General features: G+C 44.2%; 1 long non-coding RNA gene across 1 annotated transcript; it reads right to left on the bottom strand.

Moving 5' to 3' along the window:
- Nucleotides 1-30,160: 30,160 nt before the first annotated feature.
- Nucleotides 30,161-43,659, bottom strand: LOC129048837 (uncharacterized). Its single transcript, XR_008511522.1, has 3 exons — nt 43,447-43,659; nt 31,590-31,731; nt 30,161-30,253 (listed from the first exon to the last, which is right to left on the bottom strand). It is a non-coding gene; the product is annotated as an uncharacterized LOC129048837 (long non-coding RNA).
- Nucleotides 43,660-72,089: the final 28,430 nt, after the last annotated feature.

The following is a 72,089-nucleotide window of genomic DNA, read 5'->3' as shown; positions in this document are numbered from 1 at the left end:
CCCCAGAGCCTAACAAAATATCTGCTTGGTAGGCATTCAATACTTGTTTACTGAATGAATGACTCTTAGCAGATTGCTTTCTGGAATTCTTATACCAATTTACAATGCTGCCAGTACAGAATTCTGTTGCTCTAGCAGGCTCTTTAATAGTTTGAGCAGTGGTTTTCTCTTCACTAATTTAATGATTAGCAGGTTTAAGCATATTTCCAAAATTTTTCTTTTAGTGTTTGTGTTGTTTCTCACTTGTGCTCTACTTAGTAAAGTAAATCTGGCAATTTCTATTAGGAATTGTCCCCATATATTTTGTTTTTTAAATCTTTGGGACTATTGTGGGGTCATTGAGAAAAGAGAATAAACTAGGAATAGGTGGAGGTGGAGGTGGTGGGTCTAGCTGAAGAAGTAAAGCATATAATTATATTTACATTATTATCATCTTCCTTTTCCTCATCAACAGATGTCATTTACAGAACACATTTTGTAAATACTATATCTAGTCCTTATATTACTGAAAGGTAGATACAATGGTAACTCCATGATGGGGAGAAGATATTGACGCTCAGAAAAGTTACAGTTGCCCAAGACCTCACAGGTAGGAAGAAGCAAGTCAGGTTTTGCATCTATGTTTTTCTGCACTTGGAGCCTGAGTTCCTTCTCACTGCTTCAAGCTGCCTTGCCAGCACTCACAAGAACACATGGCGACAACCCAAAGCACAGGGTGGGGAGGACCGTGCTCTTGGGTTGGTGGGGACTGATGTGGATCCACCCACTCTGTGGGCAAGGCATCTGCAGAGGCACTCAAGGAGATGCTGTTCAAATACTGAGGACACCTGACCAGAGGCAGGGCCCTGGCAGCATCTGGGGTTTTGGACAGAGTGGAGTTCTCAAAGGCAGACACATGCAGGAGAGGGGCAGGTTGTCACAGTCCTTGATTGTCAGGTGCTGTTTTGGGGCTGGCACCATTCACTGGGGAGCAGGAGGACAAACCAGACAGCAAGGTGGCAGCTCAGTCAGGGACTTGGTACAGAAGCACACAAGCAGGGCAGAAGGAGCCTGCTGGGCACTGAGAGTTCCCAAGGGGCTTGGACTGGGGACCCAGTTGCAGGCATTCCCTTCCATTGGCAAGAACTGGCTCCCAAGCTGACTGTCAGAGCCTCTTCCTCAGCTCTCCCACAGGCAGCCCTTAGTTACATATGGCTATTTACAGCTATTTACAGCCAAGTGCGGTGGCTCACACCTGTAATCCCAGCACTTTAGGAGGCCAAGTGGGGTGAATCACCTGAGGTCAGGAGTTTGAGACCAGCCTGGCCAACATGATGAAACCCTGTCTCTACTAAAAATACAAAAATTAGCTGGGCGTGGCAGTGGATGCCTGTAGTCCCAGCTACTTGGGAGGCTGAGGCAGGAGAATCACTTGAACCCAGGAGGCAGAGGCTGCAGTGAGCTGAGATCACACCACTAAGCTCCAGCCTGGGCGACAGACAGATTCTCTCTTACAAAAAAAAAAAAAAAAAAAAAAAAAAAAGAAAGAAAAGAAAAGGCTATTTACATGTAAACTAAGTGAATGAACAAAAGTTAAAACCCTGGCCCCTCAGTCACACTAGCTAGCTGTCCAGGCCTAGGTCGTGGCAAGTGTGTCGGGCATCACAGATGCAGAACAAGCCACCGTCTCAGGACATGCTGTGGGACAGGGTTCCAGCCCTTGCTTCTCTAGGTGGGCCAGCACAGGCCGCAGCAGCAGCTCCTGCTTTGTCAGGCCTCTGAGCCTAAGCTAAGCCATCATATCCCCTGTGACCTTTACATACACATCCAGATGGCCGGTTCCTGCCTTAACTGATGACATTCCACCACAAAAGAAATGAAAATGGCCTGTTCCTGCCTTAACTGATGACATTATCTTGTGAAATTCCTTCTCCTGGCTCATCCTGGCTCAAAAGCTCCCCCACTGAGCACCTTGTGACCCCCACTCCTGCCCGCCAGAGAACAACCCCTCTTTGACTGTAATTTTCCTTTACCTACCCAAATCTTATAAAATGGCCCCACCCCTATCTCCCTTCACTGACTCTCTTTTTAGACTCAGCCCGCCTGCACCCAGGTGAAATAAACAGCCTTGTTGCTCACACAAAGCCTGTTTGGTGGTCTCTTCACATGGACGCAATTGAAATTTGGTGCCATGACTTGGATCAGGGAACCTCCCTTAGGAGATCAATCCCCTGTTCTCCTGCTCTTTGCTCCGTGAAAAAGATCCACCTACGACCTTGGGTCCTCAGACCCACCAGCCCAAGGAACATCTCACCAATTTCAAATCTAGTAAGCGGCCTCTTCTTACTCTCTTCTCCAACCTCTCTCACTATCCCTCAACCACTTTATCCTTTCAATCTTGGTGCCACCCTTCAATCTCTCCCTTCTCTTAATTTCAATTCCTTTCATTTTCTAGTAGAGACAAAGGAGACACGTTTTATCCATGGACCCAAAACTCCAGCTCCAGTCATGGACTCGGGAAGGCAGCCTTCCCTTGGTGTTTAATCATTACAGGGATGCCTCTCTGATTATTCACCCACGTTTCAGAGGTGTCCACACAGGGATGCCTGCCTTGGTCCTTCACCCTTAGCAGCAAGTACCACTTTTCTGGGAAGCAAGAACCCCTCAACTCCTTCTCTCCATGTCTCTACCCCTTCTCTGCTTTTCTGGGAGGCAAGAACTCCCCAACCCCTTCTCCTTCACCCTTAGTGGCAAGTACTGCTTTTCTAGGGGGCAAGAACCCCCTGATCCCTTATTTCCATGCCCCAACCTCTTATCTCTGCACTCCGATCCCTCATTTCCGTGCTCTGACCTCTTATCTCTGCACCCCAATCCCTTATTTCCACACCCCAACCTCTTATTTCTGTGCCCTGATCCCTTATTTCCATACCCCAACCTCTTATCTCTGCACCCCGATCCCTTATTTCCATGCCCTGACCTCTTATCTCTGTGCCCCGATCCCTTATTTCTGTGCCGCAACCTCTTATCTCTGTATCCCAACCCCTTATTTCCTCACCTCAACCCCTTTCCCACTTTTCTGGCGGGTAAGAACCACTGAACACCTTCCCTCCATGTCTCTACTCTCTCTTTTCTCTGGGCTTGCCTCCTTCACTATAGGCAACTTTCCACCCTCCATTCCTCCTTTTTCTCCCTTAGACTGTGTTCTTAAAAACCTAAAACCTCTTCAACGCACACCTGACCTAAAACCTAAATGCCTTATTTTCTTCTACAATGCTGCTTGACCCCAATACAAACTCGACAGTGGTTCCAAATAGCCAGAAAATGGCACTTTTGATTTTTCCATCCTACAAGATCTAAATAATTCTTGTAGTAAAATGGGCAAACAGTCTGAGGTGCCTGATGTCCAGGCATTCTTTTACACATTGGTCCCTCCCTAGTCTCTGTTCCCAATGCAACTCGTCTCAGATCCTCCTTCTTTCCCTCCCACCTGTCCCCTCAGTCCCAACCCCAAGCGTCGCTGAGTCTTCCTAATCTTCCTTTTCTACAGACCCATCTGACCTCTCCCCTCCTTGCCAGGCCAAGCTAGGTCCCAATTCTTCCTCAGCCTCCATGCCTCCACCCTATAATCCTTTTATCACCTCCCCTCCTCACACCGGGTCCGTCTTACAGTTTCTTTCCACAACTAGCCCTCCCCCACCTGCCCAGCAATTTTCTCTTAAACAGGTGGCTGGAGCTAAAGGCATAGTCAAGGTTAATGCTCCTTTTTCTTTATCCGACCTCTCCCAAATCAGTTAGTGTTTAGGATATTTTTCATCAAATACAAAAAAAACCCAGACCAGTTCATGGCCCCTTTAGCAGCAACCCTGAGACGCTTTACAGCCCTAGACCCTAAAAAGTAAAAAGGCCATCTTATTCTCAATATACATTTTATTACCCAATCTGCTCCCGACTTTAAATAAAACTCCAAAAATTAAATTCCGGCCCTCAAACACCACAATAGGACTTAATTAACCTGGCCTTCAAGGTGTACAATAATAGAAAAAAGTTGCAATTCCTTGCCTCCACTGTGAGACAAACCCCAGCCACATCTCCAGCACACAAGAACTTCCAAACGCCTGAACCGCAGTGGCCAGGCGTTCCTCCAGAACCTCCCCCAGGAGCTTGCTAGAAGTGCCGGAAATCTGGCCACTGGGCAAAGGAATGCCCGCAGCCCAGGATTCCTCCTAAGCCATGTCCCATCTGTGCAGGACCCCACTGGAAATTGGACTGTTCAACTCACCTGGCAGCCACACCCAGAGCCCCTGGAACTCTGGCCCAAGGCTCTCTGACTCCTTCCCAGATCTTCCTGGTTTAGCAGCTGAAGGCTGACGCTGCCCAATCACCTCAGAAGCCCCCTAAACCATCACGGACGCCGAGCTTCAGGTAACTCTCACAGTGGAGGGAAGTCCGTCCCCTTCTTAATCAATACGGAGGCTACCCACTCCACATTACCTTCTTTTCAAGGGCCTGTTCCCCTTGCCTCCATAACTGTTGTAGGCATTGATGGCCAGGCTTCTAAACCTCTTAAAACTCCCCAGCTCTGGTGCCAACTTAGACAATACACTTTTAAGCACTCCTTTTTAATTATCCCTACCTGCCCAGTTCCCTTATTAGGCTGAGACACTTTAACTAAATTATCTGCTTCCCTGACTATTCCTGGACTACAGCCACATCTCATTGCCATCTTTTCCCCCAGTTCAAAGCCTCTTTCACATCCTCCCCTTGTATCTCCCCACCCTAACCCACAAGTATAAAACACATCTACTCCCTCCTTAGTGACCGATCATGCACTCCTTACCATCCCATTAAAACCTAATCACCTTTACCCTGCTCAATGTCAATATCCCATCCCACAGCACACTTAAAGGATTAAAGCCTGTTATCACTCACCTGTTACAGCATGGCCTTTTAAAGCCTATAAAGTCTCCTTACCATTCCCCCATTTTACCTGTCCTAAAACCAGACAAGGCTTACAGGTTAGTTCAGGATCTGCGCCTTATCAACCAAATTGTTTTGCCTATCCACCCCGTGGTTCCAAACCCATATACTCTCCTATCCTCAATACCTCCCTCTACAACCCGTTATTCTGTTCTGGATCTCAAACATGCTTTCTTTACTACTCCTTTGCACCCTTCATCCCAGCCTCTCTTCGCTTTCACTTGGACTGACCCTGACACCCATTAGGCTCAGCAAATTATCTGGGCTGTACTGCCACAAGGCTTCACAGACAGCCCCCATTACTTCAGTCAAGCCCAAATTTCTTCCTCATCTGTTACCTATCTCGGCATAATGCTTATAAAAACACATGTGCTCTCCCTGCTGATCGTGTCCGACTAATCTCCCAAACCTCAATCCCTTACAAAACAACAACTCCTTTCCTTCCTAGGCATGGTTAATGTGGTCAGAATTCTTACACAAGAGCTGGGACCGCACCCTGTAGTCTTTCTGTCCAAACAACTTGACCTTACTGTTTTAGCCTAGCCCTCATGTCTGTGTGCAGCAGCTGCCGCTGCTTTAATACTTTTAGAGGCCTTAAAATCACAAACTATGCTCAACTCACTCTCTACAGTTCTCATAACTTCCAAAATCTATTTTATTCCTCACACCTGACACATATACTGTCCGCTCCCCAGCTCCTTCAGCTGTACTCACTCTTCATTGAATCTCACAATTACCATTATTCTTGGCCCAGACTTCAATCCAGCCTCCCACATTATTCCGGATACCACACCTGACCCTCATGACTGCATCTCTCTGATCCACCTGATGTTCATCCCATTTCTCCACATTTCCTTCTTCCCTGTTTCTCACCCTGATCACACTTGGTTTATTGATGGCAGTTCCACCAGGCCTAATCGCCACATACCAGCAAAGGCAGGCTATGCTATAGTACAAGCCACTAGACTGCCTCTTAGAACCTCTCATTTCCTTTCCATCGTGGAAATCTGTCCTCAAGGAAATAACTTCTCAGTGTTCCATCTGCTATTCTACTACTCCTCAGGGATTATTCAGGCCCCCTCCCTTCCGTACATATCAAGCTCAGAGATTTGCCCCCACCTAGGACTGGCAAATTGGCTTTACTCAACATGCCCCAAGTCAGAAAACTAAAATACCTCTTAGTCTAGGTAGACACTTTCACTGGATGGGTAGAGGCCTTTCCTACAGGGTCTGAGAAGTCCACCATGGTCATTTCTTCCCTTTTGTCAGACATAATTCCTCAGTTTGGGCTTCCCACCTCTATATAGTCTGATAACAGACCAGCCTTTATTAGTCAAATCAACCAAGCATTTTTTTAGGCCCTTGGTATTCAGTGAAACCTTTATATCCCTTACGGTCCTCAGTCTTCAGGAAAGGTAGAGAGGACTAATGGTCTTTTAAAAACACACCTCACCAAGCTCAGCCACCAACTTAAAAAGGACTGGACAATACTTTTACCACTTTCCCTTCTCAAAATTCAGGCCTGTCCTCGGAATGCTACAGGGTACAGTCCGTTTGAGCTGCTGTTTGGACGCTCCTGTTTATTAGGCCCCAGTCTCATTCCAGACACCAGACCGACTTGGACTATGCCCCGAAAAACTTGTCATCCCTACTATCTTCTGTCTAGTCATACTCCTATTCATCGTTCTCAACTACTCATACATGCCCTGCTCTTGTTTACAGTGCCGGTTTACACTGCTTCTGCAAGCCATCAGAGCTGATACCTCCTGGTGCTATCCCCAAACCACCACTCTTAACTCTTGAAGTAAATAAATAATCTTTGCTGTCAGGACTATGCTGAACCTCCTTAGGCACTCTCTAATTAGATGTCCTGGGTCCTCCCAATTCTTAGACCTTTAATACCTGTTTTTCTCCTTCTCTTATTCTGTTTAGTTTTTCAATTCATACAAAACCGTATCCAGGCCATCACCAATAATTCTAAATGACAAATGTTTCTTCTAACAGTCCCACAATATCACCCCTTACCACAAAATCTTCCTTCAGCTTAATCTCTCTCACTCTATTTTCCCATGCTGCCCCTAATCCCGCTCGAAGCAGCCCTGAGAAACATCGCCCATTATCTCTCCATACCATCCCCCAAAATTTTCGCCGTCCCAACACTTTACTAGTATTTCATTTTATTTTTCTTATTAATATAAGACAGGAATGTCAGGCCTCTGTGCCCAAGCTAAGCCATCATATCCCCTGTGACCTGCACGTACACATCCAGATGGCTGGTTCCTGCCTTAACTGATGACATTCTACCACAAAAGAAATGAAAATGGCCTGTTCCTGTTTTAACTGATGACATCTTGTGAAATTCCTTCTCCTGGCTCAAAAGCCAGGAGCACTTTTTGACCCTCACTCCTGGCCACCGGAGAACAACCCACCTTTGACTGTAATTTTCCTTTACCTACCCAAAACTTATAAAAGGGCTGCACCCCGTCTCCCTTCACTGACTCTTTTCAGACTCAGCCCACCTGCACCCAGGTGAAATAAACAGCCTTGTTGCTCACACAAAGCCTGTTTGGTGGTCTCTTCACAGGGACGCTAGTGAAATGCTTCACCTGGGAGCTTGTGCTGGGATCAGAACCTCAGGCTCCTCCCAGGCCTCCTGCCCTGGAAACTTCAGGAGACACGACCCCAGGTGTTGTGCCAGCACATTCAGGCTCAGCGACTCTTCTGTCTTCCCAGTGGGTCCTCCACCTCTGCTTTTGCTGTGGAGAGCTGTGTACCTGAGTGAGCTGCGAGTGGCGGGGCGGGGCGGGGCGGGGCGGGGCGGGGCGGGGGGGGTGGCAAGAGAGAAAGACTAACCTTTAATTTTTCGTCTTTACAGCATACGTTTCCCCAGTCCATTGCTCTTCCTTTTATTTTAGTTTTGTTCATTTTTTATGAATATATTTTTGGATCCTATTAATATTTAAAAGATTGTGATGGTGGGAGCCTGCCTTGGCTCTTACTTGGGAACGAATCGCATCCCTCCACCCCCCACCCCTCCCGCTTTGGCTCTGTTGCCAGCACCTCTGCAGGCAGCCCTCCTCTGAGTGTGTGATTTCATCAGCTCAGAGACATGCAGTTTTAGCAGCAACACAGAGGGGTGGAGTGGAAAGACTCTGCACCCACCTTCTGCAGAGCAGCTCCACACACTGTGGGAGAGCAAGGAACTTATATCTGCCCTAGCAGTGATAGCGGCCCATCTTGCAAGGCTTCATAAATATTTAACAATGAGCACTTTGTAAAGAAGAGTGTTATTAAGGGTGGTGCCACCAGCCACTTCAAATGTGCCTGTATATCAGGAGTTGCTAATGCTCTGTGGACAGAACCCTTTTGCAATAGCCCTAGGCAAATCAACTCCTTATCTTTTAAGGGAGTAGGGAAATAATTTAGAGGAATTTGTAAACATTTCTGACCCTCAGAGGAAGTAAGCTAGATCCTCTCCTAATAGAGAATGGCATTCCAATGAATCATTTATCTAAGACAGAAATATCAGTGACCAGAAAGAAAAAATATATATACACACCTTCCCCACCCTTGCATCCCCAGGATGTCCACACTGAGCAGCAGCTGCCTGGCCAGTGTTTAGTGAGACTTCTTTTATTCTGGTGCTACCAGATGAATCTCTTATCACCATGGAAGCCAGTCCCAGGCCACTTATTTCAACACTTCAAGCTTTAATGATACTGGTTCAGTTTTCTTTACTCTATGGATTGGATACACCACATTGCAATTCAAATCACCCCAAACACCACAGTAAGCATGAGGTGATCACATTTCTTCCTAAGTGTAAATGGCTCTCCACAGGGGACTCATTCTGGGAGCTAGGGGCTGGGACAGCATTGCCCTGGCAACTTCTTTTTTCCCCAGATGATCATCACTGGAGGTAAATGCTTGGAAGATTAAAGTCTCCAATCCATGTGGCACAAACTCCTCTTAGCTCAGGAAAATATCCTCCATTGACCATCTTTAGTACAACCAATAAATCACAAGCATTGTAAAATGAAAGGTGTGTGTGTGTATGCATATCATGCTTACTACATTTTCCCAGTAAAATTCTGCTTGCTTTTACCTCAGGATAACCCTCCTTGTGAAGAGTCCAAAAAGTTAAATTGACTAGTTTAAGGTTACCCATATAAGCTCACAAAAGAGCACTTGGGTGTTGGCTATTATAAAACGCTTCCTCCCAAGGCCTACCAGAAAAGAAATTGACTTCAGAGCCCTTCTGTAGATTGTATTTCTATAAGAATAAACATTTCCATGGAACTCACCTTTCACAGGATCCTAGGACTATGTACCTGAATGTGAGCCCCTTAAGTGAAGTAGGGGTCCATCTGCCTTGTCAAAAGTGGTTCTGCATCAGTAAATTGCCCAGAGCATGACCAATTGCCATTTGTTTGCTGAGAACAGGTAGGAGAACATAGAGAAAATGCCGGTGTGCTAGCTGAACCGCATACCAACTTACCCCACAAACCTAGCCTACATATTCATGAGCAAGCACTTTCCAATGTATATACTTTGTTCCAAGTCGTAATCAAAAAGTTCATTTTTAAGTTAGTTGCTTGGGACCTGGAATAAACTTTCCCATAGAAACGATGTTATAAATAGTGCTCTAGCCTAGCCCACAAATGCACATCTAGCTCAAAATATGGTACTGGTATTATAGAGTTGCAAGGAAACTTTGTAGAAAACAACAACAGCGCAATACCCGTAATTAAACCAAACAGTAGAACAATAAAATGTTTCTCTCCCTCTCCCTCTCTCTCTCTTCCTCTCTCTTTCTCACACACTCTTTCTCCCTCTCTTCCTCTCTCTCTCTCTCTCTCTCACACATACACACACACACGGAAGTTCATTCTTGAGGAAAGTAAGATTAACTGGACAGGAATGAGGAGGTAATGGGGACGGTGCGGTGCTCTTGAAGGAGGCTTTAGGTTATGTCAAGAGCTGTTGAGGCTGATGGTTCAGGCTGCTGAATGCGCCTCATTTCACTTCAAAGCTTATGCCTTGCCTTTTGCTTGATACAGGTATATAGCTGGCACTACTTCTACTTATCCCCCATAATTAAAGTCGGTTTTTGCTTTTCCCTTACTGATTGAGAAAGGGAGCAAGAGAAACAGGGTGAGGCAGGGAGGAAAAGAAGAAGGTGAGACGCCAGGAAGTCAAAAGGGGGGAGACGTTTCTTGAAGCAACTAAGCAAGGGATCCAAATGAAGGGGAAAAATTAGAAGTTTAAAGAACATCTGTATTTGTGAGTGAAGGATCATCTCAGAGGTGTCAGATGAATCAATCACAAGACAGAGAGTGGGGAGAGAGGAAGAGAGAGAAGGAGAATATGTCTACTCCCATGAAGAGGGGGCAACACCTTAAGCAGTGTTTTTGCAGGTAGTTAGAGGACAGGATCTTTGCTGTTGATTGACACCAATGAGACAGGGGACCGCCTTGGGGTGAAGTGCGGCAGGTAAGGATATGAACAGCTGCCCCTCTGCTCTTAAGGGCCTGTGCTAACTTCAGAACCTAAAAGACAGCTCTGACGTTACTGGAGGTGAATTATCTCCTTGAGGGTTATCATCACCATCATTTCTTCCATCATCTAAGTATGCCCCAGTCATCCAGTCTTCCTGAGTGGCTCTCTCCTGTTAGAAAGTCCAGCACAGTCCTCCAGATTTCCAAATCCCCTGGGCTTTCAGTCTCCCTCTCTTTCCCTCCGCCATCCTAGCTTTGCATTTCTGCACCTCAATCCTCTCCTCATGCCCCAAAGATCCATTTTCAGGGATGGCTGTTTTGGAGAAAAGAGGGAAATGTTAGGCTTTAAGAGAAACTGTATCAAATTTAATTCCAGATGCCACTATTCCTAAATAGTCACTGATTTGTCTCGGAGCACAGGGGCTCCCCTCTCCCCTGTCTTTGGGAATTGCCCTGAAGTCACAGGGCATGGTCTTGTCCTGTCCTCTATCCCCAGAGCACCTATCATTGTCAGACTACCTAGGCTCCTGGGGTGCCTAAATTCCATTCCTTTCCATGCAATTTCCAATAACTTTCAGGACAATACCAACTTATTACCATGTAAAAGCATATAATTGTCCCCATCGTGCCCATGTGGGGTTCAGCATGTGCATGTTACCAAGCTTCCCCACTTTCCTCTGCTCACTGGAAGAGAAAAGACAATAGCCATGTGAAAGAATTCTCAGAACTGCAGTCACCATGGAGTACAGATCATGCCCTCCAGGTCCCTTACTCTGGGGGCTTGACCCATTAGTAGGAGGTCCTGCAAGATGGTGGGAACAGGAAGTGAAATAAAGATGGACTTTTATCTTCCAAGCAAGATGGAGACGATGACATGGGATGGTTTGTATGAAAGAAACAACCTTGGAGGAAGGAAATCTAGAAGCTCCCAAGGGTCACTGAGTGCTCAAGAACCCTGGGCTCTGTTGAAGATCTGGCAGGCCTGGAATTCCAGTTTGGACTGTACTGCTTTAAATGTGACACAGCTCTCTGGTCCAGGCTTCTGTTCTATTATGCAGAAGGATTTAATTCCTTTTTGTCTCAGTCCACCACTGCAGACTGGGCTTTGGAGCCTAACCCAAAGGCCTGTTAATTGCCTTTCCTAAACAAAAGAGTCATCTTCCCTGAGATAAAACCTCTACTCCCTTATAATGCACAACTGGATGAAGTCATTTTTTTAAAATAGCAATCTTTTGCCCTCAGCTTACACTTATTCTCTGTGTTCCTCTACACCTCTACAATTCACACAGAGCTCCCATATAATCTCCCCCAATAACCCTCACCCCAAAAACAGATTCTTATTATTCAGGTAGTAGCTGCTTAATAGTAAAAATATTTTAATCTCCACCAAAAGAAAGTAAAACAGGAAAATATTGCTACCTGGAATGCTGGATCAAAGCTGAATAACAGTTGTCTTCCCATGACTGGCTGTTAGACCTGGGGAGGGCGGGAGCAGGCAGGAGGCAGGAAGACTAGGTACCTGTGGGCTGGACACACAGGGCCACCTGGAGCCGGGCTCAAGTGCACTAGGAAATTGACTGTACCTACCATTGTTAAGAACACAGAACGTGGCAGGTCCTCTTGGCAGCTCTGCAGACCCTCCCTAGTCTTCTTATTCTCTCCAGCCTGATCTCCTGAACCTGCAGCCTGATCTCCTGAACCATGGTGGGTCCTTTATTTTCCTGATTTTATGGCTTAACTTGTCTGTGTTATGAACTGAATGTTTGTGTCTCCCTCAAAATTCATGTGTTGAATTATAACCTCCAGTGTGATGGAGGTGGGGCCTTTGGGAGGTGATTAGAGCATGAGGATGGAGAATTTAGGAATAGGATTAGTTCCCTTATAAAAGAGTCCCCAGAAACTCTCTGATTCTCTTTTGCCATGTAAGGATGCTGTGAGAAGATGGATGTCTAAACCAAGAAGCAAGAAATGGACCCTCATCAGAACAGAGTCTGCTAGCCCCTTGATCTTGGACTTCCAGCCTTCAGAAGTGTGAGAGATAACTGTTACTTGTTCATAAGCCACCCAGTTTATGGTACTTCCTTATGACAGCTTGCAATGACTGACAGCTGCCTTCCCTTTTCCTCCCCTTACTTCGTACTTGGCTTGACAAAGTGGGGTGTGGCAAATAATTTGGGGGTGGGGATTTTTGTCTTGAACTTCCCTGACCCTCCAAGTCCCATTGTGGTAACTGAGCAGAAGGCTACCAAGTCTCCTTTTTTGGAATATCTACTTTAAGATTTCATTTGTGAACACTGAAAAGAGTGAGCTGCAGATTTCATTTTGCTGTTATTTTAGTAGTGAATCCTAAATATAAAAGGATTATTCTGAAACAAGTTTACATGAATTTTGTAAAGAAAAAAATGCAACAGATCTATTGTCAAGAAAGATATAATTAAGCGATGCAAATGCAATTGATGAATTTGAAATTAATTAATTTGACCTGGCTTACAATAATACAAAGAGTTACAATGCCCCAAAAAATTCCGTTATGTTTTCTTTATAATCACATGTAACTTTAAATGCTATTCACAGAGTGAAAAGATAGAAAAATTGAAGTTTTAGCAGAGATGCCAAGATGCAGTAGGTAGAAAATTCCAAAGTAAGTGGTCAGACAGTATGGATTACACAAGGAAATTAATAAAAACTCTGTACAGTGCTACACTTTTCCTGCTTTCAGGACATAAAGGGTCAAGGGAGGATATGATGAGTTTTCCTTTACCAGTAGCTATCACTATGCTTTCAGACTCAGCCCCTGGGGGTAGTGGGTGGAGGGGCTTCCTTCTTTTCCCAAGAGAGGTTGTGAGGCTAAGTTTCTAGTGGTCAGTGTCAGGGCAAGTGGCCAGAACCTGACTCACAGGGAAAGGTGGAATAGGAAGGTGCCCCCCAATTAGCCTGCACTCCCAGTTAGTCTGAGTGAGCAATGCTTCCTATGCTCAGGCATGGCCATTCCAGATCAAGAGAGCTGGGCCTGACCTCCTTTGAGTCTTGCCCAAGAAGGCTCCCGCCAGAGTGTGAGAGGAATACAATGGCAAGGAGGATCCGTGGGGCCTCATGTTGTTCTTTTGCCATGAACATGCACCTTTCCTCAGCTGCCAGGGCCTGATTGCTCTATGGAGAAGGGAAGGACGTCCTGTTGCTGTGAGCATCCTTCCTCCTAGGTTCCTCTGCCCAGCCCCATCAGAGGCTGTCTTCAAGTTCTAAGTGGGTTGGGAGGAAGGTTACTGTCACACTGGTGTGGGGTTGATTTGATGTTAAATTCGGTTCAGAATGGTGACGTAAATCCTAGACTGCATATTCTAATTCCCAAACTCAGATTGCATTTGTAACTTAAATAGAAGATCTGTTGCTTAAGAACCAATCTGATATTGAACCAGCCAGCCACAGTACTATCATAGAGATTGCCTACTGCCTGTGTTCATTCTGACTGGCCAGTGTGTATACCTGCTTAACAGTGATCAAAAATGTCATGAGCCTGTCAGGATTTTCGTCAAATACAGGTAGAGATTATAATACTATAAGGAAAAATCTTTTAAAATATTGAATAAGATGTGAGATTTCAAGCTTTTTAGACCAACTTAATGTACGTCAAACTTGTTTGCATGCTCTTTTGTATTTTTTTTTCATGTGCTCTTTAATCTATGCTATTGGTGTCATCATTTGGATTTCAAGAAAATAATCCAATCAAGCATATGCTGAAATTGGGTAGGAGTGAAAGACCACTAAGAGACAGGAGTAATTCAGGAGTTAATAATCATTTAAAACAGTTTTTCAAACTATCAATTATGATCCATTAATTAGCTATGAAATAAATCTAGTGAGCTATGGTTGAGTGTTTTTGTAAGTGAAATTGAATAGATGAAATAAAATAGGAAAAGACAGATTAGAATATAAAATGTCAGAGTACATCCTCCATCTTAAGATTAAATGTTATTCAGTGATTCTTTTGTTTGTTATATGAGTATGTGAGTGTATAGTTCTGTGTGTGTTCTGAGCTGAACCTATAAAATCTATTTCATACTGTGCTTCAGTCAAAAAAATTTTGAAAGCATCTGAATTCCAGCATATACAAAATCCATAAAAAAAAAAAAAGTCAGGAATCAAAGGCACAAAGGAAGCATGAGAAATAGCATAGAACAAGGAAAAGGGAAGAATACACATAGGGATCAGACAAGTTCCTGGTTTCTGCAGCCAGCCCATTTTCATTCTATTTTTCTAGAGTAGAAGGTAGTGCACTCACCCAGAGCTCCTTAAAAGGCATCTTACTCATTTCACCTTTGTCAACAGAAGGAAGAAGGAAAGGAGAAAGAAAGGGAAGGATAAAGACAAAAGAGAAGGAAGAAAGAAAAAAATTAAAAAGCAAGCATGTTACTGAATACAGTTGGGGAAACTGTCACCCCCATCCCCCTTTTAAAACAATCTCCACCTACCCAGGATCTGGGGGATGTGTACCTATAAATGCCCACTTTGAAATGAAGGAAGTTCCAAGTTACAATTAATGAAGAGTACAAACCACTTTGCAGTGTTGTCACACATGACATATAAAAGGTTGTGATACTAACAAAGTGATTGCACTATGTGGAATGCCCTGGTAATTAACCTTAACACTGTTTTATTGAACACAAATCTTGTGCTGATCAAGGAAAACTGACATGTTTCGATAGAGTTTGCAGGAATATTTCCCTACACATAGCATCTTCCCAGGGTTTATATTGACTGGAGAAGACACTATCATGCAGGATGAACTACACTAGGGGCTGCCACTTTGTGCTGACCTTAGGTGGCACCTTTCCTAGCGTATGCGACATGAATGGCACTCCCTGGAGTCCTGAAATGCAGTGGCCCTGACTACACACAGCTAGGGCTCCAGGGCTTCTGCTACAGTGCCTCCTGACGGCCAGAACCCCATCTGCATCTGGTCATTGAGTGTTGGGTATTGATTTTTGCCACTACAGGCGGTCCCAGCTTAGTCTTCGTGTGCTCCCACCATGGCCTTCTTCTGGGCTGCTGAGGTCTCTTGACTTCCAGGTAGTGAGTATGGCCTCATTTTTATAATATCCCTAAGTCATCTGGTGGGGCTGATTCCAAGAAAATCTTTTTTTTTTTTTTTTTTTTTTTTTTTTCAGTATGTTGAGGCTCCCAACAAAAGCCTCACCCTATCTCCTCCCTCAAGTGTACTTTTTCAAGGGCTGGGGAAGCCTCCAGAACATCTGCAGTCAAACCCTTTCTAGTGCGCCCAGCTCTCATTGACCTTCCTCTCAGCACTTAGGTTTTTGCACCACCTAATTGAGCTCTCATTAACTGCTATCTGTGCTGCTCTCTGTAGTCTCATGTATTGCTGTCAGTCTTGGCTCCTTAGAGTGTGAATTCCACAGCCTTTGGTATCCTTTACAGCAGCCAGCCCCCTGCAGTGCCTGAAAGTACTAGCCACACTTAGAGGTCAGTTGCAAGAAATTGGTTCTTTGAGCATCCTCCTCTTTATGTGTGAAAAGTGACTTCAGGACCAATGGATCCCTTTTGGAGAACTTATGAATGCTTTGATCGTGGTTTTTGAAAACATGAAACAGACAAAATAAAAATAAAAACAAACTATGTATGTGCTTTGCACACATTGGTTTTCTTAACACTCACCATAACCCTATTTTGGTAGGTATTTTCTCACCACAGTTTAACTGAAAAAGAAATGGAAAACCAAAGAGGTTAATTTCTCCAAACTTGTAAATCTAGCAAATGGCAGAGCCTGGACCCCAAGTCTGTATTCCTCAAGAAAATACTGTCTCTTGTGTAGCTTATCCCTTTCTTAAACTTTAAATAACTCAGGTAGATTAAAAAAATGCTTCACCTCTGCCAAGGAGTCATTCTAGTCCTCAGGAGGCCTGAGGACATTCCTTCTAGGGAGCTATTAGCTAGTTATCCAGGAGCTAAAAGGGCTTCAGGCTGTGTCCCATGGCCTCACAGTGGGCACTGACCTTTCATAAGAAAATCACCCGCAACTATCAAGATGCCAGAGAGGCAACAGAAAAAGACATGATTCAAGTGAGTCACAAAATCTGGAGGAAAATAACAAAGAAATCCAGATTCAAAAGATTTAAACAAACAAATGAAGATACAATAGTAAGGCAAAGTAATTGAAGAAATACACGAAGCAGGTCAGAATATATGGACAGCTTTCTACAGACCTGATATTCTTTTAGAAGGGCTATGGGCTCATTGCTACAGGAAACAGAACTCAAGGATTACATGGCCAGAAGGTTAGGTACTGCCAAACCCAAGTGAAGCTACAATAATGATTCTAAAATTGTATTGAGCACATATTATGCTGAGCACTGCGTTCAACTTTTAATTTATGTATATTACCTAAACTAATGAAAACCTGGTGAGGTTGATTGCATCAACAAATGGTCATTGGTCTTCTAGCCAAAAGGAGTAGAGCAGTGAACAAAAGAGACAACACTCTCTTTCCTGTTGGAGTTTACATCCTCATAGGAATGCATTATTAGAAGTAGGATTATTCCTCTATGACAGATAAGTAACCCAAGGCTTACAAGGGTTAAGCAACTTGTCCGAATCACACAGCTACTTGATTGCAGAAGGCTCAGATTTAAATCCAAATCTATCTGACTCCAAAGCCCAAATCGAGGCCCACCCTCCAATGCCTGCAGCTGCATTTGGAGTACATTGGCAGTTTAGCCAACTATAAGATCCCATTGTTAATTATCTTACTTACTGGAGCATTATACACACGGTCTTTATTGTCCATTCCGGCCCTTGATCATATTGTCATTTACTATTTTCTAAAAGTTTCATGGATGTAAGACTTGCTTGCCCACCTAAATTGAAAATTCCTAGAAGGTTGGACAAGATAATATATTTTGTAGTATTTCCCAGAGGACCTAGTATCTTACAGGGCTGGGCAGATGCATTTCACACAGGTTTTAAGCATCTGTTAATCTGCCAGGCATAGTATTCAGCACCATGGAGAATTTTTTTAAAAATCAAATAAAATATTGCCCTTGCCATCCACAGTCTGATAACATAGTGGACATGTCATTAAAAATTGACTGATGGAATTGTAGTTTCAACAAATCCTGTTTTTGAGAATTCATGAAGGACTGGATAAGGTTTCCAAAGACAAGAAACAAATGCAATGTATGTTTTCAAAAGGCAGGAAGGCAACTTGGAAAGTTAGAGATTGATAACAAAACCTAATTTTCCTATGAGAAAGACTCTCAGGGCAAATCAAAAGAGAATCAATTGGGAGACAGACAAACCGCAGAGTGCTGGGAAATACCAGTGTGGCTTTGAAAGAAGCATATTGTGTCTGACCCATCCAGGTTGCTCCTATCTCAAAGAGGAAGATTATTCTTGTAGAAGTGATGACACAATAAACATATCAGAGCTCAAGAAGAGGAAGGTTGTTGATTCTGCCTATGTGACATCCTCATAAATAAGCTAACCAAATATAGCCTAGGAGACTGCCCTAGAAGGTGGGTGCACTCAGATGATTGTGATAACCAGCCAGCTGTCAGCCCAAGAAGACAAGAAAGAGGCACTGGGGAGGAATGTGTCCTGAGTCCTGAAGCATGTACAACTTCCATTGGTGACATTGGTGACAGGAGCAAGGATGGGCTTATTAAGTCATGAGTGGCACTGGAAGTGGAATGCAGGCAGCTTCCTGTTGAACTGGCCTGGAATTCTCTATGGCTCAGGCAGGTTATTAAAGAGATAGTTGAAAATAGGAACAGGTTAAATTTTAATAAAGAAAGCATGTAGGGAAAATTTAACTTCTGATCCTTCTCTTTCTCTCTTGATTTTACTCCTGGGAGCCAAGTGTGAAGGAAGCCTTCACTTGAAGCCAGGGACTCAGATGTGCAAGAGTTGCCTGGCTTTCGATTGGGAGTTGCTGTACTGGGACCTTGGTTTTCTCATCTGTGCAATGGGGTAACAGCCGGCCTGCTGCACAACCATCACCATGTGTGGATTAGCTCATTACTGATCATTTGGGACCCTAAAAATGCAAAGTGTTGCATAAATGCTAAGTATTATTATGCTTTACGTAAAGGGCAAATATTTTGACTTGGAAAGAAAATGGGAGGAAAAATTACAGAAGACAGAACAAGAACACACAGGAGAGAAGCTATTAGCCAGTTTAGGGAGTACAATTGCAAGGGCTTGAGAATCATAAAACATCTGTGGTCATTTCCACTCACCTTTAGTTGCTGTGAGGGAGTAAGCAGTCTGTTGTCTTTAAGCAAAGAATAAGGAAAGGCAATAAAGTGAGCATTTGCCCTTGACAAGGTCAAGGAAATCTCTCAAATGTCATGCAATTTAGGATGTTCTAAATGAAGAAATTACTTAATCAACCTGGGGGACTGTAGCTATTACATAAACCAACATAAACAAGCCTCCAAAATCCAGCAACTAAGGATGCTTTGGCTCCACAGCAGACAGCCTGAAATTGACAAGTTTCCTAGGCTGCCCTTGAAACTCAATTTTCTGACACTCAGTTCATCCCAAATTAATGGAGACCCCGTTCAACATCCAAAGCTGCCCTTTTGTGTTGCCCTCAAGAGCCCTTCCTGGGGTATAAAGAAGGCCATAAAGACAAATTCTAAATGTTCTAATATGATGGGGTGATGTCAATTAAATAAAATGCATTGATCTCAGTTAGAGGAGGGGAAGGGACACTATAAGTATTCCCCTGTTGGTCAGCTGAGCTACAAAAGGGTCAAAGGGATTAGGGGTGGAAAGTTGCTTCACAAGCCAATGCCATATGCAAAACAGAAACACTATTCCCCCATTTTTTTCCTCCCTAGTACCAACCACCTGCTATCTGAGGCATCCCTCTAATAAATTAAAAGAGCCTTGTCAAGTAGCTGATTCTATTATTAACTAGACATGTGTCTCTCCCGGGCTTCCTGGCAGATCAAGAAGACTGTCAGCCTTCTCCACAGGGTCCCAGGGCCACTTAGCTGAGCTCAGCAGCCTTCATGAAAGAAGGACAAGGAAGATAATGGCCTTAATTTGGCCAAGTAGCCCAGAAGAGGTCCAGTGCTAAACTGTGTGATCACAGTCAGCGTCATCTTGGTGCTGTCCCTCGCAGGCCACTCAAGAAAGCTGGTGCTGACTGTGGGTCTGGGCAGTGGGTGAGTGGAAGTGATACAATCTGGTCCTTAAATATCCTATCTGAAGACCCATTGGACTTTTTACCTGACTGCGTAGCTCTAGAGACCTGACTAATAGAGAATTAACTTTCTGTCCTTGCAACCGAGTTGTCACAGGATAATGCAGAACAAATTAGCACATGCCCAGGCTGCAAGGAAATCAGGACAGAGAAAATGAGACAGGCAGGATTCTAGACTACTTTTTTGAAATGTGACCTCTCCTAAGACAGTTTCATGGGTCAATTCTCGGTACTTTGGTTTAGAAATAAATGTCTATCTTCTTATATCATGTTGGCAGGAAGAGAAAGAGGAAAGAAACAGTCAAGATGTCAGGAATCAGAAATGAATGCAGATGGGAACATTACTCATATTAACTCAGTAACACTTGAGAAGCCCAACCACTTGAGCTCCATCTAGTCAGCTAAAGGAGCAGAAAATAACAAATATAGAAAGAAAAGAACTTTAATACTTACATGTCTGAGAACACTGCCCTCCCCCCACTAAACTGGGAGCATCTCCAAGTTAGTGGCCATTGAAAAAAATCTTTTCTGAAGCTTCTAGCACAGCATCTTACATGTAGTAGGTCTTCCACAGATGCTTGGGAATGAGCAAATGGTTAAATGTAGATTACAAAATGCCCAGAAATTCAGCATAGTAACCTAACAGTTGTTGAAAAAATAGAGGAAATCATGTTCTAATTTCATAAGTGCAACTTAAGCAAACCTACTAACAAACATAACCTATGTCAGGGCCTTGGAGCCCTCTCCTTTAGAAGTCAATTTCCACAGTCCCCCAGTCAGGGAGGGCACAGTGTGGAGCTGACAATAGCTGCTCCTCTCTCCTCCCTACTCATGTCTACTTCTCAGGAAATCAAAGATCTGTGCAGCTGCTTAGGCCACCCTGAGCATAATTCATGTTGGTTTAGGATTTAGGCTTATAGGATTAGACTGATGATCATAAACCTTGCCCATTATAAAATTCTAAAATCATTATTAATTTTAAAATGAGTATAAAACCTTGGGCAAAACCAATAACAAATGCCTGCCAACTCTAAGACCAAGAAGAAGCCTAAATCCTGTCTAATTTGGAGAGCTCAGGCTGGAGCGGATTATGGAGAGAGGCTGAGGATGCTCCCTCCCTGGAGAGGATGAGGATGAGGATGAGGATGAGGAGGACAGAATCACTGCTTCTGCCGAAAGCCAGGGACTGGTAAGGATCCTCCGGGCAGCTCTCTAGTCTGCAGCCTGAAGAGAGGACTGGGGGAACTACTGTAGTAGTACTACTAGGCTGAGGAATGCCCAAGGGAAAAAAGGAGCTGGGACCAAGGACAGAACCCAGGGAGGCGAAGGCTCTGTGACTCTGCTTAGTTACAGGCCTTGCGATGGCTGCTTGCTTTTCATAGAGTGACAGGTAAGAAATGGAAGAAAGTCATACATTGGCATTCCAAGGATGAGGGATATAATCAAATACGAAAGTTGCTTCCAACAAGATGGAATGTGAATTTGCCCATGCAGACAAACAATCCACTGCTGGCACACAGAGCAAGATGCAGAAATGAAGGGGAGGAGAGGCCAGTCTCAACTAGGGGTCTGTGATTTACAACGGAAGTTCAAAGTGATGGTAATACCATGTTTTTACTTTTTAAATGGTTTTATCCTATTTTTCTAGCCCATAAGGAATGCACCTTGGTGTCAACAAAACCCCTTTGTCTTTGTAAGCTATTTTGAAGCAAAACATCAGTAAATTACTTCCCAAACCACCACACAACTAGATCACGCTGAGAAAATGGGCTCTGCAAGAATGCAGTAAATTGTTTCTGTCACAGAAGAAAATACAACCAGTAGAAATCGTTATGGATGAGTCATTATGAGAAGGGGCCAAAAAAATTAACCTTCATCCGTTTTCTTTGTCTTTGTGCATGTAAGAGAGGTGGGGGTGTATGTGTATGTGTTTATTTGAATTCACCAGCCACATTTAGGACCGGAGCTGGGAAGGATTTTAGAGAGAAGCCAGGCCAGCCCCTTTGCTGACGAGGGTGGAGGAGGGGAGGAAGAGAAAGAGCTGACTCCAGAAATGATATTGCTGAGAAGATACTTAGTATGATTGAAGGACAAGTGGCTCTGTGATTAAAGGAAGAGAGAGAAGAAAACTTTTATTCTAAAACATTTATTGACGTTTATGAAGTAGCACCAAGCACAGAATTAAATGCTTTTATATGTTTCAGCTTTTCTAATTCTATTTCTTCCAAGGGCAGTCCTATCGGGTAGGACCTCCATTTTATAGATGAAGACATTGAAATTTAAAAAGGTTGGGTGACTTGTCTGAAGCCCCATAGCCATGAAGTGACTGGGGCTGGGATTCATGTCATTATGGTCTGATTTCAAGCCCATTTCTGTTAGTCCATTTTCATACAACTGTGAAGAAATACCCCAGACTGGGTAATTTATAAAGAAGTTTAATGCACTCACAGTTCCACATAGGTAGGGAGGCCTCATAATCATGGCGGAAGATGAAGGAGGAACAAAGGCATGTTTTACACAGCGGCAGGCAAGAGAGCGTGCGCAGGGAAACTGCCCTTTATTAAACCATCAGATCCCATAAGACCTATTCACTATCACAAGAACCGCATAGGAAAAACCTGCCCCTCATGATTCAATTACCTCCCACCAGGTCCCTCCCACAACAGGTGAGGATTATAGGAGCTACAATTCAAGATGAGATTTGGGTAGGGACACAGCCAAGCCATGTCACCATGCCTTCCAGCATGACACTGTTCCTCCTCGGGTGAGGAATGTGCTGTGTGAAGCCTACCATGAGCAAAAGCCAGCACTAGGCAGGATGGCTGGAGAATGTGAGTGTGAGCTGAGGTGTACATCTATGAGATTCAGAGGAAGTGATTTGCATTCCCCAGATTTGCACATGGACTTTCAGAATTTTCCAGAGAATCCGCACTCCACGTGCAGCTTTCTCAACCTCTTCAGCCACTAGGAGGCCCAGCATAGGGACTTTGTAATGTTCCCTGGGGCATTCTGAATTCACTTCACTAAGCTCCAGCCTCTCCTCTCTGCCAATACAAAATCCATTGCTGGTCACTTGGTAATGATTCCTCATGTCCCCTCTATGCAAACAATGGTAGAGAAAAATGCTCCATTAAAGTGTTAAACATCCACTAATGTGTGGAAATCAGGGACAGGGCAACACTGTGAGACAGTGGATTTGACACAGACACTGTCTGACTTGATGAACACAGCTGTAAGGTGCTGGTTTTTATGAAAGTGTTAATCACCTGGTAGACCTGGCCAAAAGGTCCGCTTCCACGTAGCAGTGCCCTAGGTGGACAAGATAGGACACAGAGGGCCACCTTCATCCCTGTCAGTAACTATTTCATTTCAGTAACTATATCAGTTTACAAGCCACATGAATTTGAGGGCTGTGTCCTGCTCCATGGATCTGCAGCATGAAGTCACCTCTGAAGTCAGCCAGGCTGGGGAGACACCCTGAGGCAGATGGAGGTCCACACAAGTTACCCAGGGAGAGTCAGAGAGGAACGGAGGTTGTGGAAAGCAGCAAGGGGGGAGATGAGGACTGCACAGCAAAAACTGTGTTCACTGCTCACCTGCAGCAGTGCATCTGGAAGCCAACATGTAGATCTGTCTAAAAGCCAAAGGCAACAAAAGACATATGTATGTATGTTGCTGTATAGCTGACAAGGAACTTCCACAGACATGATCTCAGTTTGGATCTCCTCATCAATCTTGCAAAGCTGGTATTTTTGCGAGCATAGAGAAAAAGAACTAGATTACTAATTCTCAAATGGGGTTGCATAGTTACCTGGGAAGCTGTAAAAGAGAAACCGATACCCAAGTCCCCTCCTTCCCACCCCCAATTCAGATTCCTGTGTTTAAATTCTCCCAAGTGATTCAAACATATGCCAGGTTGAGAGCCACTGAATTAGACAAACGTGTGTAGATGGATGGATTGAAGACAAATATATTCAAAATGGAGAAGGGCATAAAATTTAAATAAAATAAATTTAGGACATAGGAGAGGAAGGACTAGAAACACAAAAACCTTTCAGTCTGGCTAGGTCTGAGAGACAAGGCTGAGGGATATGGATTAAGCCTTGGGGCTAGTGCAAGGTGATCACATTCTGCACTCGTATTAGCAGATGCTTCTCAGGTGACGTGCAAGGACCCAGAGTCATGCGTCCCCAATCCATATGATTTGGAGAAGAGAGGAGACAGGCACCTCCTCAGATGGAAGCTGTGCTCAGACCAAAGTCAAAACATAAGCACAAAAGAGGCCTGAGGAAAAGATTGTTTTCTGTCCTTGCTTTATACTCCATAGACTGACTTGAAACAATTTTTAGAAGTGTCCTTAACTCCTAGGGGACTCATTTAACAACACACCGCTTCCTCTAATGAACTATGAATTGTGCTGATATTCTCATCTCCAGGCAATGAAGATACTCTCTGCAGCTCCTAGGTTTCAACAGGAACTTGGACAATACCTACAGATTTGATGCTAAGCAGTACAATAATAATAATGATGATAACAATAATAGCTGCCATTTATTGAGCACCTACTAGGTGCCATGACTTTGTGCTGTGCTTTAGATGTGTTCTCTCCTCTCTCCTCTTTACCTTTTCTTTTTTCTTCTTTTTTTTTTTTTGAGACAGGGTCTCACTCTGTCACCAGGCTGGAGTGCAGTGGTGCAATCTCGGCTCACTGAAACCTCTGCCTCCTGGGTTCAAGTGATTCCCCTGCATCAGCCTCCCCAGTAGCTGGGACTACAGGTGTGCACCACCATGCCTGGCTAATTTTTTGTATTTTAGTAGAGATAGGGTTTCACCATGTTGGCCAGCTTGGTCTTGATCTCCTGACCTTGTGAACCACCTGCCTCGGCTTCCCAAAGTGCTGGGATTACAGGTGTGAGCCACTGCGCCCAGCCCCTCTTTCCCTTTTCTTATACATCACCTTAGACAGTAGAGACCATGAACTTCCCCTTTTGCAAATGAGAAACATGGGTCTCAGAGAGGGAAGTATGGTACTCAATGTCACAAGTCTGGCAGGTCCAGATGGGATCTAGACACACCTGGCTCCAAGCCCTGGTGCTTACAGGTGCAGATGTGCAGCAGGAACTGCTGTAGCTTTGCTACTTACCACCTGGAGAAGGAAATAATTAATAATGCTAGTTACCCTTTCCTGAGCACTTCCTTAAGCCTGGCACTGTGTTCACCCATTTACATATATTATTTAATGCTCACAAAACCCAGAGAGGCAAGTATTTTATCCTTAATTTACTCTTGAATCATTTGAGCCTCAATGATGATGTAAGCACGCTGGCCAGGAGCAAAGGCATCCCATGGGCCTTTGCCTACCATTTGCTGTTCTTCACCTCAGCTCCGGTGCACCCAGGTACATTCAGATGTTGTTGCTTTGCTATTCACAGGACTATCTCTCATTAGCATCACTTCACCCGCCAGTGAAGGAATGAATTCTGTCCGTTATCTGGGGAAGGAAAAATATTCTTGCCCTATCCAAAGTCAGATAAATCTTCAGTTCTGGAGGACAGAAGAAGCCCCTCATTCTAAAGGTCCTCCCAGTCGAGGCCATTTGGAGACCACCATTCCTTTTGCATCAGCCCATGGCCTGAGGAGTACCTAACCTGGACAGCAGGCTGCATCAGAGTGGACTGGTTAAGAGCAGGGCTTTGACAGTAATGTATTCTGGGGATCAAGTTCTGGCTGTGTTGCATGAATTGCGTGAGTCATCTTCCCCCGAGCCTCAGTTTTCTCATCTGTAAACTAGTGATTAGAATAGCAACTTCTCAGGGTTGTTGAAAGATTATAAGAAATAATGTATGCAAACACATAAAATGCTTAGCCTAGTGCTTGATTGCTTGATTAATGGAAGCTATTATTACTCTTAATGGCTAAGGGCACTGGGGATGAGACGGTTTTCTGGCTGCCTCCAAGCAGAAGGAGAAATGGCATGCTCCCCCATGCTGATCGTACATTTTACCCCCATTTCCAGGTGTGGGAAAAGCTCCATCACAGCTCTCCCATCAATAACAGTCGATTCCAACCCCGAGAGAGCCCAGCTGCAACTTCCAACTTGCAGTTGGAAGGATGCTGAGGCACTAAAGTAGGCATGGAGGGAACCAAGGACGTGTGGCCCTACAATGCATGGTAGAGCCTTGAGTTCAGCAGACCCCTGCACATGCCAGCATGTGTGGCCCAGGCAAACCAGCCTGTAGGAGGCCAGCAACCCTGTACCCTGTCAAGGATCGATGTGTGTCCAGGATCCCTGTGGAGGCAAAGATCCTGCCGCTGTCTCCATCCACCAGCACACCGCTCTCACGTGCATGCACACACATGCACACATGTGCACAGGCACATGCACACGCAGACACATGCACACACACACATGCCTCCCACACACACACACACAGCAGTCAACATGCCCTGCAGAGAGACCTCCCTGGTCAGGCACTAGAGCCTCCTTGGGGGCGGGGTGTCCTCTGAGGCACTTGCAGCTCCCTCATGGCTATAGAAACTCACTTTCCCCTCAGCCCTCTTTCTGCCAGTCACCTTCTGTCAAGGAGTGATTATGCTCCTTTCTGTCAGGAACACTGAGTGATAGTGGCAAGAAAATTGCCTTCAGCGATAGGGATTTAAGAAACGCTTTTCCTGAAAATAGTGCTCAAATTAATTAACTTGGAGGAAAGGGTTGCGTTTTTTTTTTTTTTTTTTTTTGGTCTGGATTTAATTTATTTTTTCCCCAAAGAGTTTTTTGTTATGTGATGAATAGTGAGGAGGGTGTTACCTCCTCAGACATACACCTGGAGTCAGGGAGGCATTGCAGGCCCCCATCCTGTGAGACACCGGGGATGTGCTCTTCCGACCGGAGCGGGCAGGGCAGTGCGAGGGACCAGCCGGAAGCAGGATGTGTTTGCAGGAGGTAGTGGGTGTCCACAGTAGGAATGTAAGATAATAGTGGCAGTGGAAAGCACACGGGGTAGGCATAGAGCTGCCTGGGTGCTGGCACCGTCCCTGACACTAACTGGAAATGTTCACTCAGCTTCTCTACAGTAGAGATGTGATTCCGATTGCAGCTGCCAGCCGGGCTGGTTGCTGGGAGGACCAGATGAGGCACACCTGGGGCTGTATTTTGTGCTCAGTTCTGTGATTCCTTCGTGGCCCCTGACACGAGGGTGGTTCAAGGCCACGGAGCAGAGGGTGGAGGGCAAAGAAAAAGGGCTTTCTGAAATCAAGACCAGTACCACTGTCACAGCTGTGTGATCTTGGGTCAGTAATCTAAACTCTCTCAGCTATTATACCCTCGTTGTAAGAAGCGGGTAAAAAATAAACACATCAGCATCATTGTGAGAAGCAATGAATCAATTAAAAGACTCAACCTATAATTGATTGATAAATAGTAATTCCTTTCTCCACCCTAGTCCTGTGCAATACACTAATAGGCACTCAAAAAATGTATGTGTATAATATATTTTGAATGGACAAAAGTGATTAAATATTATACATGCATTAATTAATAATGACTTTTTTTCATGCACACTTTGATCCCCATCAGACCAGAGTGAAAACGACTAAAATATCACGTAAAGGAACTCCCAGTGTCCGTGGAACTTCCAGTTTAAGGTGCTCCAAATCACCTCTATGACTCACCCACCTTTCTGAGAGCTACCTTTTCTAGGCCTTGTCCCCCACTTATATTCAAGAAATACAAAGATATTTCCTCTCCACCTTGACCAGCATTTCTTACCTGGAGTACATGGACAGGCTTTCTGGGGTCCACAATCCATACCTGCATTTGATTCATTGAGTATGCTCGGGGATTAAATCCATAGCTTTCACTGGGGCAGGGATGGGCACAGCTGTGACTACATACACACACATACACACACACACACACACACACACACACACATCCCCCAGTCCTGATGCCCCCACCTGGCAGCTGCACACTCCCGAGGACTGAAGAGCTGTGCTCCCGCAGCCTCTGCCTCTCAGGAGCCTGGGGGTGTTTCGGAGCATCTCACCAGCCTGGCTCTAGGCTGGGTGTGCACAGTTTGCAGATGAAACAAAGGGAAGGAAATTATCTTGCCCTGAGACATGCAACAAGAACATTCCACTCATCTTTGACTACTAAACCATAATTGAGAGGAAGGCAAGAAGCAGATCTCATGCAATCAGGGTGACTGCTGAGGAGTTTTAAAGCAGTCAAAGGAATTCTCCCAGTGGGAGCCACTGGGGCTTAGGCCCACCTCAGGGATGCAGCCCTGAGATCCCTGCTCCGAGATCCCAGCTGTGGTCAGAAGCAGAATGGCAGGCATGCAAACACCATTTCTGATCAAAGGCAAGAGGGAGGCATGCATGATATCTTTCCTACTTTCAAAGAATTTTAAAAGAAAGGCCATGCTATGAAATGTGTTTAGCATCATTTTCATATAGAACACAGGACATCTTTCGGTTGGACATAGCCCAGGACCTGCATTCAGCTACTCCTACTATTACTACTTCCATTAATAATATAAGTATTACCTTATTTTCCTGATTAGTTTCTGTGTTTATACAGTAGTCAAACACCGAATGTAGGAGGCCTAGGAAAGCGAATGCAGAAGTGGGTACCCAAGCACATTGTGACATGGATAAATTAGCCCCGTTTCAAAACTTGGAGGAGCAATTAAAGACAGATGGAGAACTGCGGATACGGACCTCAGCTTCTATTTCCTCGCCTCCCACTCAGTGCCTAGCACAGAACTTTACATACAGCGAGCACTCAATACTTGTGTGATATCAGGGAGTAGTCACGATTTTTTTCCTCACCTTCATCTCAAGAATAATGACAGCTTTTATTCATTTAAACTCGGCTTCTCAGAGTGCAGTCCGTGAACCTTCTGCTTCAGAATCACCTGGGGACCTTGTTTAATATGCAGCTCCCTGGCTCCTTTCTCAGATATCCTGAGCCAGGCTCTTTAGAGGTGAGGCCTGGGAAAATGCAGTCTACTAAGCCCACCAAGTACGCCTTAGGTTCTTTGAAGTTTGAGAAATACTGACTTACATAAATGAGTGTTTGTTCAGTAGTAGCTTTAAGTCCTTTTCAGAAGCACTTAGTAAATTTACTAAACCATGTATTGAGGCATCTCTAAAATCACATTCTACAAAGCCTTTCTTCTGACTGATTCAGAATTAGGTATAGGAAGGTTTAAGCAATAAAGCATGGGGGTAAATTTTTTCGTACTTCCAGTTACTTCATTAAGACTGTCAGCCTGCATGTCAGAGAGGATGATCCAAGAATGTTCTTAGCTCCTAACTCATCTTCCTAGCTGACCGAATAGGCACCTGGGGCCAGGAGAAATCTGCTGGTCTCTCTCACTGGGTTTCCCTGGTTTGTGACATTACAGATGGACTGTGGTTGTCACTGCTATTATCTTGATAAAACATATTATGGGGCCGGGCACAGTGGCTCACACCTGTAATTCCAACACTTTGGGAGGCCAAGGCAGGTGGATCACTTGAGGTCAGGAGTTTGAGACCAGCTTGGCCAACCCCATCTCTACTTAAAAAATACAAAACTTAGCCAGGTGTGGTGGCACGCACCTGTAGTCCCAGCTACTTGGGAGGCTGAGGCAGGAGAATCACTTGAACCTGGGAAGCAGAGGTTGCAGTGAGCCAATATCGCACCATTGCTCTCCAGCCTGGGTGACAGAGGGAGACTCCATCTCAAAAAACAAAACATATTATGGGAGGTATCAGATGACATGAAGAAACAGAAGATGAAATGAGTGAAAATGAGAGAAGAGAAAAAGAGAAGAGAGGAGGGGAGGGAAAGGGAGGAGAGGGGAGAGGAGGAAAGAGAAGAGAGGAGAGTTGATTATCTAGTTGGAACAAACCCCTGTTGCCTTGAAAGTATTCTGCATCAGCAAGGCCTTTAACGGAGTGGGGATTGAAGGACTGGCCCAGAGGAACAAAAGGAAGGAATAAAGAAAGGTGACAAATCCAAGAAAAGAGCAAAGAGAAATAAGGACTGGCAAGAGCAAAAAGAACGTGCAGTACAAAGACTCCAGAGGAGTGAGGGTTTTTTTTTTAACTTTGCAAACACTTCATTTTACTGCACTTAATTAATCATAACACAGGAACATAAATGTTTAAAGGGTGAAATAAAATGTACAGAAATATAGTCATACTCAAAAAAAATGAGAACACACAAATTTAACATAAGGTTGTCATCCCTGCAGTCTCCAAGCTCACGGGAGTCAGCGTCTCCACTTCAATTCCTCCAGCCACAAGCAAGTTCATAGTAATGAAGCTCTTTCTTCGTTCTGGCTGAAATCAGTGAGTGAAATGCAGGAGGAAAGAGAAAAAAATGTTCCAAAGAGAGAGGAAAAGGGCAGAGAAAAAAAAGCAAGTATGACAGCGACAGAAATAACTTTATTCCTCATGCTGGTGCCCTTCAGGCCAGGAAGTCCTCTGACGTGTCTAACTCAAATACCTCCTGCAATTCCAGCCAGTTTCATGCTTTCCTGGGTCCAGCCAATAAAAAACTGTGACAATTTACTGATTCAAAATACTGCAACATAAAAACAAAAATTTAAATAGAGTTCGGCAGACCCTCTTTCTCAAATCTTGGATCTGCATGAAAGCAAAATAGAGGCAGAGAGTACACCAAGAATGAGAAAAATCTCTACCCTTTTCAACTATAAAAACCATCTGGATTTTCTGTCTCCTCGCCCCAAGTCTTCTGCCATCAATATCTGGACATTTTGATCACTCTGCGTGAATCAACAGTGATTCAGGCCTGTGTGGGGGGAGTGGAACTAATACAGTCCTCTGTTGGGGGAACTGAAGGATCATCACGTGACATCCTCAAGCTGACCTTATTCTCAGGCTTTCCCTTCTGATGGTCTGCCTTGGTTCTGGTAACTGAGGTTTCGGGGAGCCGAAGGGCACCGTTCTCTAAAATCTGAACTCTGCCCATGTCTCAGCTTCCACGTTGGGGACCTTTTCACGCCAGGTGGGTTGCTGTTGCTGTCCCAGAATGACCGACCAGATGGACTTCTAGGACCTATTTACATTTCCTTATAGTATTTTTCCTGCCCTGCCTGCTCTCGTACACACAAGCTGCCTTTCACTGGACTTGTGTAATGAGCAATTCTTCCTCTATGAAGCCCCAGGGAGCTTGTCAATCTCCAAATCCCACCTCTGTAGAGGCTTTTCGTGCATCTGAGCCTCGAAGCCTGTTCTACTGGCCCCTACAGACACCCTTCTTAGTCTGCCTGCATTTCAGTGGGCTAAGTCCTCCTTGGTTGACCAAAGCACATTGGGAAGGCTACAGGGGGTCTGCTGTGCCTTCAATGGACTGCAAAGGAAAGTGGCTCAGATTCATGGTGTGCCTGTGATTTAGCTATGGCTGCTTCAGCCTTCACTTGTATCCAAAGTCTGTGCAGTTCGTCCACCTTGGAAGTCTGTGTTTATCTCTGGGACAAACGAAACTAACCCCTGCCTTTTCCAAAGTTCTCAAATCCTTACAAGGCCATAGAGTGTTAGAAATGGCTAAGGATATAAATTTCAGTGTCACATATCTGAGCTATATACTGACCCCTGTGGAACCCTGGGCAACAAACTTCTTTCTCAGCTCTCTCTAACATGTGGCTAGAGTCTCACAGGAATGGGGTAAATGTTCAGAATGATTGTGTGACGTTCTTATTATAGGGTCTAGCACAGAGATACTGCGGAGGAAAAGGTGATGAAGAGTTTCTGCCTTTCTGAAGTCCCCAGGGTTCCATAATTGTTCTTTGGAAACTTTGTCATTGTTATAGAGGCAAACCTCAGAGAATGCCAAGGTAGGGAGACCTTTTCCCTTGTCAGGAATTCCACCCCACCCCCACCCAGTCTCCATGGCTCACCAGTGCTGGCTCCCCATGTTCTTTGATCCTGGGAGGCCACTCCTATGGTCCAGTGGGTGAGGACATCATTCTTGTGTCAGCAAAAGCCTCATCATACCTCGCAACTTCCAGTCCCCATGCCTTCTGCTTCTTTTCTCCAAGACTATGGGAAAGCATACACAAAATGATTTTATGAATGCTTGGAATTCAGACCCAGTGTGTGACCTAAAGCATTCAACGTCCTTTTATGCCATTCCTGAGAACTACTATTATTGTAACCACATCTATTATAATTGATAACCTCAAAACTAACAGAAATACACTGTGTCTTCACCCAGAGAAGCTTGGAAGACCCCACGTGCAACCTAAGGCTACTTGTCCTATGTGGGAGAACACATTTTCCTTGACAATTGCCTGGCTGTAATCTGCTTTTCAATAGGTAGTAGATGCTCTCGGGCCTTGTAACTGGGCCACAGTAACCTGTGAAGGGTCAAGATTTATATCTGAGAGGGTATGGTCACCACCACCTCTAACCACCAGTGCATGTCCTGCACCCTCTGATGGGGCTGTGGGACTCCTGAGCCACCTGCTGTGAGTCCATAATTGTAGTATTGAGTGATAGATTTCAACACATAAATCCAATTCTGAAAGATTCTAAAAGCCACATTCAAGTTAATGAGCAGAGTACACGAATCAATTAATTGTGTCTATTTTGGTCACTTGAAGGAAAGGGGCAATATTTCATCAACAGTCCTTAGGGTAGGGACGACAAGCACTAGCATCTGGAATCTGAGATCACTCTGGTATCTTGGAGAATGTGGAATCTCAAACAATGAGCCAGGTCCTGGTCAGCTGTTTCAAAATGGCCCCAATCCTTTCCCTTTCTTTATCCATTGCCCTTTCAAGTGGAGCCCATTCCTACACTCCTAGAATCCAGTCTGGTCCTGCAGTAAGAATGACCGCATCCCAGTTCCAAGCCCAGGCCTCGAGAGGCCTTGCATTCCTCTGTTGCTCTCTTGGAACCCTGTGACTGTCATAAAAACAAGGCCAAGCTTGTCTGCTGGAGAACAGGAGACCGCAGGGACTGGGGCCAGACCATTCATGAGAGCCCATCCTAGACCAGTTCCTCCCAGAGAGCCACCAGCTGACTGCAGAGACATGAGATTCCAGCCCAGAAGAGTTGCCAGTGAGCTAAATGAATGTCCAATGTTTGATGCCACAGGGATTTGTGTTTGTTTATCTGCTTTTCTTACACAGCATTATTGTAGCAATACATAACAGATAAAAAAAAGGTAGCACCACATTATATCCCAGTGAATCCAGCCATAACTACTGACCATGACCTTAAGATGTTTTTTCTCTTTTATAAGTTGCTCTTCCCACGTGTAGCTGATTGGGTCCAAGGCTACTGATTCTCTATCTGTGGTCAAGGACCAGCTTTTTATTTACATATTCTTTTGTCCTATTTTGGTTTTGTTTTTACTTCTTATTTGAAAGAATTATAGATTTATAAGAAATTGCAAAAAAATCAAATAATACAGGGAGGGCCAAGATGTTTTTTTTCTTTTTGTTTCCCCAGTCCATTATGGATCAAATACTTTTGTAAAATCAAAAAAGAGAGAGGAAAAGAAAGAAAGAAAGGAGGAAAAAGAAAGAAAGAAAGAAAGAAAGAAAGAAAGAAAGAAAGAAAGAAAGAAAGAAAGAAAAGAAAGAAAGACAGAAAGAAAAAAGAAAGAAAGAGAAATAAGTTACCAGGAATATGAAACAAAATCTTAAAAGATGTGTAAAGTACTAGTCCAAATTCTTTATGATTAGATTAAAGGGAATAGACATAAAGTTACAAACATTTTTATGAAAATTTCTAAATGCTTATTTTTGGTTTGTACATGTAGCTCATGTTTTGTGGCTTGGCCCCAATCCACAGACCACTTCTAAGTAGTATTACTTTCAATTTTTCTGGAGATGAGAAATGGAAACTAAGCTTAAGTACAGTGGGAATAATTTTGGTCTCGAATGACCTTAAGGTCTTTCACAGAGGATATTTTTACAATATCTTTTACCCTAAGTGCTATAAAAGAGTGCTTTTGTGGTTATCTAACCCTGGATGATGGGAAGAAAAAACACAAAATACATTTCAGCCTTTATACAGGAATTTTCCTTACTGATTTTCTTTCTTCTCTTCATCACTAAAACAAACAACAAAAACAAAACACAAACACTGGCCGGGAGCCGTGGCTCACACCTGTAATTCCAGCACTTTGGGAGGCCGAGGTTGGCAGATCACTTAAGCTCAGGAGTTCAAGACCAGCCTGGGCAACATGGTGAGACTCCATCTCTACAAAAAATAAAAAAATCAGCCAGGCATGATGTTGTGCGTCTATAGTCCCAGCTACTTGGGAGGGTGAAGTGGGAGAATCACTTGAGCTTGGGAGGTTGAGGCTGCAGTGAACCTTGATGGCACCACTGAATTCCAGCCTGGGTGACAGAGCAAGACCCTGTCTCAAACAAAACAAAACAAAACAAAACAAAACAAAACACAATGCAAGGCCATACCAGCATTGAGGTTCAGATAGTCAATATTCAATATGCTTGCCTCTAAACGACATGAATCAAAATGAGCGTATTGTTAGCTAATATGCCCGTTATGAAAGTTTTATGGTTTTTCATTTTTTTGTTGTTTAAATTTCCATTGAGAGGTAGACCCTAATGTCCTGCCTTCTGCCTTTCCTGGATATTGGGGAAGTAAGCTCCCAGAGAAAAGTCCTCTGCTTCCAAGATGACTCAATGTAGAGATGAAGTAGAAACCTAGTTTTGTTCTAAAAGGCAGGAGTGCGAGAAGAATTTTAAAAGATCTGACTGCAGACCAGGCTGCTGAGGTTGGTACAATATCCCAACTCATTAAGATGATACCCTGATGTCCATGACTGCTCCCTCTGACAATTCCCCCCAGCATGGGAAAGACAGCCCACAGCCCACGCATAAGAGGCATCATCCACACCGTGCATCAGGTCCCTCCTTAGGCAGAGCTTGTCAAGGACTGGGCACAATGACAGTGGCGGAAGTGGGGGCAGGTTACTTGTGCCATTTTTCTCTTTTCCTCTTTGTCCACTTACCTAATATATGGCCACCATTCCCTAAGTGTTATAGAAGAGTGTTTAATTTGGTGGAACCATGCAAAAGGATGAGAGGAGGGCAGAGACCACTTGCAAATCATGGAAAGCTCACCCCATTTCCACCCCTGTGCACCGTCTTTCTGCATCTGTTCCTAGCTCTTTCCAATCCCTTCTCCAGGAAGAGGCAAATCTGATCACAGCACTATTACGTTTCCAAAGCATTTAAAGTTTTCCCATTGATCTTAGAACAAACCTTCAAGGCCATAGAATGGTTTCTATGGCCCAGCATGGCTGAGCTCCTAAAAACATCATCATGTAATCTCAAGTGCCTCACTCACTTGGGCCCCTTCATATTGGTCTTTTCTCCCTCAGACTAACAAGCTCCTTCCCATATCTGGATCTCCACCCCATCCTCACTCACACTCCTTTTCTCCTAACTTTCCATGTTTCATTTCTCAGCCTTCAACTCCCAAACTAAATTAAACCCCCGACATCAGTTCTGAACACTTTTGCCCTCATCTCACCACAGACACTATCGCAACTATACAACTGTAGGCATATCATTTTGTGTGTGATTTCTGTTTAGTCTTTTTTTTTTTTTTTTCTGGAAACCATGCTCCCTAGCTTGTATACACCTTGCTGTTATCTTGGCTTCTCTACTTGAGAACTCTAGCCTTGCACTTTTGATAAAACCGGTGATGCATTGGTTGTCAATACAGTGACCACCTGCAAAACTTCTGAAATATCCTCTGTAGAGAAGCCCCAATATGACTGTGTACCCAGTGTATATACCCTTTTAGAGAGAGCCCCCTAAAGCATCTTGTTTGTCAAAAAAGAGACCTTCCAAAATGACTCAGATGCCTTGCTCTTTCCTTTGCCATCAGAACGATGAGCACTAACTCTAGTTCCAGACATTCCCCAGTCCTAGCTGCTTCCAACATGGAGGAACTAAAGGACAAAATTGAACAGATATTTATTCTTTCAGCTACAACTTGAATGGCTGCTCAATATTTAAGTCAAAGGAGAATCCCTACAGCATGCATCAAACTTCAATTACTAGGCTTCATTTAGAATATCTGCTTATACACACTAAACCCTCACCCAGAAACACACCTCCTTTGTCCCTCTAGTTGCAGTCCATTCAGAGTATATACCATAAATGTGTTTAAAATAGTGTTAATGTGGAATGAAATGAGTATAATTTTGAATTCATACTTGCTATTGTCATTCTGAGTTTTTAGTAAAAATTATTTTTTCAATAATATTTCTGCCATGTGATATAACTGGCCAGTATTCAGCAGAATGTTTTGCCAATATATTTTAGTGAACATTAATTCTCCATTTAAAAAATTCAGATTACAACTACTATTTCTGTATAATCTCATGATGTCAACCACTACTGAACCTAGAGTAGCATCATTCCATGAAAAAGGTCAGACATCACCAAACCTACCAGGATTCTTTTACTTATTATACATCTATTAGTTAGAGGCTTAAACAATTAGCCATTTTGTCATAGAAGAATATATTAAGAAGCTGCATGTAAATATACAACAGGGATTCTCTTATGACCGCTCCTTTTTGGAGGACTAAGAAGGCTGCAGCTTCCTGCCATGATGGGGTAACAAAAATTGGGCTTAACTAACCATAATGAACAATCAGAAAACTAAACAAAATGTATGAATTAACTGCTTCCAGACATTAAACAACGAAAAAATAATAATAATTGCTGAAAGAAGAGAAAATTTCTGGAGGAAATTTCTAAACTGCATTCAGGAAGGGTAACCCTAACAATATGTAATAGCCTTCGTGAATCAAAGAGAGAGAACAGAGTTCAAGAAACCTGTGGCAACTGAATGTTATAGGACAGAGTTCCAGAAAGGAGGAAACTAGCCTGGGAATCCTAAAGTATTTATTAGCTTGTTGTTTAGAAAAAAGTTTGCCAACCCTTGCCATAGAAATAAAAACTACAATTTATAAAGTAATAGTTTTACTGGATGAAAGTAACAACAGATTAGACACTGTGGAAGAAAAGATCAGTAAACGTGAAGACAATAATAGAACCTATCTAAAATAAAGCATCCAGAGAAAAAAACGGCTAATAAAATAAATAGAGCCACAGTGATTTGGAGACAATATTTAGTGGCCTAATGTACATGTAACAGGAGTAGTAGAAAGAAAAGGAAAAGAGAATAAAGTATAAAATTATTTTAAAAATATAATGGCTCAAGTTTTTAAAAAGTTTTATAGAAACTATAAACTCAGAAATGAAATAAGGTCAATGAACTCTACACAGAATAAACACAAAGAAAACCTCACTGAGGCACATTGTAATCAAATTGCTTAAAACTGGTGATAAAGACAAAATATTAACAAATATTAAACACTGCTGGAGGAAAAAGAAGTCACTTTATGTAATAAAAATTAGAGCAGGGAACTATGCAAGCTTTAAATCAATAGAATAACATCTTAAAACTATTAAAAAGAGAAAAAGACTACATTCAGTGAAAATAGTCCCTAAAAATGAAGACAAAATAGGATCTTTTGCAGACAAGCAAAAACTGAAAGAATTTATTACCAGTAAATCATTCCTATATGAAATATTGAAACAAGTTGTTTGGGCAGAAGGAAAATAATGACAGATGGAAACATAGACCTACACATAAAAAAAAAGAGCACTTAAAGAGGCCAATATTTTCTTTTTCTTTTTAATTTCTTTATCAGATAAATGAATATTCAAAGCAAAAAGAAACCAATGTATAATAGGATTTTATAATATATGTAGAAGTAAAATGTATGATCACAACAGCACAAAGAATGGGAGGGGGAAATGTAAGGACATGCATTTCATTTTTTACATTGCACAAGAAATAATATTATTTCAAGGCAGTCTATGATAACTTAAGTGCATATTATAAACCCTAGAACAACCATTAAAAGAAAAGTAAACAAGATATATAGCTAATAAGCCAATAGTGGATATAAATGGAATAGTAGAAAATCTTTTATCCAAATAGTAGCAGAAAATGATGAAATAAGTCTAAAGAACACATGAGACAAATACAAAACAAGTAGTAGGCTGATAGGCTTAAAACCAATTATATCAATAATTACATTAAATGTAAATGGTCTAAATGCATAAAGAAAAAGGCAAATATTGTCAGAGTGAATACACAAGCAATACCAAACTACATGTTGTCTACTAGAAATCTTTTAATATCAAAAAATAGATGTGCTTTAAAAATATGTCATGCAAAAATTAACCATAAGGAAGCTGGAGATGCTATATTAATATAAAAAACAAAGTAGAACAAAAGATATTACCACGAATAAAGAAGGACATTTCAAAATATAGGGCTACAGAATTATAGATTTTCAATTCCAGCCCAATTAAAATGAATTTTCATATGGGATTCCTATTATCAAGCATCCCAGCTAATTAAAGTTAAGCCCTGTTTCAGCTACTTTGGACTTGAATTTTTAAAAACTAGAAAGTAGACTACGTACTCCTTTCCTGTTCCAATCCTTCCTTCCAGTATACACAACTTTGTTTGCCCCTCTTTATCTAATTTATTTTATTTATCTAAAGTTCTCTCTAGTCCTTCTCTTTTATTCTTCAGTTGCTATCTTGATCCAAGCAGATTGATATATTAATTTGAGTTCCATTTTGTCTTACTTTACTTCTGCCTGTGGCAGAGCCTGCAAATTGTCCACCAATATCATTTTATCCTTCTTCCTTTAATAGCAGAACTCCTGTCTTTAGTCTCGGAACATTGGTACCCAGTGGAAGGCTGACTTTCGAGCCTTGCCTGGCTGCGTGGCCATGTGACAAAGCTCTGTCATTTCCTGGTTGTGCTTTAAAAGGAATCTGTATGTGAGCTTCATGCTTCTGTCCATCTTCCTGCTGGCTGAGAAACACTGTGATAAAGTGGCTGAGATTTCCATTTTTGTTTAAGCTCTATATTACTGGGTGGCTTTCTTTGTAATAGCAGCTTAGAATAAATCCTAACTTATACTGTATAGTACCTCTTTAATTTTCTTTGCCCAAGAGAGCTGATAAATTTGCATAGTAACTCAAATTTCTCCTGCAATCCCTGTATTATCCCTATTTAAAGAAAACAATGAGAAATTGCTGTTACTTTTTAAACTGGGAACAAGGACTCTGGAAAAGAATCCAGCCCCTACTTTTACTGTCGTGAACTTTATCCATGATAGAGTCCACTTATTTCTTTAAAACACGTGCAGTTGATTGTTAGTCTCTAAAGAAGTGAAGACCCCCTAGGGAAAGCTATTAATGTGGCTTTTCAGTAAAAGAAAACAATAGACACATATAGATTCCAGTGTCAATTTGTTAGGCTCAGGATGAGCCCTTCATCCTTCTCAACCTCTGCAGGCTGCCTCATGAAAGGGGAAGGGTGTGCCTGTTCTCCATACTACACAGGCTTTCCTAAGCCTGGCCCCACACCTAGCTTCTTCTGGGCTGCAGATTTTCTTGCCTCCCAGCTTCAGCTGATCCTGTTTTCCTGTTTCTAACACTCTTCTTTTGTCCTCAGGAGTCATTATGGAGACATAACTAACCATCAGTCTCTGTATATCAGGATTAGAATAATTAAGATCATATGAAGGGTTGGAGTTTGGAACACTCAGCAAAGCTGAATTGGATTCCTACTATCAAGTTATTTGAATCCTTTCAAACAGCCAGTGGTATAGCCTGTAGAGCCTCCCAGCGCCTGCCTAACCTCTGGAAAAATCTTGTCTCAAAATAAACACTATTGCAGATTAAAACCAAGATTCTCAGGAGGGACTGCTTAGCATCAACATGTTGCCTTGCTTACGTTAAGCCATCCCTGCTCTGGTGCTGGGATGGAGAATAATTGCCAGGATTGTGTGGAGGCCCATCATTTTGCTTTCTCTGAAGCAGCTTTATCAGGAACAAGCCCCAGGGTGGCATTACTTCATCAATACTTAATCAATTACTTCATCAATAGCAGAGATACAGACAGAGAAAGAGAGTGCACAATAAACTGATTGCTGCATCTGGTTTCCTATGAGCAGTTACAAGACCAGTGAAAGTCCTCTAATCTCATCAAGCAACCAGACATTGATTTTGAGTTCATTAATAGTTGCTGGGGTGAAGAAGAGAGAAAGGAAAAAGAGAAAATGAATACATCATTGGGATCTACACCCTTAATGCAGATCAGGAAGCTCTTTCAAAAACCATTCCTGGCTAGTAGAGAGCACTGAGCAAGGATCTGGTGCCTGGCCCGGAACCACAATTAACACCCAAGGCCTGAGAGTAACATCTTCCAACCAGGAAACCACATGTTTTCAATTCATCTGCAAAGCACCCAAAATACAAGTGAAAAGAAAACTCCTGTGTTATTTATGCAGATATTTTGTTTACATAATCTCAAATAGCTTTCATCCAAATATTTGGCACCATTTAGATTTATAGAGGTGCTTTAGCAAACTCAGAGCTACCTATCAGCCTTACCTACCAAAGGAAAAAACAAAACAAACTGGGACTATGCCTGAAAAGAACATGAAATAACAATAAGTCAATTTGACTTTGGATGTAGGTGCTTCTAACTCAGCTGATTCAGAATTGGTAGAGGGCCGGCATATCAAGATTACATTGTCCCTCCAAGCTCTTTTTATTCCCTTCTCTGATAACCAACATGCCAATGTTTGGAAGAGCTAGTGATCCATCAAAAAGTGGATATTTTTGATACAGGTGTCTTGTTGTTTTATAGAACAGGTATATTCCTTGAAGGCTGTATACAAATTGCTTCAATAGTAAAATACACGGAAGTGGCCAGTTTTGCTTAGAGGAATCACAATCCTCTTATGAATAGACAACTGTCTCCTAATATATCAAGTTTTTAGTACTAAATTTTAAAATATTGTGCTTTCTTGCAGCAGTCACAACTATTTCCTGTAAGTGTGAAGTTCAAACAAAGGCAAGCAAGGTGCTTTCAGACAGGCCGTTAGAATTTTACAGCAACATTTTAGTAGGCGACGTATCTCTGAGCTCTTTTTCTTTCTCAGTAGTCCATGGTAACTTATGAGACTCCTTTATTAGCTACACAAATATTTACTGACTATCTATTATGGGCTCAGCATTGAACTATTATTAGTGATATAATAGACATCGTGTGGCCACGGTTTTTCACCTGCAACGACTCAAGACTGCTAATGAGGGTTGTGAAATGTGTTCGCTTCAAAAGGTATGGGCTGTTAGAACTCGGATGAGGAGGGCCTGCCCTGGGAAGGAGAGGAAAGTTATTCCAGCAGAACCAACAGTTGAGTACAACCTGAGGGGAAAGAGCAAGGTGTGTTTGAGAAACTCAAAGACGTATGGTAAGAGTTTAGGGAGAAAGGCAGAGAGCAACCGGATTTGTGGCCAGGAAATGTGCAGAGGGACAGCAGCTGCAGCACTCACAGAGAATGTAGATTGATTTAGATACTCCAGAGAGGATGAGGAAGGCCCAGAAGACTTCTTCACAAAAGTCTTAACAGATGAGGGTTGAGAAGATATCTTTTTTTTTTTTTTTTTTTTTTTTTTGAGACAGAGTCTCTCTCTGTCGCCGAGGCCGGAGTGCGGTGGCACCATCTCGGCTCACTGCAAACTCCACCTCCTGGGTTCATGCCATTCTCCTGCCTCAGCCTCCCCAGCAGCTGGGACTACAGGCGCCTGCCACCAAGCCCGGCTTTTTTGTATTTTTAATAGAGACGGGGTTTCACCGTGTTAGCCAGGATGGTCTCGATCTCCTGACCTCGTGATCTGCCCGCCTTGGTCTCCCAAAGTGCTGGGATTACAGGCGTGAGCCACCATGCCCGGCCGAGAGGAGACCATTTTGATGGTAGACTGGAGAATCAATTGTGGGTGGAGCATGGAAAAGAAGAAAGTTGGAGACCTGATGGAAGACGCTGCAGCCGCCAGGGAGATGCACAATGATGAATCTGTGTGCAGTTGGCTCACATCTTTTGTGGTTCACCTCACCCACCTTGTGCTTCCTACTACTCAGAGCCCATTGAGGCTTCCCCCATCCTGACCCAGCTTGGTGAACGAGCCGGGTCATCAGAGTCTCCCATTCTCCCATTTGCGAGACTCTGTTAGGAAGGCAGTGATGTTGCTTGGCCATTAAAAGGGTAAAGACAGTAACGACGACCATGAAACTAAAGCAGGTACGTTCTAAATCTTCTGTGAAGTAGACACAGTTTTTCCTTGTAGACAGGAAAGTTTTAGATAAACAGCAGAGAATCAGTAAATAATTCAGCCTATGACCTTGATGCTTATTGATTCCTGCAGCTGTTTATCTTTCTCTAGGCTACCTAGGAAAGAAAAAGCCCTCCAAAAAAAAAACAGTTACCACTTAATTATAAAATTGCTTGGCTTCGGAGAGCCTTCTGGTTAGTTTCTGAACACTACGAGGAGGTTAAGCTAATCTCTGTAAACCATCCAGCCTGACCAAAGCTTCTGTTTAAAAATTTTAAAGACAAGCTTCATTATTCTCTGGTATGGATGAAAACATAAAAGAAAGAAACACTCAGCTATTCTTCTCATTTTCAGACATGTAGTATGTTCAGCCATTCAAATGACTTAAATGGCTGGTTATTTCTCGCCTATGGGATTTGAATACAGGTTGATTCTAGCCACAGGGGCGCCAGATGTATTAAGCACTTGGGGTGCATATGTGAGATGCAGTAAGCCCTTGATCCATGTCTGGGGACAGTAACAGTGACAGTTGGGGGAAATGGTAATAATTGCTGGGGTGGCTGTAGTGGCAATGCTTCAGATTGGGCCACGAGGGCAAAAGGAAAAGGACGCGTCGTTGTTTGTTGTTGTGTTAACACAAATAATTTATCTTTCAACCTCAGTTTGGATACAAGCTGGGGTCCTAAAGTCAGCTCTGGTTTCCTGGTTTCACCAGTCACTCCTTTCTTACCATGAGCATCCACAGCCACCCTGAGCACGAGGCTTGATCATGGCGGTGAGTTGGTGAGGAAGTCACCAGCTGGAATGTTGGAGTCTGAACAGATAAACTCTTAGCCTAGCTTGGCCTATTTCTTTATACTTATTACCTTAGCTCAGTGGTCCATAAAAATGCTTGGCTAGCAAACAGCCAGCCATATTAAAAAGTGGACAAAGGACTTGAGTAAACATTTCTCCAGAGAAGGTACACAAATGGTCAATAAGCAGATGAAAAAAATGTTCAACATCACTGATCATTAGGGAAATGCAAATTAAAACCACAACAAGACACAACTTTATACCCATGAGGATAGCTACTATCAAAAATAATAATAAACAGAAAATAAGTGTTGAGGAGGATGTATAGATTTTAGGACCCCTGTGAACTGCTGATGGGAACATAAAATGGTATAGCTGCTTGGAAAACAGTATGGAGGTTCCTCAAAAAATTAAAAATAGAATTACTACATGATCCAGCAATTTTCCTTCTGGGCATATACCTAAAACAATTTAAAACAGGGATCCAAAGGGATATTTGTACACCCATGTTCGTATCAGCATTATTCACAATAGCCAAATGGCGAAAGCCACCCAAGCTGCATCCTTTGACAGCTGAATGGTTAAACAAATACACCTGCAATTAAATATTGTTTAGTCTTAAAAAGGAAAGAAATTCTGACGCACATTGCAGCGTGGATGAATGTGAATACACATTACAGCATTGAGGACATTACGCAACATGAAAAAAAAGCCAGTCACAATAAGATAACTACTGTATTAGTCCACTTACATGAGGTGGCTAAAGCACTTGAAGTCAGAGACATGAGGTGCCTAAAGCAGCTGAAGTCAGAGGCATGAGGTGCCTAAAGCAGCTGAAGTCACAGAGACAGAAAGGGAAGGATGGTTGCTAGGAGCTGGGGGAAGGGGGAATGGGGAGCTGATTAATGGGTGACTAATGGCTTTCAGCTTTGTAAGATGAAAAGACTTCTGGAGATTGGTTACACAACATGTGAGTGTACTTAACACTATTGAATTCTACACTTAAAAATAGTTAATATGAAAAATTTTATGTTACATGTATTTCACCACAATTAAAAATAAAAAAAGAAAGCTTATCTAGCTTTTGGAAATGAGTCGCTTTCAACAAGAATATGAACAGAACCATGCAGCTCTATCTCAGCCCTTCCTCCAAGAGCTGATTTGCCGAAACACTTTGAACATCTAAGTGCTCTCATAGTTCCCCACTTTCCAAAATATGATGGACAATGATACCTAATTAATATCTCATTAAGGGGTTGGGATTGAGAGAAGCCATTTGGACTAAGAAAAGCATACAACCTGTCACAGAGACCAGCCACCTGCCTCTACCTAAATCAGGAAGGAAAACTGCAGCTCATACATTCACCTCTGGTGCTGGGGAAGTGCTGGATCCCTGAGTCACCTGTTTCTGCAAGGTCATTGATAAAATCTCCCTCTCTTAATAATGCACTCTCACCTTTCTTTAGCACATGCCATGCTGGCACACAATTAACTGCATATCACAGGGAGGTCTGTGCCACTCTCCCATTCTGTCACTGTGGACGCTGAGGTGCACACATGGGGCTTGAACCCACATCCTATGAAGCCAAGTTCAGAGGACATACTCTGCTCTCAACCTTGCATCTTTCTTCATGACTGTTGCTCATGTCTAGAAAGCTTTCTTTCTCTTTTTCTTTCTTTCTCTTTCTTCCTTTCCTTCCTTCCTTTCTTTTCTTTAAGTATCCACACTCTACCCATCCTTCAGACATGATTCAACTCTTTCCTTCACTCCTGACCTCCCTGCCTTCCCCCCACTCTTGAAGCCTCTTCCAATATCATTTCAATATCCCACTCTGACCATTGCCTCCTTTATCCCTTAATCTCCTCTCCCCACACCCCACCTCCCACTTGACAGGCTCCTTGACTTCCTTGCAATCCTTCAAATGCAGCAGGCACATTCCAGCCTCTGGAACTAGGCCCTCAGGGATGTTTCCTCTGCTTGGAATGCTTTTCCATCCAATGACCACATGGCCAATCTCCTTCAGAAACTTCCCTGACTACTCTATGTAAAATATCAGTCCATCACCCTCACCCTTTGAATCCCTGTCCACTTCACATCAGGTAGAGATTACCGCTGTCCACCATACGCATCACCATCTGATGTATCAAATGTTTTACATATTCACTTATGGCCTGTCTCTCCCCACAAGAATGCAAGCTCCAAGAGGGAAAGAATTGTGTTCTTCTCATTGCTGCATCAGGGCTTGGTGCTCAGCAGGTGCTCAGAAATATGTTTGAGTGGATGAATGAACTCCTACAGTTTTACACACAATCTAGCACAGAGCTGTGTATAACTCTGTATTGTTTACAATACGTTCTGAGAAACAATAGCTCTATGGGGTGTTAATAGTGGTTATGCAAGAAGAAAAAAGCATTTTCCTGCCAACCTAATTTGATGAAAGCCCAGCTAAAGTTAAGCATGTTTTTCGTTCAAGACTCCTGAGACCCTTTCATATTATGCTTTGACATGAAGATGTGGTCCCAGAGCTCTGGGGAGCAGGCACCCAATACAGGACAGTGATAATTTTGGAGGGGCATCTGCATAACAGTGCTGACGTGCTGTGTGGTGTTAATGACTTCTGCCTGCTGCTGAATCTCTTCCTCCTCTGTGGCCTCAAGTTTCTCAATTTCTTTATGGTTAAGAACTGGGTTCTGATTGGCCAAAGGCTTGTTTTGATGGTAGGATTTTAGTCTCAAAGAGGCACTCTTGGTTTTGTTTGATTCCCATTCACTCAAAGGTATTCTGCTCCATAGAAACACTGGCCATGCCCTCCTCAGCACACCCAGTCCATCTGGTAATCAGGAAAACTGCTGAAAATAGGGGAGACCCTGAGCTTAATAAAATTGAAACTCCAAACCAAACAGAGCCCTTGTGCCTTGCTTGCCACCACAGCACAAAGCAGGAGTTGGTGGGAAGCATGACCAAGAGCCAAGTGAGAGTCAGATTAGGGTTTCTTCTCCGCAGTTAGGAAGGAGCCGCCAGAGACGCATGAGAGATCTCGCCTCAGGACTGAGCTATGGAGCCACATAAGTGAGAAATCCAAATGCTTACACTCAGATTCAGGCAGAAGTCCAAGCTTCCTGCCCCAGGAGCCCATGGGGGCTTGGTCCTTGTGGGGCACCCATCGCTGCTTAGCCCTTCACAGCTGTCAGCAGGGAGCCCACTAGATGGCAACCTCATGTCAGCTGTAATGAAAGAGAGGCAGAGTCTGACAGAGAGATTCTAAGCAGTTAATATTTATTGAGTGCTTACCTTGTGTCTGGCACAGTTAGAAGCTTTTTCAGTCCTTATTCATTTGATCTGCATAATAGTTGTGAAATTCATATTATATCCCTATTTTACAAATTTGAAAACTGAGACTCAGGTCACAGCAATAATTTGCTCAAGGTCACATGGCTAGTAAGTTATCCAGCCCGACCTCCTTGCTGGAAGACAAGGTTTACTATACCCAGCAGTACCTGAGAGACAGTGAGAACAGGAGCAGAGCTCTGAGAGACACAAAATTGGTGAGGAGTGGAGTAGAGGATGGAGATGCAGAAAGCAGGTCATTCTGCTTCTCTGAATATCTACATTCTACTCTCTTGAGCCCAGATGAGAGCCCTGGAACTTGTCTCCAGAAAACAGAAGGCAAATAGCAAAAATTTGGGGGATTATATTAAACCCTGGTGAGAAAATCCTAACTTTGCAAAGGAGCCAGGGAGAAGGTGGGGATACAGAGTGGAGAGTCTTTCAGTTTTCAGCTTTCTCAGATGACCCATTGACTTCTCAATGCAACACAACCCCAGATCAAAGCATCCTTCTGGGAGACTTGGTGAAGAGGAAACAGCTTCTTTGGAATAAGGCTGAAATTTAGGACGATGGCATTTACACAATCAGTAATGGTTTCTTGAGTTCCCAACATATGCTAAGGTTTTTTCCAGGAACCATTGGCTAGGAAGCATTTTTACTACTAAGGAATATGCAAAATGGCCCCCACTCTCAAGTAGCCTACAGCAGGGTTGGGGGAATGGAAGGCGAAGTCTCAAGTGAACACCTAACAACACAAGAGAAGATACAGAGAATGCGGAAATGATAAACACTAAAGGGTTTTAGCAAAGTGTGTCTGAGTGTTGCAGGAAGTTCTCACATAGGAGGTCACAGGCACCATAGCACATCAGGAAAAGCATGGGAAGCAACAGCAGGCAGTGAGTGTATCTGGAGGACCACACAGAGAAGCCACACAGAGACAGAGGGGAGAGGCCAGGCCACTGTGCTGGGCTTCTAATGCTAGTTTAAGACATTTGGACTTTAACCTCTAAGGACCACAGACTTACAAACAGGAAAGTAGCAGATCAGAGGGGATATTTAATGAGTTCAAACTGATTGCAGGATGTAAACAGGATGGCCCTAGGGAGAAGAGGCTTGGACGCGCTTGTGGAAGGGTTTGCAGGGGTCTAGTGAATATGAGTTCTTTTCACATGTTCAGTACTCATTTCCCCTTCTCCTAATGGGCGGACTGGGCCTGGATTTTCCTTCGGGACCCATTTCCTGTCCATCTCAAGCCCTGTGTTTTGGGAGGAGCTGATTCCCCTCCCACTTTCTTTCTGAGACAGATGTGAGGCCCAGGCCTAGTTAGGCAGAATGGTCCTCCCCGCTCACCACACAGAGTGGTAAACAGGCCCCATCTCAAGGTGGCCCCGTGGGAGTCAGCTCTTGTGTTTTTCCAGGAACCATTGGCTAGGAAGCATGTTCTTGGCATGGAGGATGCCGGGTGGGGGTGAAGGCTGACAGAAGCAGGTGGCCTCTTGCAATGCTGGGGAAAGAGGAATGACACTGGGACAGGGCATGGCGGGCAAGATTTCCAAAGTGACAGAGCCCCTGGATTCAGCCGTGTCTGATATGTGCTCTGGAGAAAAACACTCAAACCAAGTAAAGAGGCTGCAGATAACCAGATATGGTAAGGAACAGTGCTCTGATAAGGTGACATTGGCCGTCTTTCCCATCTTCTCTCCTTGGGAGCTCTCTGTCTAACCCAGCTGGTCTATAGTGAAGGACACTAAGGAGCGAGAGCTATGGGGGTGTGCAGCAAGAAGGAAGAGCTGAGCGCAGCCCTTGGCCAGGCGTGCTCACGATGCCTGAGGGACAGCAGGAAGGCCAGTTTGGCTGGAACTGGCTGAGCAGGAAGGAGCGTGACAGCTGGGGGTCAGGCCATAAAGCCTTGTCATCCTTTGAAAGGGGCTGGAGTCTACTCTCAGGGTGGATGGAAGCCATTAGAGAGTTCTGAGTTGAGGAGTGACATGATGCAACCAATGTTTAAAAGGGTCACTCTGGTCAGAGGGCTGAGAACAGACCAGACAGGACAAGGGTAGGGTGTAAGGAGATGAGCTGAAAGGTGGGAAATACCCCCCTGGGCTGCAGCCAGTATTCTCTGAGATTCTGTCATTAGAAATCAGGGTCTGGAGTGGGATGATGGCTAGGAAACAAGGCGGATGGGAGGGCTGAGCAGGAACAGCGACAGAAGAGTGGGCACACAGAGGAAGAGGGCAGGGGAAAGAGTGCATGAGCTCTTGGCCAGGCTTAGGAGGGGAGTACATACTGAAGACGGCCACCTCCTCCCTCACTTCCATTCTGCCAGCCCAGTTTCTTCTTTCTTTTCCCCAGGGAGTGCTGAAAATCAGAGCATGCTCAAATGTCCATTTGAAGGGAAACTTGGCTGTGGAAGAGGGCAGAGGCGCGTGTAAATTCCAGTTGCAAATATGAAGCCCCCGTCAGTTCTAAAGCTCAGGGATCCTCCATTGAGGTCAGGAGGCTTCTCCTGCACAGTGGAAAAGTCAGAAATTGATCTCGCTTTTAGCATTTACCAGGCATTCTCTGAGGAGGCCGCTTCATCAGCCTCAGCATTTGTCTTTGCAAAAGACAACTTGTTCTTCCTCCTCCCATCCCCAGCCATGCTTCTGCTGCTCCCAACTGTCCTTTGTCTCCTACTGTTAGTTTTGAGTGTGCACATCTTTTCCCAGGCTTTCTTACTAACACTTGGACCCTAGAACCCATCTCAGCATTTGGCATACAGGGGGTGCTCGATGAATAAACATCTGCTGAATGCTGTTGAATGAATAAGTTATTGTCATTGATTGCCAACCACTTCATTCTTTAACATCACCTCACATCTGCTCTGGGTCCTGAGAAGAAGCCAGATTTCAGCCCAGGGAGGTGTGTGAAAGATACTCTTAATCTTACCTCCCACAACTCCCTGCTTGAGAAAACTAGACCACACACCCTGCTCTTCTTGCCCTGTGACAAATGCAGATGCATACTTTTGTCTCAAACACTATCTAATTCAAAGGCTTTATACTAATTGCTATGGGGCTACAAAACTGTGAAACAACCCCCACCTTCTAGAAAACAGGGCTAAACAAGGCTTCAATGGACTGGCATTAGGGGACATCACTTCTCATCCCTGTTCTGCCAATGACCTGACTTTTGCAATCTTGGATAAGGTATTCCCATTTTGAGATCTCTGTTTTCTCATCTGTATAATGAGAGTGTGGGGAGGGACAATCTGCAGGCCATTTTCAATTCAGGTATTTTATGATTAGAAATGAAGTAAAATCTGAGGCAATGAGAGACAGGAGATATCACAGCAAATGGGAGGTAGAACACTGACTTATCTAAGGGCAGAGCCTTGGAGTCAGGATGGGAATTACAAGAGCACCATCCTCAGTTGGTTGTGTAAACTGAGTATCTGAGACAGGTCTCAATCAATTTAGGAAGTTTATTTTGCCATGGTTAAGGACGTGCCCATGACACAGCCTCAGGAGGCCCTGACAACATGTACCCAAGGTGGTTGAGGCACAGCTCTGTTTTCTACATTTTAGGGAGACATGAGACATCAATCAATATATGTCAGAAGTACATTGGTTCGGTCCAGAAAGGTGGGACAGCTCAAAGTTGGGAGGGGGGCTTCCAGGTCATAGCTAGATAAAAGACAAATTGTTGCATTCTTTTCAGTTTCTGATTAGACTTTCACTGAATACACAATTTATAGGAATAGTCACTTATGCCTTAATCTGGCTTAGTGAAACGATAGGGCAAAGGAAGCAATCAGATAGGCATTTGTCTCATGTGAGCAGAGGGATGACTTTGAGTCCTGTCTGTCTTTTGTCCACAAGGAATTTCCTTATGGTCAAATTGTGAGAGAGGTGTGTAGCTTCCTTATCTTAGTAGTTACCCTTTTCAAAAATGGAATGGAAGGCAGGTTTGCCCTAAGCAGTTCCCAGCTTGACTTTTCCCTTTGGCTTAGTGATTTCAGGGTCCTGAGATTTATTTTCCTTTCACAGTTGTTAGTAAGAGTAAATGAGTTAATGCATGTTAATATGGCAAAGTATTTAACTATAGTAGAACCTCAATACGTTATCATATCTAATGACCAAGTCAATAGTCCATAGCAGCACCATCCAATAGAACCTTCTATGCTCCACATCTGGGCTGTCTAAATGCGGTAATCACTCACCACTTGTGGCTATTGACAGTTTCAATGACTAGTCAGACTGAGGAACTGAATTTTTAATTGTGATTAAATTATTTTAAACATAAACAGCCATATATAGCTAGTGGCTCCTGCATCTGACAGAATAGGTTTAGACAGGAAGAACTACCAGAGATTTAAAAGGAGCAGCGAGGTGTGGTATATACCTAGATAATGGAATATTATTCAGAGCTAAAAAGAAATGAGCTATTGAGACATGAAAAAAAACCTGGAGGAAACTTAAGTGTGTATTACCAATGAAAGAAGCCAATCTAAAAAGGAATCTGTATGATCTGTATCATGCTAACTGTATGACATTCAGGAAAAGGCAAAACTCTGGAGACAATAATAGGATCACTGGTTGCCGGGGGTAAGGGAAGGGAAAGATGCATAGACAGAGCGCAGAAGATTTTTAGTGGAACTACTCTGTATGAGACTGTAACGGTGGATGCATGTCATCGTACATGTGTTCAGACCCATAGAATGTATAGAATCAAGAGTGAACCCCATTGCCAGTTATGGACTTTGGGTGACAATGATGTGCTGATGTAGCTTCATCAATTGTAACAAATGTACCACTCTGGTGAGGGGTGTTGATAATGGGGAAGCTATGCTCGTGTCCGGGCACAGGTATATGGAGACTCTCTGTACCTTCCTCTCAATTCTGTTGTGAATCTAAAACTACTCTAAAAACTAGTGTACTTAGAAGAAAAAACAGAGTCGCAAGAGGATGCTTGGAAAAAGTGGGGTTTCCAGTAACTTCTCAAGAATGGATGGGTATGGACAGCAGGGATTGTGTTTGTAAGGACCAGTAGCCTTCAGGAGCTATGAGTTAGCCAATGGGTTCAGAACAGAAGGTTTCCATGAAAGAGAAGTGTGAGATAGGCTGGAAGATTCCTGAACTCAGGCTGGGGAAAACTGTGAATTCCAGGTTAAAGAGCCTAAAATGTACTCAACAACCCATTGAGTGGCTCAGATTTTCAGCTAGTGCTATGAGAGATCCAAAACGTGTTTTAGAAATATGAATGTCCTAAATAAGCAATGTTATTTGGGACATTAAGTTTTTGAGGGTCAGATCTATAACTTCAAGTTAAATCATGTGAGCTTCCTGCTATCGCACCAGGAACTCAAAAGTACTTAAAACAATTTAAATCAAATAAATAGATAGCTTTGCTCAGGATCATGCTGCTTTACAAGAATCTTCCATTACCAATGTGGTATGTTGCCCATATTGGCTGGAAAATTACAGGCTTTTAGGGACTCCTGCTTGATGGATTTGTCTAAATGTGTCTAAAAGGAAGTGTACAATGTAGACCAAATCAGCACTGGGGGCTCGGCATTCATAACTCTTAAGTATCAAGGAAAGATTTTCATTTGTGCTCTCCTGCAGTGAACCATCTTCAAAGGTCCCAGATTTATTATTTCATCAACAGATCGGAGAGGGGAGTTTGTATGAGATCAAACAAACACGAGTACTATGGGAAGGCTGGCAGGTGATAGTGTATAAATTGCACGATGGAAAATGTCAAAAGTTGACATCAGAGCAGTAGGAGGGTAGGGAACACACAGAACTGAGAACAAATGATCCTGCCTTTCTGGGAGCCAATTCCTTACACAGTCCAGCTAATGCACTGCAAGCAACTCGGGGCTCAAAACCCCACTGAGAATCCACTGCAACCCATTAACTTAAAATACACCCTTTATTTTGAGTTATATAGTTTATATTTGTGTTTATTATTTTATATTTATTAAATTTTTTAAAAAGCGTCTCTTCATTTCTACACCTGTTCCCATCTCATTTCCATTGTTATCTTCGCTTTCTTCCTCATCCTCTGTCTCTCTCACTCTCTCCCACACACACACACGCTTTCTTTTTAATCTTCCCTGTGTGTATCCCCTTGTTTCTTTTACATCTCGTTCTTTGTATTTGCTTGTCCAGTCTTTCAAGAGCCGTGCCTTGATAGTTAAAGCATCTCCAAGGTAGAAAATTATTATACCCTGTGTTAATGTCAGAGGCTTGTGGACTCAAAGACTTAGATACAAGAAAGACAGTAAAAAGTCTGTCCTACCAAGCTCCATGTTCCTGAACAGACACTTTGTCCTGACTCAGATTCTGTATATCTGAGGAACAGGGCAGCAGGCAGTCATGAGACGTTCACTTTGTGTGGGAAAGATAGTCTGGGCTTTATGTGTATCAGCTCATTTCCGCACTGCCCCCACCACCTCCAGTAGTCTCTGCCGAAAGGCCGTCTGAGAGTGAGCCTTTCTTTTCTTAATTTATTTTAATTTTATTCTGTGTTATTTTTATGGGCACATAGTAGATATGTATATTTACAGGGTACATGAGGTCTTTGGATACAAGCATACAATGTATAGTAATCACATTAGGGTAGCTGGGGTATCACCTCAAGCATTCATCATTTCTTTGCGTTTTAAACATTCCAATTACACTCTTTTAGTAATTTTCAAATTTATGGTAAATTATTATTGACTGTCATCACCCTGTTGTGGTATCAAACACCAGATCTTATTTATTCTATCTAACTAAATTTTTGTACCCATTAATTATCACCACTTCCCCCTCCCCATCACCATTACCCTTCCCAGCCTCTGACAATTATCATTTTACTTTCTATCTCCATGAGTTCACTTGTGTTAATTTTTAGCTCCCACAGATGAGTAAGAACGTAGGAAGTTTGTTTTTTTGTGTTTGGCTTATTTCACTTAACATGATGTCCTCCAATTCCGTCCAGGTTGTTCCAAATGACAAGATCTCATTCTTTATTATGACTGAATAGTACTCCACTGTGTACCACATTTTCTTTATCTGTTAGTCTGTTGATGGACACTTGGGTTGCTTCAAAATGTTGGTTTTTGTGAACAGTGCTGCAACAAACATGTGAGTACAGACATCTCTTCAGTAGACTGATTTCCTTTTAGGGGGATATATACCCAGCCGTGAGACTGCTGGATTATATGGTAGTTTTATTTTAGTTTGTTGGGAAACCTCCATACTGTTCTGCATAGTGGCTGTACTAATTTACATTCTGGAAGTGAGCCTTCCTTGACCGCCTGACACAAAGAACCACTGCTCTCTGCCCAACCCTCTAATCTGTTGCCTGACTTATTTCGTATCATTTTTCATTACTTAAAACTAGAGTAATATTTATTTATTGATAAAAATAAGTATTTCTTTTCTCCTCTATTAAAATGCAAGTGCCAGCCCAGCGTGGTGGCTCACGCCTGTAATCCCAGCACTTTGGGAGGCAAAGGTGAGCAGATCATGAGGTCAAGAGATTGAGACCATCCTGGCCAACATGGTGAAACCCCGTCTCTACTAAAAATACAAAAATTAGCCGGGCATGGTGGCACGCGCCTGTAGTCCTAGCTACTCGGGAGGCTGAGGCAGGAGAATTGCTCGAACCCAGGAGGCAGAGGTTGCAGTGAGCCAAGATTGTGCCACTGCACTCCAGCCTGGTGACAGAGTGAGACTCCATCTCAAAAAAAAAAGAAAGAAAGAAAAAAGAAAAAAAGCAAGTGCCATCGCATCTGAACCCTCCACTGCACTGTGAAGTAGGGACTACTAAGAACTGCGTTTCCCAGATGGAGACAACATGGGAGTGCAGAGCTAAGGGACTTCACCACGGTCCTTCAGCTACCAAGGTGCAGAGCAGAGATGGGAACCCAGGCACATGCTTTTTACTCCAGAGTGAGTGCTCTTTAACCACAGCACTTGGCCTTCTTCATGGCAGTGAGACATGGATTCTAAGATTAGACCTTTATCTCCAACAAGAGGCAAGCTTGAATGTGGCTTCCATATAAAAACCAAAATAGACTGACGATCCCAAATTACTTCTCTATTCTCTCCTTTCCTAGTGAGGAAAGCTAGAGAGCAGCAACAAATTCTAAACCTCTATAAAAACATGGACTATCAGAATTTCTCAGAATACAAGTTTTTAGTATTATGTACAGTTGCTGGCATGACATGGAGTTTCATCAACAATCTGTTTATTTTTGCTCCCATGTTTCTACGACGTTCCGAGCCTCTCCGAGAATATGTAACTGGTATGCTACCAGAATCCAATAAATGTCACTTTATTTTATTTCTCAAAATCAGACTTAATCTGCTCTAAGCTCCCAGCTACCAATCTCAATAATTTGAGGCCTCCTCTCTCTCCTTCCATAGAGTCGAATGATTGTCCCGATATTTATTTTTCCTATTTCTGCAGACATCTGCAGACATCTCTGCCCAGCACTGGCCCTTGGTACTTGTCATCTGCTATCCCTCTCTCTGGCACTCTGCTTTGGGTATATACTTGTCTATGTTCTTCCCCGCAGCCTGTTTTGTGGAATCCAGCCTTGCACCTGGGGATGCTGAAGAACGGGTCTCTCCCTCAACCGTCTCTGGGAAAGCTCCAATTCTGTCTCTGAATGTACAGTTTTTGCATCTGCAATGCAAACAATACTATCTAATCCTTCCTCTTCAGGGACAATGCAACACCATCTTCCTCAAAAAGACCTTACAAACATTATCCTGCCCCTTCTCCCTGGATTTAAATAGGGAAAGGAGATACTAAATTCAGTTACTTTTTTTTTAAAAATGAACACAGCCCATTACCTATAGTGTCTGTTTTAGATTCATTTGTGCTACTATAAAGTTTTTATTAATTCCCTTCACATCCTGAGCATTTGGACTGCCAAGTTGGTACTACATTTGGCTGACAAATGGATTTACTGTAGCCAAGAGAGAAGAAAACTCCTTTCCTTCTGCAGATGACATCAGACACATGATTTCTTCCAGGATCCCACGACACAGGACCCTTCCCTTAGGTGGCTAGCAGCACCCCTGATAAACCCTCACTGAAAGTGAGGTCCACGGGCATTGGGCCCAGAGGCAGTGCCCATGCCACCATCTCTAGCTCAGTGCTTGCTGCTGCTATGCACGCTGACACAACTCACAAGTTATTAACAGCTGAACAGAATTCCGAACCTTCTGTTCCTAACACATTTGTAACACCCTTCATAATCCACAGTTGTTATCAAAAGACATTTGCAGCTGTGAAGAAAGGTGGGTGGGCAGACAAAATAAATTAATAAATAAAGAGTTTCCATGTAGCATGCTCAGCTCAGCACAGACTGAAATCTTACCACGACCTATCTCAGGATAAGGCAACCTAATTGGGTTTCTTTCCATTCTCTGCCCTCATGCAGAAGAACCTGCTACTGATGTCAGTCAGATAGTAGGTCCACAATTACACAGCACCTACTGCGTGCAAGGAAACATCTTGCTGTTAGGAAAGAGACAAATAGCCAACCAGGAAGACAAAGACCTCATGGTATGATTGAAACCCAATATCAACAACTATCCATCATTTTGAACCTGTAAAGTAACCATAAATGATAAACAATGCACATGTATCAGAAGCGAACTTCAAATCCAACAAAGGTGGAAGATGCTCCCTTTGCTTTAATCCTGACATCCACTGTGCTTTCCAACTTCAGTCCCTCTGGCTTTTAAGCATCTGAATGGTGGAAGAGGCTGAACATGGAAGCTTAATTGATTAACACTCCACAGAGGGGTAATAAAAATAGCTGATTCGCCCAAAATAATTTAACAGTTCTGAAGATCTGATTGAGAGGGTTTTCAATAGATTTAAAAATCTGAACATTATCTAAGTTAGGGTGTCAAAAGAAGAAGGAAAATGATTGGGCTAAACCACAGCCAGCTAGCCAGCCGTCTTGCAAATATTGATTGAGTATCCCTTCCATCTCCTTTATGTCAGGCATGTGCTAGGCACTAAGGATAAAATGATGATACATTCCCTGCTCTGGAGAGGCTCATAGGCTAGTGAAGGAGTAATTTTCCTGTGGTAGGACATGTGATCTCACTGTGGCCTACATGGGGTGCTGTGGAAGGCAAATGGAGTGGACAAGGGAAAAGAGAGTTAGGGAAACTGTCTGGAAGGAAGAGATCCTTGCTAAGTCTTTAAGGACAGGAAGGAGTTAGCCAGATGGAGAAAAATGAGAAAATTATTCCAGGCAGAGTGTATAGCAGGTGCAAAGGTTTATAAAGGAATGAGGAAACCAAACGCATTTGGATAATTTCCATTAGTTCTGTGTGATTGAAATATAAGCTTGATGTGGGAGTAGCAAGGATTAGGGCTAACACACATTAAGAAAAGTCTTGTGAGTCATGCCAAGGAATGTAAAATTTATCTCGAGGTTTGAGAGGGAGCCTTCCAAGCATGGAAAGGGGAAAGGCATGGGTGGATTTATAATACGGGAAGTCAGTCTCACATAAATGTGAAGGGCAAAGATTGGACAAATGGATAGGCTGGAGACTGGAGCCAGGGAGACCTGTTTAGGGACCATTCAAAATTTTCAGGCAGAAATAGATAAGGCCCTTAACTGACAAATAAAAATACGTATCAATGATGACCATTTAGAAACATTTCAATTCTTATGCACTGTTTCCTCCATTGAGAATACTATTGATGGTACTAATTCTACAATAATGATAGTATTTCTACAAAGATTATCATAGTGAGCTACTGGAAACCTAATGAATGCACACAGTATTTTTATTTCTAAGGTTTCTAATACCAGGAAGGAGGGATATCCCATTGTGCTTTTGCTTACAAAGTCTCCTACTTCAGTATTATTCTGATTGACATAGGGGCTGGGAGGAAAGGGCACTTCTAGTTTGGGTCTAGTAAATTTATTCATACTGAGATATGAATCAGCTAATGGATCATCCCTTCCAAGTTCTTCCCTCTCCCATCCCCTAACCTACCCCAGCAGACTAAGGTTTAACTTAAAGCTAAAATATAGACTCTCTAATCATAGACTATCTGGTGTGGTTGAAGTTAAGATGAGGGAAGAGGCCAGGCGCAGCGGCTCACAATGGTAATCCCAGCACTTTGGGAGGCCAAGGCAGGCAGATCATGAGGTCAAGAAGTCGAGACTATCCTGGCCAATATGGTGAAACCCCGTCTCTACTAAAAATACAAAAATTAGCTGGGCATGGCTGTGCACACCTGAAGTCCCAGCTACTTGGGAAGCTGAGGCAGGAGAATTGCTTGAACCTGGGAGGTTCAAGTCGGAGGTTGCAGTGAGCCAAGATCATGCCACTGCACTCAAACCTGGTGACAAGAGCGAGACTGTGTCTCAAAAAAATAAAATAAAATAAAAATATAAAAAGAGGAAAAGGAGGCCTTCCATATATTCTTGAAGTCACCGCTGAGGTCAAACTGGACCCAGAAGGGCTCCCCCATTAGTGACTGTGATGCAGAGGACAGATCAGTCAGGAATAGTGGAACAGACTCTGCTCCAGCGAAGAGGCCCGTAACAGACAGAATCCAGGCCTTGGAATCAGGTAGACTTGGAAACTAGTCCCAGGCTGGTTTCTTCTCTGTCAAGTGGAAGGGAAAAGTCAGCCTGCAGTGAGAATTGAGCCAGATAATACATGTCAAGTCCCAGAACAGAGTATAGCTCAGGGTTCCTCAACCAGGGGCCATTCCTCCCCCCACAGGGGATATTTGACTTTGGGGGACATCTGGAGGCATTTTTGGTTGCTACACCTGGCAACGGGGGAACTACCAGAATCTGGTAGGTAGAGAATTTGGACACGGCTAAACATCCATCAATGCACAGGACCCACAACAAGAATGATCCAGCCCCAAATTTCCATAGTGCTGTGGTTGGGAAACTCTTGTTTAGCCCAGCGAAAAAAAAAAAAAAACCATATATATATATTTATATTTATAGCTCCTCACTCCCCTACCCTATGATCCCCCCAGAATACATATTAAAAGGAATATCTTGAAGCAGAGCTATCCAGCCCCAGGACAGCCTGTAGCTGCTGGCTGGAGGGATTAAGCTCGCTAATTTCCTCAGCTGCCTTCTCCATCAGGAGTAGAATGGCTGGTTTGCAAGGAGCTGGCTCATTCGGGCTTTAAGCTGTTTATTTTCCCCTTTATTGTATTTTTTTAGTGAATTTTATTTTCCACAAAATAAATCAAGAAGGCTGACAACTTGTGAGGCTCACCCCTTCTCTGTGCTTTTTGGTCCGCCCCAGCCACCACCCTTGTCATTTCCTGGCTGCATTCCTTCACTGTACTGCGGCCCAAGCCGGAAGAGCACCGTTAACTGACCACGGAGCTGGTGTGTATTCTCAGCAAGTGTTCCCAGGCAGCACTGAGTGTTCGTGTTCACGTTTCCCAGTCAGCCTGTAGAATGGGCTGCTCTGATTAGGAGTGGGCTCTGCAGATTGCATTCGAGCCCCTCCCTGCCCTTCCTTCTCCATACACACTCAGATTGGCACCGGGAAGCTCCACACCATTCTGAGCCAGGCATCCTCCAATTGATGCTCCCTTCCACACAAAATGAGGGCAAACACTTGAGAGAGAAGAAAGAAAACAACATGTTTTCTTCTCTATGTTCTTCATCCATATATATGCATGGAACCCAGCACAGCACACATCATGCATACACTGGATTGGAGCTATGCACCCACAAAAGCAGAAAGGATGCTCAGAAGCAAGGCCAGTGCTGATGGAAGACTGGCTTTCAGCCACAAGGGCCACTAAGGGCTGATTATTTGCTGCCTGCTGCCTGCTGCCTGCAGGAGGAGGCTGGGAGCTTATGCCATCTCCCTCCAAGGAACAAACCCCCTGGATGCCCCATGCCAGTGCCCCTTCTGCACAATCTGCTGTGCAGCCTCCGTTTCCAACCCTTCCCAATCTAGTCCTCAAAATCAAGCAAATGTGGTGATGGACACTGATCAGAGTCCCTAATTATTATCAGCTCAAGATTTTCCAGTCTAAGACCTCCCACCCCCATGTCCAAGGGCTGGCTGAATTATCTGGTGACAATGCAAAAGAACTTAAAGAAAGAATGAGGAATGGGAAAATGGAAATCACACATAATGGTCTATGGCTCCCTCCCTCCTCTTTCTCTGGAGCTTGTTACTCCTTTGGGGACGTGGGGGTGGGGACACTTGTCTCTCTGTCTCTCTCCCAGGTTCTAGGACTTGCCCAAAGGGAGCCCAACCTGATTAGACCTCAGTGAAAAGGACCCACAGGCCCAAGTAAAGGGAGGAAACTTTATTCCCAAAGTACTAACCTTTCTTACCAGAAGTCACTTTGGCTAACACCTTATTTCTTGATGTTTCATTTTAAGCTACTGGTATATATTTTTCTGTGCTAGCAACCTGATGGAAGCCATCCCTCGAAAGGCCTCAAATTCATCTCTACCCACTGTGCCCTCCGTGGTGTAAAGAGTGGAGGAGCAGGTTTCTCCTGAAGGACCATCTCTGCCTGTCACCAGCCTGTCCTGACAATGTCATGGCCTGGCACAGCAGCCTGGCCCACTGAACGCTAAGCCCACCATGGAGCTGCCCTGCAGCTCGACAGCTCTGAGAAGTTGCCATGGGAGGTGAGTCGGGGCCCAGCCCGGGGACTCAGGCAGGGCTTTCTGGAAGAATTCATGTCTGAGGACAAGAGTTTAAAGTCGATTGGAAGTTGTCCAGGAGACAAGGGGATTGGGAAAGGAGAGCTGTTGTCTGATAAAGGGCATGGAAAGGCATGGGCCTGCTGCGGTTGGTAAGTGATTCCATGAAGGGAACAGAACAGAGAGGCTGGCTAGTGAGGAAGTGGTCTGGGGAGACAGGTGGCTGGGGCTGAGGCACCCAGGACCCTACTAAGACTTGTGGCCTCAAATATGCAGACATGCAGAGGCCCTGAGGGTTTAAATTTGGGAGTGAAATGATGAGGTGCACTTCCTGGCAAGCACCCTCTGGCTACTGTGGTTGAGGGTGGTGCAGGGAGAGGAATGAGGCTCTGCTCTGTTTCAACATGACATCTCAATGTCTCTCAGATTTATTGATAATACATGGAGCTAGTGTCTGGGAATTGCAGGCCACCAATTTAGATGCATAAGATTGATAGCATTTTTGGAACTCCCTTTAAGTGTCCTGTCTGATAAAGTTGTTAGAAAACTTTAACCACAGATTTTGAGGTAATGCTGCCTCACAGATTGAGCCAAGGATTGGGAAGTGCTCCAGGAATTCCAGGCAGCAGGGGGACCGTCTCCCACTCAGGGGTCCCCACATGCCCATAGTGCTGGCCAGTGCTTCTGACTTACTGTTTTAAGGAGGAAAGAAAGTGGATAAATAAAAAACAGGAGAAATCACTATTAATAGCTAAAGTGGGTTACTCCACCACAATGGCCATTTAAAAAATTAAATAATACACACATGGAAGGAAGAGACACCAGTATTTCATGTAAGAAATTATGAGATCCTCAATGAACTAAGAAAGATGGGGGAATAAGAGAGGAGGGTGGACTCCAGATTCAAGAAAAATGTAAGATGCTCAAAAAATTAAAAATAGAACCACCATATGATCCAGCAATCCCACTTCTGGGTATTTATCCAAAATAATTGAAAGCAGGAACTCAAAAATTATCTACACACCCATGTTCATTGCAGCATTATTCACACGAGCCAAGATATAGAAACAACCTAAATGTCCATAGACAGGTGAATGGATAAAGAACATTGACCTGGAACATTATTCAGCCTTTAAAAAGTAGGAAATCCTGCCATGTGTGACAACATGAATGAACCTGGAAGATAATGTGTTAAAGGAAATAAGCCAGACACAGAAAGACAAATACTGCATGATCTCACTTCCATGCAGTATCTAAAGTAGTCACATTCGTGGAATCAAAGAGGAGAATGGCAGTCGCCAAGGGATGTGGGGAGGAAAGAGGAATTTGCTGTTCACTGTGTGTAAGGTTTTGGTCCTACAAGATGAATAAGTTCTAGAAATCTGCCGTATGGAATTGTCCTTAGAGTTAACAACATGGGGTACACTTAAAAAATTTTTATGAGACTAGAACTCATATTTTTTGCATCACAACCAAAAAATAAAAAAGAATAAATATTCCAGATACAGCTCTTGAAGAAAGCAGTTGTGAGACTAATAATTCTTATTAAAGTTGTCTAAAAAATGGAGAGAAAAAATAAGAGCTGTTGACTGAGCAGACGTGGAAGGGAAGACAGCAGGACACTGGGCTTCTGGACAAGACACCAGGCAATGGTAGCCCCGCTCAGGAGCAGGAATGTGGGGTGCTGGGATGCAGAGATCCCCTGCGGCATGATGTGCCACGTGCCAGGGCCATCCCTGACAGCAGTGTCCCCAGCAGCTGAGCCGCCCTGTGAGCCTGAGCCCCATGACTGCTGCTCAGTGCTGGAGATGCCAAACCTGGCATCCCCAGGTGACTCAACTCCTGCAGCAACCCAGGCCATACCTTCAGGATGTCTTTGCCAGCCTCTCTACCTCAGGGTCCCTGAGCATATCCTTGTACACTGACTCCATCACGTTACCTCTTTCACATGCTTCATGTACATGCCGACGCATTTGCCCTACATGTAAAGATTGTTCTCCTTTAGCCTGGAGGTTCCATAACAGCAGAGCTGTTATGTCCTCTGCATATCATAGGAGCCACCCCAGTGTATAAGACTAGGATGAAGACATGCTGGGTAAAGTGCTGGGTGTGGCCCTATCAGCTAGAGGGTCTTAATCAAGGCCCAAGCTTCCTTAACCACCATGCCCTATTTGTAAATGAGAGCTGATACATGCTCCAGCCAGCTCCAGAAGTTGATGATCAAAGGACATAATGTACAGAAGAGTGTTCTTCCAATGGAAGATATGCTGTTCAAATGGAAATTATGAAGGTGCCTTTCCATGACACGTTCTGTTTATCTCCCACCGTTTCTTCTTCTAGCAACCCTTCACCCTGTAAATCAAAGCTTAGAAAACCATCTTGGGAAAGGGGGGTTGTAGGTGGAAATGTTTGGGGCCATGGAAAGGGGTTGGGGAGGAAAAATCAGGATCCTGCTTTCAGGAATGCATGATGCTAATCCTCTGACGGAGCTGCCTTAGAACCCTGAAATTGGCTGACAGAGCCAGAAGACCCAGGCCCTGGACGGAGACCTTCACTGGGCCAAAGATTTTTTTTTTTCATTTTTCTTTTTGACTCTTGGCAATGTGGGAGAAATGGCACTTGCTCATCCCCAATCCAACCCCAGCAAAATACAGCTTTCCTCGCTTGATAGTACAACCCAAGCAGAGGCCCAAAAATCAATGTGCATTGATTCCTAAGCTAGAAATTCATAAACTTCTTTAAGGTCATGGATTGATTTTTTACTTCCAGTAAAAAACTGTGGGGCTCCAGATCATTCCCTTCATTTCTGCCGCCTTTCTCATCTGCAGGGCCGCATGCTCTCTCTCACCTGCATGTGCCCTGCCTCTCCTTCCCCAGTACCACCAGGAGGGAGAAGCACTTCAAGGGGGAGAGAGAAATGCTTAAACACTCCTCCTGCCACATCAAAGCTTCTGCGCATTGGCTTAATCCCCTGGATTAATCAAATAATGGAACAAATGGATTTGAAGGATGACACTGCAAAAATGAGCAGTGATTGGAACAGACTCATCAGCATGCCCTGGGTCAAAGCTCGGCAGCAAGGGGCTTGAAAGCAGAGCAAAGGCCTGGGATAGATCGGTGCCCATCCCAACACCGATTCTGCCAATGGCTCCAGGTGCCGAGCGGGAAGCACACTTGAGCCAGCATCCAAAGGCAGGGGTAGGCTGTGTGACCACGGAGGCTCCTACTCAACTGGACCTTGGGTTTTAGGCACACCTGAAAAACCTAGAAAATACGCACCTCATGAAAGCGGTTATGAGGATCAAATATGATGACAGATGTAAAGGCATGCTTTACACGTATCAGGTGAGTACAAGATAACTACTATTCTACTCTCCCCAGTATTCCTTATATTGAGAATCATAATGTTTGAAGGAAATTCATGAATCATATGCTGATGGGGTCATCGTGGGCTCTTCCCTTCTTTCCTTTTTTAAAAAAAAATATTGTATTGTGATAAGAAAATAATGTGAGATCTATCTTCTGAATTGAACAGATGTTTTAAGTGGAGAATACATCGTGGTTATCTGTAAGCATATCATTGCCCGGCAGACCTCTAGAACTTACTCATCTTGCATAACTAACATTTATACCCCCACCCTACAGCCACCATTCTATTCTTGCTTCTAGGAGTATGACTATTTTAGGTGCCTCTATGGAATCATAGAACCACCACATGATTCAGCAACCCCACTTATGCCTGTGTCTCCAAAAGAGTTGAGATCAGGATCTGAAAGAGTTATCTGCACTGTCATGGTCACGGCAGCACTACTCACCACAGCCGAGATGTGGAGATAACCTAAGGGCCCAGCAACACATGAATGGGTTTTAAAATGTGGTCTATGCATACAATAGAATATGATTCAGCCTTCAAAAAGAAGGAATCCTGCCACACGTGACAACATGAATGAATATGTTGGAGAACACCATGCTTAGTGAAAGAAGCCAGGCACAGAAAGACAAATCCTTCTTTTTTCTTTTTTTAAGCGATACCATCTTCAAGTCTGTCAAGTACGAACTCTGCAGCCAAGTGCCCCTGGGGTCGCTTCCCAGCCTTGCTGCCTGTGAGCTGTTTCCTGGCTGTCTCCCCTTCCTCAGCTCCATTCCTTTGTCCATAAAATGGGGATAACAGCATCCAGCACATGCAGGCATGGAGAGGAGTTGAAGCAGGATAATGAGGCTGGGACTTCATCCTTGCTCCACCTCAGGAGATCCGGGTGCAGCCAGCTGCGGGGCTCCGTGGCACCCAATCTGGGGAGCCGGGCCTCCCTTGGCCTCCCTTGGGCCTGCAGCCAGGCCCTTGCCCCTCGCTGGCTGGAGGCCCTGCCAGTCAGCTTCAGGGCAGGCATGGCCGTGGGTTCTGTGGATCCTGGTGAGCCAGGGGCTGGAGGCTCTGGTCTCAGCTGCTGTGGGCCACATGGTTTGGTGGGTGTCAGCTGCTCATTAGCAGCAAATCAAGATGTTCAGATGGTGCAGGAGCCAGACCCTGCCTCTCAAGCAAGGGTGGCAGACTGCACCCGCGCCCGCTACCAACTTCCTGTCAGCCCTGCAGGCCTCTGTGGCATGTGCCAGTCCCTAGGAGCTAGGCTCAGCTGTGCCTGACAACAGGTCCCTCCCATTAGCAGAGGCGCCCTGTGGCTGGGCAGGCAGCATGGGCAGGAGCCCCAGGTCCTGCCCCAGAGCCACCCCCTGGACTTCTCGCCTGAGGCTGGGCCATCTGACCCCCTCCCCTGGCCACCTGCATCACACCCAGATGTCCAGGAGGGCTTTGATAGTTACGCTGCCCAAGCGGGAGCTAAAGGACTACCTCAGGCATGACCCAAGCCCAGAGTCCTAATCAGAAGATAACTCTGGCAAAGAATGGTAACTTGGCAGTGACCCAGGGAGGAGACAGGCACGTCTCCAGCCAACCAGCTGACGATACTAGCAAAGCCATTGAAAGACACCTGATCATTTATATGCAATAAGCTCCTTCATCTTTAGAGCACAGAAATCAGAGTGCTGTCTTGCTGTGGGCGGGCACATCCTGTGTATGCCCCTGTGTCTTTGACCTGTAGACAAATGCTCAGAGTGGTGGGGAGAGAGGAGCACCCTCGGAAGGGGGAGGCACCAAGGAATGACTTGCCCTGCCCCCTTGCTTCCTGGCCCCTGTCCCTCCTCAGAGCCCTGTGCTAGCCACATGGGGTGGAGGGAGGAAGGCATGCAAAGCAGGTTCCTACATCCGGGAGCCTGAAGTGGAGCAAGGAGGCAAGGCTGGTGCACAAAAAGAGTGCCAGACAGGTGGGATGTGTCTAGGTGCAGTGGGGCATGACCTGGTCCTAAGGTTAAGGGACCCACGTCGGGGCAGAGGCCTCACCTCCGTTAGGCTTTAAAAAACATGTTTCATCCTAAACTACCTCTTCCTTAGATTGTCTCCCAAAAAGTGAGTGCCCCACGAATACCAACTTCTTCAAATGCGAGTCCTTGAGAAGCATGATCAGGAAGGGGAGGTGAGGAAATGCACAGATATGCAAGACTGGGAGGCGGGGCCACCTGCACAGTTACTGTCCTCTAGGGGGGTCAGAAATAAACACAGTGACGACGCAGCCATTCCCCTTCTTCCCCTACTTCTCTCTCTTCATCCAGTTTCAAAAAGAACGGAACCATCAGCAGCACCCACACTGCTGCTGTGTCCTGCGCCTGTGTCCCCGGCTCCCAGCCCATCCTTCCAGGGACAGGGAGAGTCACAGGCAGCTTCATCACTTTCTTAGTGGTTGGGATGGGACTGCAGCTGAAGCCCTTGGGATTAGCAATGCAAACTCCTCTGTGATACCCCGTTATCTCCTCTCTCTTCTCTCCCTTCAGCATCCAGCACAGAACTTGCTGGAGCTGCTTCCTGCAGAATATTGCTGGGGTCATGCTCTTCTCTCCACTGTTGCAGTGCAAGCACAGGTCCATGGAAATGTGATTCCTCAAAAGGTAATTCAAGTTCAACTTCAGCCTAGAAAGTGCTAATCCCCTCCAATGACCTTATCACAAGGTATCTGGTATCTTCCTAGCTCTGGGTGAAGGCATCGTGCCCCAGCCCTGGCTATGGGCAGCACCTGAGCAACAGCTCTGTTTTGGGGAGGCGGCTGAAAGTGGAGGGCTGTGGGAAAAAGATCAGGATGGAGAACGGTGAGTACATACAACAAAGACTTGGAGAGTTACTTTGCAGTGCACAAAAGAAATCCTTCCTTAAAGAGTTGCTGAGGACTCCTTTATATTGGCATAAAAGTTTTAAACATTATTACCACTAGGACAGCATCTCCACACCCTATGCATTGCCTGGCTCCCCTCTGGTCTCATCTATCCATGCAGGTGGAGCAGCACCCACCCAATCCGTTCTTCTTGTATCCAATGCTGTGAAACAAAACACAGACATACGCTGCCTTTCTAGCTCCATAAAGTTGGAAGTTTATTGCTGTTTTATTCAACTGCAATAGCAACTAATCTCTTTCTACTCCAGTGGATTTTTTCCAGGGAGTAGCCAAGCCCGTTGGAAAGCAGGAGAGATACACAGGGCAGTGGACACAAGCCATGCCTCAGGATTTTGCAGGATCTCAGACCAAAGTAAATGAGCTAAAGCTGTCACCAGAGGCTCCAAGGCCCAGGATGTCCAGAAAGAAACCCCAAAGGCACAGAAGTCAGTGAGACCAGAGCCTGGAAAGTTTTCCCAACAGGCAATGTGGAGAGAAAAAAGGCACTGGTGAATCCTTTGAATCCTTTATGGAGCAGCAGCTTAAAGTTTTTAAGTGCAATTGTCCCCCATCCTGCCTTCAACCCAAAAATGTCCAGGTCTTGTTGGACTACCCTTAAAGAGGCCATGTTGATGAGTGACATTTGACAGCAATAATGAGAATATGGGTGGGGTAAGGACCTCTTTAGCCTTTCTCTGTTTGACTAAGAATGGACAAAGTAGTATAAACAAATAACAGACCCTTTGAAATTCTAATAAATATTTGGATCTTCTCACCAGAAAAAAAAAATGCATAAACATAGAACAATTTTATACATATACATATACAATGCATATACATAGAACAATTTGGGGTGATTCACTGTCCCTCAAAGGCAAATTCTCTAAAGTATTAATGTGTGCCAGGCTCAAAATCCCGATGTGAGAAGAGAATCTGTTCAGCTCTAACATTCTGGACTTTATGCTCTTGGGCAGCCAGGGACTGTTCTGTATATGTGTCGCCTGTGATGGCTCAGTGCTGTCCTGAGGGCAGGGCATGAACGCCGTAGGAGCAGAAGCCCCTCGGATCTCAGGTCTGGTGTTGGATTTGCAGGGAGCTGTCAGGTGGGGAGATACCAAAGATGGAGTCATCTCCCCTGCAGCAGACCAGGGCTCCCTGCCCTCCTTTCCGCCCTACTGGCTTCTGGAGCTTCTCCAAAGACAGCAGCAGGCACCAATGGCTAATTGCTCTGAAATAGCTAGTCTCCATTTCAGGGTGCTGCTTGCTTTTGCTTCAGTAGCTGGCAAATGAATCCTCCTAGGGATTATAATAACCCTGTCCTGGCTGTGTTCCCTGGAATCTTGGCCTCTTTCCCTGGCACTCATCCCAAAAGGGTTGGAAATCTCTGAGTATTTATCCCCTTGAAGATTCCCCGTGCCCGCCTGGCACCCAGCCACTCTGCACACATACGGCTGGCTTCCTCCATTTCTCCGTGGAGAAGGCTGTGCCCAGACTCTCCTCCCATGCCCCCCACCCCAGACCTCTGCTCAGTCCTCAACCTACTACCCTGAAGGCAGCTCTCTTCATAGGGCTGCCTATCTGCCCATTTAGGACCTGCTGCTCTCTTCCCTTTTATCTGTCCTCTCTGAAGATGTTTTTATTCAATTCTGGCAGATCTACACTTTTCCTCCGGTATCTTTTCTGCCAAAAAGCCCAAAATTCTGAAGGAAGAAGCAGGATGCCTTCTCTGACTGAAGGCAGAGACTAGTAACCACTGGAACTGTGAGCAAGTGAAGTGGCTCCTTCCTCAAAGAGCTGATTTGTAGCTCATCTTTTCTGAGAATAAATATGTGATTCTGGGGGCAGGGAATGCATTGACATTTTGGTTCTGCAGCTCAGAACATGAATGCAGACCACTTGGTAATGACCTAGTATTATCAGAGTGTAGAGGGTAATGAAGTCAAACCCTGAACACCTATTGGGTGATATTACTGTTGTTTTGGATTTCTGTCTACCCCCACCAGATGCTGAGCTCCATGAAGATAGGTGCTAGATCTTTAAATTCTTTGTAGCTATGACCATGTACTCCTTATCCCTAACTACTAAGGTTGGGGGGTGGGAGAGAGGAGTACCTACCACAGAACGGGTGTTTATGAAAATTTCAATAAATCAGTGGCCAATGAGCGAGCTGTGATGGTCCAGCGAGTACAGCTTCTAGCAAAGCCCCTTCACAGAGCATTGAGGTTTAGTGTAAATGAACCCTGCATGCTGGTGGCCACTTATAATATGAGGCTGATGAGTGGAGAGCAATGGTACTCATGTGGGACATTTTCTTTCGCTGGATCTGTGGCCCTGATCACGGTGGGGATCCAGTGCAAAGGTATATATAGCCGGATCCCAGCACAGCCATCATTATTGCTGGCAAACACACTGAGAGCGGGCTGCTGTTCTTTTTGTATGGGAAGTACAGCACATTTCACCGAAGTCCTACCAAGTGCTACACAACACTGGGGAAGATTCTCACCTGCTTCCTTCTAGGAGAATTTACTCCAAACAAAGGCCCGATGAGCAACCCACTGCAGACTCGCAATTACACGCCAGCCACACCAGTCAGGAGGACAATCCCTTCCCTTTGGTTGCTACTTAGCTTTTCACATTGTAACCCAGGCCTACTGCCTTCCTGGTAATGATATTATAATATTGTCTTTGTGTGCCCTTTGCCAAGTCATTCTTGGCAATCCATGGAAATTCGACTACAATCATAATCAATAAACAACAGTAATTAAAGCACCACATAATAGATCATATAAAACCTGTATATGGCTGAAAAGCCAAATAAGTAGCATTTTAACAAGAGAGAAGCGGGGTGGGCCAGCTCAGAGGGACTGTTTTCAAGCAGCGATTGTGAATTCCCCACATTCGAAGTGAATTTGTGGAGTTTCCACTCCAGAGCCAGGCAGACTTTCTCCATGCAACCGATTGCAGACGTGGCTGGAAAATAGAAGACAGTGCATAACGGAGAACTTGGAATTTGGTCAGAAATTGTTTGTTTACATCAGAGACTTAAAAGAGGTACCCTGAAGGAAGGGAATGTACCCGATCTCCCCCAGGCAGGGTCAATGAATCTCTGCAAAAGGGATGGACAAATCCCCATGAAGCTGGAACAAAGCAGGTCTCAGAAGTGGGTGCTCCTGGCGAAGAGGAAATACTCTTTTCCTGCTCAGCTCCCTGAGGCGACAGCAAAGGCTGGGAAAACATACGTCCTTTAGGGCCAGAGAAATGTGGGTTTGCATAGGAAATCTGCAATTTATCAGCCTAAGCTACCTTAACCTCTGTAAGTAATTCTGCATCTCTTAAAGAGAATGAAAATGCCCATTTCACTTACTCTAAGAATTAAATGAAGGAACAGATGTAAGGGACTTATCACAGTGTTTAGCACATAGTGGGTACTAATAGATGTCAGTCCTCTTCCCACAAAGCCCTGGGACTGTGTTTAGAAAGGTCAAGTTGACCCTTGGAAAGTGCTGGCTTGCTTTGGGAGTTACATTCACTCTGGCCTCATTCAGGACCTACTTTGTGTCTTGATATCACTCTTGGCACTAGGAATGTTAAGATAAATGAGAACCAGATCTCATAGACAAGCCTGCAAACTAGTGGAAGAACCACCCCCTGTCCCCACATACTTTGTCTATGGCTAAGGGCAACAGGGAATCACAGGAGAGAAGGATTAAGTCAGCCTCAAGATCACTGGGGAAAGTGTAAAAAAAAAAAGGGGGTTAACCCTGAATGATCCATGAATGAGAACCAAGAATATCTCCCCACAAAAAAAAGTAGAGAAAGAAATCCCAGGCAGAGGAAAGAGCCTGAGAAAAGTCACGGAGGAGTGTGTATACTATATGTGGTGTACTTGCGAGTGCCTTAGAAGCACCTGCAGCCCAGCGAGTGGGGATTAAGCTGTGATGCACACACCTCCTTCTACCTCAACCTTCTGCACAGGCTTTCCTTTCTCAGAGCTCCCTGACCCACTCAGTCAGAGCTTCAAGATTAGGGTGCTAGCGAGATCCTGCTTGTTTCTTTAGAGCACCAACCACAGATCACGAAATTGGGGATAACTGGGAGACTCAACAGGAGAGATCTGGGGGTATGCACTGCAGAGAATGAGGGCAAGAGGGTTGGTGGAACGCTCCAGGTTTAGAACTTGAACTTGGGGCAGGGTGAGGAATGGGGGTGTTGCTGTCGGGAGAAAGCTGACTCCAGAGTTCTCTAATTGAGCTAAGATACACGCCCCCACCTCCCTGTTTTTAACACCTCGTAATATAAAGAGTAGAAATTTTTAAAGAAAGCCAAAGATGACAGTTGTAGGGTAAAAAAGGTGTGGGAAATATGTGAAGAACAGAAGGCTTGGGATTCTGGTCTGCTGTCGGTGATATCTGAGGTGTCTGCAGGGAAACCACAATAGCTGGGGCTCAGGACTGGAAGAAATGGGGGTCAGAGAGTCTCCAGCGAGCTTGGAATGGGCCCTTTCATGTCAGACCTGGGGAGGGAGGGGCCAGCTGTCAGGACGAGTTCTGAGCCCTGTGACGTTGCTGGCTTTTGTTCTTACTTTGCCTTTTCCACTTCTCTCTCTTTAGTGTCGACTTCACAGGCTGTAATGGTGATGCTGACAGCAAAGTACTTAACACTTTTAAAGGGGGAAGCGTTCCATACATCTTCAGTGAAATGATGAGACACGTGAATTAAAAGGCAACCTTGTGCTGGTTCCTGAAAGAAAGATAAATAAGAACTAGGAAATAGAGTTTGGTCTTCCTACCCAAGATGGCTTAGTATTATTAGCCAAGCCCATTTTCAACAGAGTAAAGCAGGAAGTTCTCAGTCATCCAGTCCACAGGCCAAGTTCCCCCTAAATCATAAAGCCCCTTTTCTCTCCTTAATTGAGAATCTAGCTGTCTTCATGTCTACAGAGAGCCCAGCTCTCCCTAACCTGTGGGTGGGAAGACAGCAGCCCACTTCCTGGCCATCATTCCAGACCATGGTTCCTGCCCCCAGGGGAAGCCAATCTGATTTCCCCCATGGACACTCCTTCCTTAAGTTGCCAGACACATGCCTGCCATCTTGGTCTCCTCCTTCAGGAGACCAAGCAAAAACAAGGAGAGTCTCTCTGCAGTGACATAAAGCTGTGAAAGATGAACAGTTATTTCCAGAGATGAAGATGGACATTTGAAGTCTAAGGGAGCCTTATTCCATGCAAGAAATATCTCACCATTGGTTTTATAGGTTCTTGTGGCCATGATAAGCCAGCATCTGCTCCAGGAACAAATGATGTGAGGGCTGGGCATCTGAAGGAATGAGCAGGGAAGGTCCCCACCAAGCTGTCTCCTCCTCCCAGCATTTGGAGGCAGGACACCTCACAGGGCTCACACCACTGCTCCCTGCCTGACTTTCAACCAACTTTCAATTAGCTGAACAAATGTGTTTAGTGTTGCTACGGATAATCTCAAAGCCGTTTATGTTGGGCTTCATAATACATGATGGCAGGGAGGTGGGACGGGGGTGGGAGGTGGCAGTGGAGAGGCCTGGGTAGGAGAAAGTTGCTGAAGATTTATCTTTCTAATTATGCTTTGCTTAGGGCTAATATGAAAATTAGTTTTAATTCCCTGAGCACACAGCAGCTGAGGAACATGCTGGGCATTGGGAGGCTGGCCTAAGGATTTTAAATTTGCTGAGGACAGACCCACATGGGTAACGGCAACACGGCTGTTAAGGCCAGCTCTTCTGCCACCAAGGCTGGCCTGAGACCTCCAGTATCCCCCCTGGTCTGGCTGTTCATGTAGTTCACACAAGGAGAATGAGAGGCCAATCACACCCACACCGCCCCGTGCCTAGCTCTGTCCTTGACTTGCAATGACAAATGGCTTCAGCAGATGGACCACACAGCTCTTTCTCATTGTTCTGAGGTGAAACTACCCTCAGATAGGGTGAATAATAAGCAATTACTAAATTAATACAACATGGTCTGCCTCCTTTACCCCCAGTGCCAGGGATGTGTTGTGTTAATGACTTTTGCACCTGCTGAGCGTAATTAGTGAGTAATTCGCATGGGTGTGTAATTACTGGGTAAACACATGATATTTACCAATAACTTCCTGCTAGGTAAGCACCAATGA

This window comes from Pongo abelii, chromosome 9 (assembly GCF_028885655.2).
Source record: "Pongo abelii isolate AG06213 chromosome 9, NHGRI_mPonAbe1-v2.0_pri, whole genome shotgun sequence".
NCBI lineage: Eukaryota > Metazoa > Chordata > Mammalia > Primates > Hominidae > Pongo > Pongo abelii.
The sequence above is the reverse complement of the archived record's forward strand: the minus strand, read 5'-3'. Positions and strand labels throughout refer to the sequence as shown.